This window comes from Callospermophilus lateralis, chromosome 12 (genome assembly GCF_048772815.1).
Source record: "Callospermophilus lateralis isolate mCalLat2 chromosome 12, mCalLat2.hap1, whole genome shotgun sequence".
In the NCBI taxonomy this organism is placed as follows: Eukaryota; Metazoa; Chordata; class Mammalia; order Rodentia; family Sciuridae; genus Callospermophilus; species Callospermophilus lateralis.
In genome coordinates this window covers 32,228,404-32,300,492 of record NC_135316.1, presented here as the reverse complement: position 1 = coordinate 32,300,492, position 72,089 = coordinate 32,228,404, and the positions used below count along the sequence as shown (strand labels likewise).

Below are 72,089 nucleotides of genomic sequence, written 5' to 3'. Positions count from 1 at the left end.
CCTTTTGCCAGAAGTTCCCCATGAAGTTTGCTGGGCTTAAAGGGTTTAACAAGGTTTTATTAGAGTTTTTCACAGACCCAAAACCAATAGGATGTTGACTGAGAAAGAAAAAGGAGAAAGAGATTTATTTTAAAGAATTGACTCACACAATATGGGGACAGCACATACAAAATCAGCAGAGCAGGCCAGAGTTAGCGATTCGGTGTAGAGTGGAGGCAGTCTGCAGCAAAGTTTCCTCTTCCTCAGAGGCCTTCATCATAACTCTTAACCCCCATTGTGGAGGTAGGGTCATTAATACTATCTTTTAAAAAATTATGATTTCACAGCAACATCCAGATGTGTTTGGCTCCAAACTGCATGCCAAAGGCTAGAATTTCATGAAGGCTAAAAGGTTACATCAAAGGTAAGGTGGAATGACTAAACGAAGACAAGCATTTTCATTTCCATATGGCATGCTGAGATACAGTGGATTGAGGTCCTGGCAAAAGACCTGTTTCCCAACCAATGCCAAGCCAAGCTTCTTGGGAAGTGGGTGGTTCCAGGGCATAGCCCCAAGTGTTCTCATTCAAATCTGGATCTGAATAAATATGCCTCTAAGTCACCACTATAGTGCTGAGAAGTTTTCACAGGCATTTCATGAGACCAGCTGTGTGGTATTGGAGCTCTAAGCCGTCTATGATGGTCTGGATTCTCAGGCTCCATAGTTTCTTCCTTCACTCACTGCAGGAACAATGCTGTGCCTCTGCAGCAGAGCCAGCTTGCCTACTCTGATGACAGCATCAAGTCAAATAACACACCACACAGGGGTAGATAACAATTCACAAAGCACAGGATTCACTGAACTAAACTGGAAAATCTAGAGACTATGGGTGTCTGGACTCAAGTCCGGGTCTCTGGAATTGGAAACTGACTATGTGGATGTAGGCTAGGTGCTTTTGGCTTCATTCCCTTCTGCTGATTCAGAACCCTGGTGCCTCAGGACCCCCAGTAGCTCCAAATATCAGAAATGGTCCAGTTTCTCTCCTTCCTCTTCTCTGCTACAGCCCTGGTCATACTCATTTCACATCCACCAGACATCAGGACTTGCCACCACTTCCTGCAAGATTCTGTTGAACCCCTTGGGCTTCTATCAGGCATTGTAACCACTGATGCTCAGAGACTGCAGGTACCAAAACCTCAGGGCCTTCAGAGCTCTTTTTGACATTTGACAGCTTTTACTATTAGTATCCTCCTGTGAGATGCACCCATGTGCTGGGCCATGAGACAAAGGCATGACCATACACTGCCTGTACTTCCAGCAACTATGGTTTTCTCCTGATCAACCCTGAAATATGTGGCACCTTCTATGCAAGCAGGTGCCTTCACTGACTGCCTTTCATATTGTCTGTCCCTCAGTTGACCAAAGATGCCCAGACAGCTCAGAATGCTTGTGCTGGAAATAATATAGGCTCCAACTGGAGGCTCTGCATGCTAGCAATATGTTCCCTCACTCTTTCATAAAACATATACTCACCAGTTAGATATAAAAACACACAAATAATCAGAACTATGATTAATTTGGTGGTCATTCCAAATCAACATATTGCTGTAGGATGAATCTACAACTGATTATGAAAATCTTTCTAAAAATATCAGTGACACCTATAAATAGAAACCAGATACCAGCACATAATGGAACATACTAATTCACCATCCATGAGATATGTACCCCACTCATGTGGTCTCTGGAAGTGGAATTAGCTGTACTACCTCATCTACATTCCCACAATCCCTTTTTTCTATGAACAAGAGAGGTCTTTTGTCAGGGGGCTACTATGAGACATTTGCCCCTTCGTCCACAAATATGAGCTACAAGAGCAGAGCACCCCATTTTAATTAAATGCAATAAAACTATCATGGGAAGTACTTAGAAAGGCAAAGTGAAGTGTAAAGCAAGAGTTCTCAGACCAACAAGAGTTAGAGCTACAAGGGTTTTTGTTGTTGTTGTTGTTGTTGTTGTTTGTGATGACGCTGGAAATAGAACCAGGACCTCACTATGCTAGGTATTATGCTATACCCTCCAGCCCCCGAAAGAATCTTAAAGAGCATCTAGTATCTCAACCTTAGAACAAACCCTGAGGGAACTATAAGGGAAAGGGTTAAACCTCAGCTCTAAACTGTACCAGCCCAGAGAGATGATCCAGGTATATCCACACAGGCAAGCTAGGTACCAGTGATATGGTCCATGATTCTCAAGCCCACTGTTTCATATGAATCACTTGAGGAGGTTTATAAAAACAAGCTTTCAGGACTTATCCCAGAATTATTTGGGTATAGGATTTATGAATCTGGGGTTTTAAAGCTTCCTTGGATAGTCTTCAAAGAGTAAATTTGGAAACCACTGATATACTCAATCCTAACATGTCTAAGGCCAAAGAAAAGCAAAATATCTTTCCCCAATAAATTGTAAGCAAACAGAAAAACAAGGACTTGAATTCAGGTCTACAGATTCCCAATTCAGCATGTTTCATAAAGAGAACATTAATCTCTCACCTAAGGTCTGGAGTTGTAGCTCAGTGGTAGAATGCCTGCCTAGCACTAGGATTTTTTTTAAAAAAAAATTAAAAATTTTTAAATTTTTTAAAAATTTATCCAAGAAGAATGAGATATAGAGGCACCTACTACATGTTCCATTATGTGCTAGTATCTGGTTTCTATTTATAGGTGTCACTGATATTTGTAGAAAGATTTACATAAACAGTTGTAGATTCATCCTACAGCAATATGTTGACTTGGAACAACATTTGGTAGATTTGGGCTCAATCCTCAGCACCACATAAAAATAAATAAAATAAAAATAATGTATCCAACTGCAACTAAAAATATATTTTTTAAAAATCTCTCACCTAAGCTGGTTAGATATGTCTTTTAAGCTTCACAAAGTTAAACTATAGTTTTTCTATTTCATCAGGAATCTCCACAACTAGACTAGTTTTCCAGCGGCAAAACAAGTGTTTTCAGTTGCTCATAAGGAAGTCTTTCCTAGTTACAAAAGTTAACTACTGCAATCAAAGGTTATATGGAGAATTATGGGCTTTATTTTTTTTTTCAATATATATTTTGATACAGAATTTTGCTATGTTGCCCAGGCTGGTCTGGGCTCAAATGGTTCTCCTGCCTCAGCCTCCCAAGTGCTACACCACTGTGCCCTGCTTGGACTCTCCTTTTAAATAATTGGTGTGGGTTTTGTTTATTTGTTTGTTTGTTTTTTAGGGTTAAGGATATATCTCAGTGGTAGAGCACTTGTTTACCATGTGCTAAGTCCTGAATTCAATCCCCAGCATCACAAAAAGAAAAAAAAAATTTAAATTTATCCAAGGAGAATGAGATGTAGAGGCACCTACAACATGTCAACTAATGTGGCTATGCATCTGAGGAACCTAAAAATGGTTTTAGAGGCTATGGAGTGTAGCTCAGTGATAAAGCAGTTGTCTAGTATGCATGAGGTCCTGGGTTCCATTCCTAGCACTGCAAAAAGAAAAGTAAATATCAGATGTGTTCTCAAAGGACACACATCCTGGGAGACAAATGAATGAAATGATGTGGGCAGAGAACCATAGAATCAAGATAGTGATGGCTTAGCTCTTAGGAGAAGGCAGATAGTAAGGCTGCTACTCAGAGAAGAAGCAAGTCTAGGGAGGTTAAACATATTTCCAACCCTAGGAGAAGGGAAACAATCACAATTTGTTTTTTCTTTTAGATCTTCTAATTTGTTGTTAATTTGTGCTAATTGTTGTTGGAGTATTTGGTTGTTCTCTTCTTAATATTTTTTCTTGTTGTCTTGTTTGCTTGTTTATTTGGGACATGTCTTTCACTTAAGTTGTTCTTTGCTCAGTCAGAAAGGAAATATTTGCCTCCTGGTTGTGAATCTGGGGGTGGTCCATAAATGCTTTGTGTCTGACTGATTCTAGGTGGCCTCACTGGGCCATGATCTCATCTGGTCACCTGAATCCAGAGTGTCATTGTAAAATGTGCGCCCTCTGCTGGTAACCTCTAAGAACTGGACACTAGCTTCAAGATGCCACTGAATTCCCATAACACAATTCCAAGATACAAGAATCTCTGAATCGGTGGTAAGAATTTTCTGTCGGGGCTGGGGATGTGGCTCAAGTGGTAGCGCGCTCACCTGGCATGCGTGCGGCCCGGGTTCGATCCTCAGCACCACATACCAACAAAGATGTTGTGTCCGCCGAGAACTAAAAAATAAATAATAAAATTCTCTCTCTCTCTCTCTCTCTCTCTCTCTCTCTCTCTCTCTCTCTCTTTAAAAAAAAAAAAAAAAGAATTTTCTGTCTAAAGTGATTATTGATTTAAAAAAAAAACAAACCTACTTCCACACTTATTAAAGTGATAGTCTTATGCTAAACTGGTTCAAGTGGCTCTTGAGAAGGAATGGCACAGTAAAAAAACAAATTTTGAAATGTGTCTTTTTTCTTAGTTGGCCTAACAATGAGCAGACTAATAGAGCTTAGGCAATGTCCCCAGATGTGCCAATGGATGGACAGGCAGTGAAGGACTCATGCCTAAAGCATCTAGAGGGAGGAGGGTGGCTGGAGTCAGCAAATAAAAATACCAGACACCCAGTTATCTATGCATTTCAGTTAAGCAATGTATAATTTTTTTAATAATCCACATAAGTGTGCCCCATGCAATATTTGAGACAGGCAAAAAAATCATTTGTTTATCTGAAATGCAACTCAAGCAGGGTACTTTGTGTTTTATCAATCACTCTAAAAGGAAGAAAAGAGAAATGAGATTAAGTAGAAAGGCCAGGGCAGAGGCTAAGAAAGCTCTTGGATAAATTATTGGTGCCTGGAAGCTGAGCCATTAGACCTGAGATGATAAACAGTCCCAATAAGACCCTGGAATGAGTCTTCCATGATGGGCACTATTGCAATTCAATCTATTCTCTACCATCTTTGCAGGGCTGATTTAAATCCACCTATCTTACCTTTTAATATAAATTTTTATCTACGAAAACACTGCAAAGAACCTTAGCAAAGTACTTTTCTTATCATCTTGGAAGCTTTCATGTTTAAATCTCACTTCTCCTCCTATACCTGCAGTTAGCACTACTCCATACAAATGCAGTTTGTCCTGCTTTTCTGACTCTCCCTGTTTCCTGAGCTGCTTGTTGATGAACACACATTGTGCTTCAGCTACATTTCCTAAGGGGACATTTTGACAGCCACAATAATGTCACCCATAAATGTACAAAATGTTTTCTCTTGCATGGATTCAGACAAGGTGTTCTGAGGTTTTAGCTGGGCCTTTCCCACTTCCGGCCTCCCCAGTTCCCAGATCCACATTGGAAGCAGGTCCAGCATACCCCACCTGTGTGAAGGGCCTCCTCCACCCACTACCTCTCAGGTAGATTTCCCAGTAGGATTTACAGCCAGGCAGCTGCTACTTCCCTCACAGCTGTCTCTTGACAACAGTGTTTCTCATTTCCTTGACTTGTTTTTCATTTCCACTTTGTACACAAAATTATTGAAGTCTTGAGACAATTTTTTAATTTTTCACCGTGTGAAGGTATGGTTCTCTCTCTGCACCCTTCGGAATCAGCAAAAACTAAGCCCTACCCTGAGTAAATAACACCAAAGATGTGGGATTTTTCTCTTTTTTTACTCCACTTGTTTGAAGAGTGAACTTTTTATATTTTCAATTACTAATTTCCAGATAGATATGTTCACAGAGTTAGACCAACATATTCCATGTTGACTTCAGATGTTGGATTATCACAGATGATGATTTAAAGTACATCAAAAAGATAGAGAGAGGTGGCCAAGACAATGAAGTAATCATCATCAATGCCTGGCTCTTACAGAATTCTGACCCTTTAAAAAGCTAAGGTCATTCTTCTAAGGTACCCTTGTGAGCCTGACATCTCACAAGGGACAGATCAGCCATGAACATTTGAGGGTACAGACACAGCTTAGCATCACTGCAAAAAGAGCTAAGAATTCAAATTCTACTTTTGTTAACTTAGATCATCACTTAAGAATGACAGTGACACATGGCACATGCCTGTAATCCCAGCCACTTGAAAGACTGAGGCAGAAGGATCACAAATTCAAGGCCAGCCTGGGTAACTTAGCAAAACCCTGCTTCAAAATAAATAAATAAATAATGCTGGGTATATAGCTCAGTGATAGAACACCCCTGGGTTCAATCCCCAGTAACTAACACACGCACATGAGCACACGCACACATACACGCACGTACACACACACACACACACAAATGACAGTCTTGCTTTGCTATTAGATTGAAGCTAATCCTTGTGGGTAAGGTAGGTCACATCTCTTCTGACATTCTTTCACTGCAAAAACTACCTGGTGTACCACATGGTTCTTAGAACAGCTCAGTTCATCCGAAAATCATCAAATAAATATACATTTATTGGAGGCATGGAAGAAAAAGTGCTATCTAAACTTAGATTGGTAACCATCATCTGCCCTTTCCCAGTTTCATCTCAAAGAGTCTTGATAGAGCAGATAAATTATATCTGAAATATTCTCAGAATAATTGGGGTATTAAAGTTCCTATGGCAGAGCAGTCATTCACATTCTGTACAGGAAGCAGCACACAGATGGAACAGTTTCAGGTCCAGCTATGTCAGGAGAGTCAGAAGAGCTCTTGTGTTTTACTATAAATGCTCTCACCATTCCCTCGCAAAAAAAAAAAAAAAAAAAAAATGCTGTTTCCATCATGCAACTATCATCATGCAACTATCATTCTCAAGAGCTCTCCAAGATAAAAGGATAAAGCTCAGTGACTGCATTCCCTGATGGAAGCTGTCTGATCAGCAACTTGTTCATTCCCACCCCCACTTTGGCTTCTTTGCAGGAACCAGTCCATTGCCACTCCACAGTTTATCCAGCCTTCAAAATCCACTTCTACTTGAGCACTTTGAGAAATATCAATTGTTATGCTGCTTGCAATTCATTTGTTCCTCAGCTCCTCTGATGCCTTCAGGTCTGATCCACCCCACCTAGCTGCCCAGTGCTGGACCATGGGCTGGTTTCAATGTGCCCTTTGTTAATATTCTAACTTAATAGGATGTGTCTTTTCTCTCCAGCTTTTAGAGGAAGAGTCTGGGATGATCCTACACATATATATCATAAGCTGCCAATCAATAGTCTAGGAATAAATAAATATTAGAGTATCTGCTTTTGGTTTTGTGACTCTAGAGACTATGTTAGCTTCACTTATGAAAAGAGAAAATCCCTGCCAAGTTAGGCAAGTGTGAATTATACATACAAACACATAATCTTACATATTTACCTTACACATAAATGTGTGTATATATTCATATGTATGTATATGTTTGCATATACATATTGTCCTATAGTTCCCCACATCCCTGCAAAGGGGGAGAGGTAAGAAAAAGGGTACAAAGTTCAAAACAGGTAGGATGAATGCTTTAGATATCTAAGTACAATATGTAACTATAGTTATAATATTATATACTGGAAATTTGCTTAGAGAATAAATTTTTGTCTAAAGGATAACTATTCAAGAAAGGGCTATATTAATCAACTTGAATATAGTAACTATTTCACTTTATATATCAAACATCATGATATACACCATATATATACACAGCATATATATATGCTATACACCATATATATGTGTGTGTATATATATATACATATATATATATATATAATTTTTTAAAAAAAATCTTACTATCCAATATAAGATACAGAAAATAAACACGGTGGTGACCTAAAGTACCCTGGCAGAAATACATTTGGAGGCAGCTATAATTACAGGAGAAGAAAAATGTGCCTTGTGGCAAACCTGACATCCCCACCCAAGCCCCTCACAGCCCCTCCCTGCTTCTGAAAATGTCACTGTGTGCTCTAGTCATACTCCTTAACAACCCCAGGCAAGATCATTATCATAGTTTTACAAGCCAATTTCTGAACAGCAGGTTTCTTTTCTGCAGGATGTTCCTGTGCCAATCACAGGATTTCCTATAATGAAGAAATGAGGAAACAGTGTAGAGGTGTGCTAGAGCTTTGTTTTGTTTTTGTTTTTTCATTCTGACTCCAATTACAGGAGGCTCTGGTCAGCAGAGAAACGCTGGCCTAGTCAGCCTGGCACACTGGACAGATGCAGGTGTGTGGGGAGGGTGCAGGGTGGAGACCATCCAGTGTGTAGGAGAGGAATCCAGGGAGAGGGAGAAGGTGGGTGGCCAGGAGAAGCACCCGCCAGTCCGGATGTGAAGCAGGAAGTGAAGCTTCCTTTTCTCATTGTCACCTGGACCTCTTCCCTGTACTTTTAGATTTTCACAGCCATACCTTGTAGCCAACTGGACATCCCTCCCTACAGTTTGAAGGAGCTTTCAGGACACCCAGAGGAGTCCTCAAACACAAGGTCCCAATTCAGCCATCCTTTCTCACTCTCTTCCCACCTTCCTAGGATGGTACAAAGGGATAGAAAAAAATCTGAGTAACTCTCTTAAGTAATAAAAATCATGTCATTTCTCTGACTTTCTCTGTTTTCTGTTACTATAACAGAATACTTGAGACTGGGTAGTTTATAAAGAACAAAGGCCTATTTAGGCTCATGGTCCTGGACTCCTAAAGTTAAGAAGCTGCATCTGGTGAGGGCCTTTTTGCTGGTGGGGACTCTTCAGAGTCCTGAATTGATGCAAGGACATCACATGGTAAGAGGAGTACACCACAGAGACAAAGTTAACCTGGCTTTTATTAGAGACCCACTCTCCAGATAACCCACTAATTCATTAATCATGAATGGATTAACCCATTCACAAGGGTACAATCCTTGTGACCTAATCACCTGTTAAAGGTTCCACCTAGTCCCACCTCTTAATAACTTAGAAGGGGATTAAATTTCAATGTCAGTTTTCACGGAGACATTCAAATCATAGCACTACCCTAAAGAAATCTTTTTCCTTTATATTCTTAATGCATTTTGAGTCTATACTATTTGGTCCCAAATGATTTTCTCTCTTGCATCATTTACCATTGTTTCCTTGCTGACTTTACCTCTTAAGCACAATTCCTAGAGGACAGAGAATGGCACAATTTCATACTATTTCTCCTCATCACCTACTGTATCCTAGTAGTTTCCAATACATTAATCAGCTTTCCATTTCTGTGGAAAAAATTCCTGAGACAATCAACTTAAAAGGAGGAAAGACTTATTTTGGCTCATGGTTTCAAAGTTTCAGTATATGATTGGCTGGTTCCATTGCTTTTAGGACTGTAGCAAAGCAGAACATCATCAGAGAGAGCACATAATGGAGCAAACAGCAGCCAGAAAGAAAAGAGAAAGGGGCCAAAGACAAAACATATCTACCAAGGGCACACTCCAACTCTTTCCTCCAACTAGACCCCACCTCCAAAAGTTTCTACTGCCTCTGAACACTGTTACATTGGGGATCAAGCCTTTGACACTTGAGCTTTGGGAAGAAATTTCAGATCCAAATCCTACCATTAGGTGAATGAACTGGTTAATATGAGCTAGGTATAGCAGCATATATCGTGGCAGGATGTTCAATATTTGTCAATAAGAACAGTCATGGGAGGGTTAGGTATGTAGCTCAATGACAGAGCACTTACCTAGCATGCATGAAGCCCTGGGTTCAGTTTCCAGCGATCCTCCTGAGACTCAGCCTTCCCGGTTGCTGGGTCTATACAGGCATGTGCCACCATGCCCTGCTCTCTTTCCTTTGAAGAGCATTTCACCCAGAAAAAAAGAGGATAAAACACAGAGCTCCCCAAAAGTCCACTATTGCTCAAGTCTGGATTAGAATGTAATGTCTCCTCCAATTCTAAAACCTCTCTGTGTATCCCTACCTGAGTCGTCTTAGCTCTTAAGATTTAATGACTCGATGGTGTCATCCCTGCTCCACAGTAGAAGGGCTTCAGACTTCAAAGGTCGGCAGGGACTAAGGAGCTGAGGACGAGCGCGCAGCACTGTGGAGAACTCGGAGATCTCCACAGAGGTGTACAGGAGGTGTCATCAGAGTTTCGACAATAGCATGAGCTCCATACCCTCCGAGCTTTTCTTCCCACTCTCAACTTCCAAATTTGTTTCAAAATTCCAAATTCTCTTCTGTATCCTGCAAAATAATTCAGTTACTCTTCAGTATTTCTCTCCGTTACTCCGAATTCGCTCAGAGACCCGCATTTGCTGATCTAAAATCCCCTCTGTTGGTAACCAATTGCGACACTTTCTTACCGCAGAGAATTGCAATTCTCCCCACTCCATTTGCAGATTTTTTATAAATTCCTTTATTGGTAAATAAATTACATTTTTAAAATAAAATTGGATATGGGTTTTCACCGAAGCTCGGACAGTGATTGTGGGCGCCCGGAGCTTGTCAGAGGCAATAGCGCTTGAAGGAGCACAGGCTCTCTCCAGGCACCCGGGCTACGCACTCCAGCTGCTCTAGCGGCTCCACCCGCAGAGCACCAAGGTCGCTGGACCCGTGCGGGGAGAGAGACCCTGTAACCCCCCAACCCGAGAATATGGGAGGACCACACCCCAGACCTTGAGGATCCCTCCTACTTCCCCCGGCTGCGCAGCCTCTGGTTTCCCGCCCTGGGAACGTCCCCCAGCCAGGTGAGTTGCGTTTCAGTTGGTACGTGGGCGGGGCGGACAGCCTTTAATAGGACGCTCACCCCGACAGCTGCGGGTGATTTGCGGGAGGGTGCGGGCGGGTTTTTCGCTGCCTGGGTTATCCGCACCACCAGCACAGCCACGGCCGTCACCGTTCCGGAACCCCGGCTTGTGCACCGCCACGCGGAGACTACCAACATTCCACCGCGGGATTGGCCCCCAGCCTCACCACCCGACCCTATCCCAGCCCAGGGGCTGGACCCGCTCTGGTGCACCTGCGCCCCACAGGCGGGGCCTGACTCCCAGCCTGCGCACCGCGGCGTTGAACACCGCTGCCTCAACGCCAGACCATCGGACACGGGCCCTACGAACCACTGAGCGGTGCAAGACCCATCACACTGACCGCCGCGACCCCTGCCCCGCTGCGGGTCCCTTCCCACCCCCCGGCTTTTGCACCATTGCCCCCCCACCAGACCCGACTCCCAGTCTCTGCCACCACCAGAGCCGTCTGACCCCAGATCTTGAGCACCCCTGCAACCACCGCAGCTTGCTGGCATCCAGCGCCCTCCCGTCCACTCTCCGGCACCACCGCCAGCCACAACATGCGCCAGGTGCGTCAAGGCTCAGCCCCTGGTGGGGATCAGATCCAACCTACAGGAAGAGCGCAAAGAGCAAGAAAAAGAAATGTCCTGTATGCAGATCTCTCTTCTAGCCACCAAGCCCCGTATGGCACTCCTAAACTGGTTGGGTAATGAAAAGAGTCCAGATGTGTAGGGAGGAGGTCTTAGGGGTCCTAGGCTAGCTCCACAGCACCTCTTCTAGGGTCTCTTATTCAAAGATTGTACTGGGCTAGGATTAGGTGGATGCTGGTGTGATGGTATGAAAAGACCGTCAATAAACCCATCCTGCTGGGGACTGAGGGTAGTAAGCTAAGTAGGCAGCTCCTCTCCAAGAAACAGGGGGCTGCGCAGGTATAACCTGTGAGAACAAGGTCCTAGGAAGCCCTGTGATTTACTTCCCGCCCCAGAGAAGGTTCCCTAGAGGAGATGCCGGCTGGTTTGTGCCAATCCAGCCTTGCCCAGAGAGGAAGGAGAGGCCTCTCGGGAGGTGGAGGAGGGCCACTCTCCACAGTCTTGTTCCTCTGTGTCCCCTCCAGGTGAGGATGAAGAGGCTGGTAGGTTTCTTACTCTATGCAGGTCCTGAGCCACAGGAAAGCAAACAGAACCTCTTCAGAAAACCCATTAGGGACCTATATTACACTTCTGCTTCTCTTTCAGAAAAAACTAGAAATCTACTCTGTGGAGCTCAATGGAACTAAAGACATTACACAGACTGACCAGGGGGATGACAAGGAGAAGTACAAAGGCCTGAAGAACGACCACTTGGAACTCAAAAAGAGTCATCAAAAAGAGGAGCTTAAAAAAGAACTTGATCTGGTCAGTAGCAGTAACCTTGAGGCAAAGAGGTCCTGCTGCCCCTCCTCCTGAGAGTTTTCTATAACCTTTCTCTTGAGAGAGAAAAATCTGTCTCAAGGATTTGGAAGACTTGTTATCTTGTTATCTTTTTTTTTTTTTTTTAATGGTATGATAATATCTGTCCTGGTCAGTCCCTCTGCAGGATTCCTGTGTTCTGGTTGGAGGCAGTCTCTGGTAAACAGCAGGGGGAAATTTTCAGATTCCAAGCCCCACAGGCATAGCCCAGACCTTTCTCCTTTTCAGTTGTTTTAATGAGATATAAATAGCCACTTATCAGTTTTCAGTTGATAAAGAAAACCATTTGAGTTGAAACCCCCAGGAGGAAAGCCAAAGCCACTGGGCCTTGCTAGGTTTGGGGTATGTGTGCCCATGAGAAAGAATAGTTCCAGTGGTAGGAATGTTGGACTTAGATTCCCTGAATCCAAGCTCAATCTAAGTCTCAATTCTCTACCACCTTAACTGTAACTGGAAGAAAAGAAGCTAGCTTTGCTGAAGTTTCATTTTCTTTACATAAAGGGGGAAACAGTTTGCAGAGTCTATACATGAGATATGAGAATTTTGTAATTAAAGTGCTTTATAGGAGTGTAATATTATTATAGAAGAACTTTGGAGTTATTGAAGCTGGCAGCTTTAATAAAGAGCTGCCTTGGAGCTTAAGTGTGACCAATTTTATCTCACAAATGCCAAAGGCAAAACTTCCACAGGGAGCTTGAGATTCTGTTAGATTGCTTGTACAGTCCATTGCAGACTTTAAAGCTCTATGATCTTTGAGCAGCTACTGGACTGATGCAGCTAGCTCATTCAAGGCTAGGAAGCTGGTTATTTAACATTCAGGAACTTGGCAGGTAACAAGTTGACTGAGGTCACAGTAGCAGCTTGAAATCTGGCTCTGAAGAGGAATCGGCCAATTCCACAAATCAGAGCTATTTGTTTATCTTTCCTGAAGAGCTTGTTAAGCATTTAGTATCACACTGCTAGACATTGGTTCATATATATTCTGACAGACATTTAAGAACACAGCCCTGAAGTTGAGTGTAGTGGCACATGTCTGTAATCCCAGATACTTGGGAGGCTGAAGCAGGAGGTTTACCAGTTAGGGCAACTTGACAAGACCCTGTCTCAAATAAATTTAAAAGGGCTAGAGATGTAGCTCAATCAAAGAGTGTTTGCCTAGCTCATATGCCCTGGGTTCAATCCCTAGTAGCACATGAAAAAGAAAGAAAAAGAAAATAAAGGAAGAAAAGCAAAAACAGCTCTGAGATTGGTCTGACCTGAATTCAATAAAATCCCAGTTTCCAAATTTTGCAAAGAAAGAATTAAAAGTGACTGGTGCCTACCTTTTAGAGATGTTCAGATGTTAAATGAGATAAAGCAAGAAAAAAATAACAATATCAAAGAATGGTAATTATTTCCTGTGTATCTCTAGCATTTTATATATATATATATATATATATATATATATATATATATATATATATATATATATATAAAATCTCCATTCTTTCTTAAAATTGCTACTTACATGAATGATGAAAATACATCCATTCTCTCCATATGCCTGTTGATTGTGATGTGACTCCTTTCTTTGAGCAATCTATGAAAATGGATAATACTGTATAGAAAAGTCATTTCCGGACTATTAGCCAGAGTGTTTCTTTGCTTTCCTACTGAAAAGCTGAAAAAGGAATATCTTGCTTTCTTCTTTTTTCTCAGGCTTCTCAAAAGACTTCTATAATTTATAACAGTATGCTTAAATGCTTTGACACCCCTGACCTGTATGCAAATTAGAGCCCTGATAACTAAATTTTCTCTGACCTCTGAATGAATAATCTGCCAGTACTAGCCAGAAGAGAGTGCACCAGACACCCACCACATCACCCCCAACCTTCCCCCATGCTCTCTTTCAGGCTGGAAGGAGAGTAAAGCTAATAGTACTCTGGTTTATAGAATGTCCCTTAAAGTCAGGCCCATTCATGCAAATGGTGGCTCTGATCTGCCTTAACTTAGCAGTACTTTACTATGCACAGAACTCTGCTTAACCCTCTGAAACCCCAGCAACAACCATTTGATTGATACTGGTAAGAATGGATAAATGAGCAAAACAGAATCTGACTGAGATGAAGGCTATAATAAGAAGTTATCTTTTACTGGAAGGCATAATTTCTTATTGCAACATGGAACTTTTTTGCATATTTAAGAAACCAGGTGCAATGGTTCATGCCTGTGGTTCATGACGATGGCTCATGCCTGTAATCCCAGCTACTCAGGACACTGAGGCAGGCAGGAGGATCACAAGTTCAAGACTGGCCTGGGAAACCTAGCAAGACCCAGTCTGAAAAATAAAAAGAGAGAGAGAAAGAAGTAAAAAGGGCTGTGGATGTAGTTCAATGATAGAGTACCTCTCTGGGTTCAATCCCCAATACCAAAGAAAAGAAAGGGAGGAAGGAAGGAAGGCAGGCAGGCGGGGACATGGTACCAGTCACAGGATAAATCTATTTCACTCAGGGCTTAAAGAATCCTGGGTGGCCAGGCGTGGAGGATCCTGTAATCCCAGTAACTCTGGCAGCTAAGGTAGAAAGATTGCAAGTTAGAAGCCAGCCTCAGTAATTTAGCAAGACCCTATCTCAAAATAAAAAATGAAAAGGCTAGAGATGTTGCCTCGTGGTAAAGCACCTCTGGGTTCAATTCCCAGTCCTAGGAGATGGGGGGAGTAGGGATTCCTGGGTGCTGAGCTTTCTAGGGGCATGAGGAAGAGTTACCTCTGGGTTTTCTGTTACAGAAAGACTTTTCTAGTCTCAGTGGTTCTCAAAGGGAGAGGAGGGAGGAGTCCCTCTGTCCCATTTGGGACACATTTAACAATGTCCTGGTATATCTTTAGTTATTACAACTCAGCAGGAGGGTGTTGGTGGGTGGAGGGTCCACAACAAAGAATTATTAGCCCAAAATTTCAGTAGTGCCAAAAATGAGAAATGATTCTATGGCAAAATTTGCAAGTGTGGGCCATACTGGCATTTGTTTACTGGTAGATTTTTAATTCATGGAGCTTCCAACCAGAGGACTCCTTGAAAAGTTTGCTTCTTTCTGACAAAGATCCCCAATGAGTAGGGAGGACCTGTCCAAACACAGGAAGTGTGTCGGCTTTGGGTGTGCTCAACACCCTCAGCCAGTCCCAGCATCCAGGTTTGAATGAATTATCTAGCTAGATATACTAACACATGCTAGAGACCAGAGTGAAGTGGTAGGCATTTCTTCCTTTATAAAAACTAAAAAATAACTTCTAGATGTCAATGGAAAGTGCAATCTGAACTCTCAAGAAGGCTGAGACTAAGAAGGACAAGATTCTCTGCAGCAGCAGCACTTTCCATTGCTGGATAGCCACTAGCACCAGGACCCTTTCTCCCTTTTTCCCCAAACTACATTTTTCTGGTCCACTTCCTCTCAGTTTTCAAGGTTGGGGGTTCATCTTTTGGAATGACCTAATTCACTCTATTTTCCTTCCTTTCATGAACTTCAGGATGACCACAAACTCAACGATAAAGAATTGGAACAGAAATATGGTACAAACATCAGCAGGGTAAGTCACCAGGAAAATGGTGGCGGGGGTGGGGGGGGTGTCAGAAAGAGAAAACTCCTGACCATATAAGGTGGTGTGCTCAAGGTACATGGAAAAGTGGAGGCACTTTTAGGATGGATGACCTACAGCCACACCTATGAGACTGCCCATCATTCACATGCCTGGACCCTGAGATTGGCATGGTTATCTTCTGGGAGCTGGTGTGCCTGACCAAGGTTCAGGCTGAGCTCCTTCACTGAGATGCCTGGGTATAGATAGTTCTTTTTGGTATCCCCAGAAGGGTGTACACATGCTTCCTCATGGTCATGGCCATAGATTGTTTTTAATCCATGCCTCCAGGAAGTATAATGGAGCATTAGGGTTCTTCTTATAAGAGACTAAGGAAGCTCGTGTCACAAAGTGAGAAACCAAATTAACCCTCTGAGAGCCCTATCTGCTTTCTCTGAGAAGGAACAAAGTCTCCAAGCACACTAACGTCTCATAAACTCCTTCAGCATCTATAAACTTCAGCATCTTATAAACTCCCCTACCACAAAAGGAATGTTTCCTTCTGTGAATTCAAATCCAAGTTCAATTTCAAAAGTCTAGGTGTTTTGTCAGGCATGGTGGTATACGCTCTTAAACCCAGCAACTCAGGAGGCTGAGGCAGGAGGCTCGCAAGTTCGTGGCCAACCTCAGCAAAGCAATTTAGCAAGGCCATAAGCAACTTAGCAAGATGCTGACTCAAAATAAAAAGGGCCAGGGATGTGACTCAGTGGTTGAGCATCCCTGGGTTTAATCTCCAGTACCAAAAAAACAAACAAAATGAAACAGAAGTTTGGGTGTCTCAATGTAAGAAAATACAGATAATGTCCATCTGGTATTTTTAACTCACAAAAATACTGTGTGGTTCACTCTGGGTTGTCAGCAGGCAGGACAAAGAAGGACAGGTCACCTCTCACCTTCAAGAGGCAGATGCATAGGTATATGTAATGTCCACTTTATGCCTCCTGGGTGTCACAAGAGAGGTTGAATCTATACATTAAGAGAAAGGATTCTGACCAGAGTTACCAGAGTAGTGTTTGAATTTGGACTAAGGAGTACAATTTAGATATACAGAGTACCCAGGAGCCGAAAAGGACATTGTGGGTTTGGAGAACAATCTGGGATTTCTGTGAGCTAGTATGTGTGGAAAGCCAGGAAGAGAGGTAGAGAAGAGGCTGGGGAATGTCATTTAGGTGAAACTGCCAAGCTCTTTCATATTAACTCATTAATTCTCAAGTGTTCAATTCTGCAATATTTCAAAGAAATTGATACAGGCGTATTAAAATAGGTTGTAAAACATAATCTAGAGTTTATTATATAATTTATTATCATTAATAATATTAGTGATAATCACTAATAATATTAATGTTTATCACTAATCTTTCACCTATTGTTTTCCTCAAACTATCACTCATAAATATTTATTTCAAAGTTTCTATAAGTAATATATTTGTGGCTCAGTTTTTTAGGTGTTCCTTAAATAGGACAATGGGACAAAATGGGGCAAACTGAGGAACAGGAGCTATATTGTATAAGTAAGTGGGCACAATTTCTAAATAGAAGAAATTTGATAAGATTGGTTTTCAAAAGGCAGTTCTGGTAGAAGACTTTTTTTTTTTAAGTGAGAGATGGAAAGGTCCAGAAAAAAAGGAATGGGAAGCCAGGATCAAGAAATAAGGATTTAAAAACTGGAAGCCCCAGGAAGATGGGAAGGAAAGAGACAAGGAAATTACCAGCAGCATTTGGTAGGAGGGAAGTTTGAATGAATCCCTAATCCCATTAGCCAAGTTAGAGAAGCAGAAGGAGAAGGGAACTTGATCAGGTGGTATGCTGTAGCAGGAGGATAAAGGTAAGCAAATACAGAGGTAATAGGAGATGATGATGAATTTTTATTTTGAATCAATTGCCCCTTGTTATCCAGAGGGGAATGGTTCCAGGATTCCCCAAGGAGTCCAGAAACCACATATGCTGAAGTTCTTCTATAAAATGATATAATATTTACATATATTTTTCAACACCCTCCCATATACTTTAAATCATCTCTAGATGACTACAATATCAGATACATTGTAAAAGCTAGGTAAATAGTTGTTGTGCTATAATGTTTAGAGAATAATTACAAGAAAAAAAAGTCTGTACATATTCAGCTTTAATGCAACCATCATAGACTTAACTACACTTTTTGTTTGTTCTGGTACTAGGGATTGCACCCAAAAAGGGATTTACCAGTGAGCTATATTCCCAATTCTTTTTTATTTTTAACTCTGTGGCAGGTTCTCACTAAATTGCTGAGGCTGACCTCAAAACTTGAGGTCCTCCTGCCTCAACCTCCTGAGTTATTAAAATTGTAATTACAGACATGTACCACCACACTTAGCCTTAACTACATTTTTGATATGCAGTTGGTGAAGTTTATGGATGCAAAGGCAAACTGTACTATCAGAAATGTCTCTGAAACATCCCTGTGGAAATGTTCAATTATTGAGAATGATGAAGATTCTGAGATTCTGAAAAAGGAATTACAAACAGAGGGTGATGGTATCAAGTTGGTGACTTGGAATTGAGTTATTCAAAAAATATTTGAGTTGCTAATACTGAAAAAGCATTAGACCCTAGAACACACTAAAAAAAAAAAGATTAAAGACCTTGCCTTTAATTAGTTCTCAACACAACTGTGGAGAAAAGATATATACTTCTTGGGGGAAAGGCTATGAAAGTGTAGGATTTCAGGGTAGTGTGCCTCTGCATACCCTTGTCACACTTACCAGGGAAGGAACTGCTCACATGGCCCTCAGAGTCAGGTAGTATTTATAACTATTATAATGAACCAGAACTTGCAACTTAAGAGTGATCATATACAAAAGTAGGAAAATAACAATCTAAGGATAAAAACCTAGCTTATGTGATATATGGAATGGATATTTTCTGGATGGTTATAGTGTTTGGGGGCTGTTTTTTGTTTTTGTTTGATACCAGGAATTGGACCCAGGGGCACTGAACCATATCTCCAGCTCTTTTTAATTTTTATTTTGAGACAGGTTCTCACTAAGTTGCTAAGGGCCTAACTAAATTGCTAAAGCTGGCCTCAAACTTGTGATCCTCCTGCCCCAGAGTGGCTTGGGATTACAGGCTTGTGCCAACATGCCCTAGTAACTAGCTTCTTTATTTCAAATTCTCCTCAGCCAAATTACTCCCATCTCTGGCTAAATCTTTCAGAAATGAAATTCCTAAGCATAGCTTCATGTAGCAGCTCTGGAGCCAGTGACCTAGCTGAATCCTGGTGTCACTGTTTATCGGTCAGGTGACCTTGGGAAGGTTACATATACTCTCTGTGCCTCAAATTCCATATCTGTGAATGAAGGTAATGATAGTACCTTCCTCAGAGGGTTATTCTAGAGAATAAATATATGGGGAGCACTGCTTGACTGATAATGATTATTAAATATTCTTTCAAAGAAGGCGGGTAGAGGAAATGGGGAGAGGTTACCCAAAGGGAACTAAGTTACAGTTAGATAGGAGTAAGGAGTTCTGGTGTACCATTGTATAGTGGGGTGACTATAGATAATGGTAATGTAATATATATTTCAAAAAGCCATGAGAGAAGATTTTGGAAGTTTTTACCATAAGAAAATGATAAATGAGATATATATGCTTAAACATTATATCATGTATATAGGTATCAAAATATCACATGGCACACCATTAGTAAAATAATAATAATTTTTTGGACAAGGTGGGGAGTTGAAAAGATGAGGCATCAGCTTCATCTGCTTTTCCCAACGCCTTCTTGGGCATGTTGACACCTAAACACAACCTGCAGATATAGAAAGCCCACCCTGTGAGGGAGGAGAAATGTCTAATTTCTGTGTTTTTGAATCTGTTTTTCTTGACTTTTTTAGGGTCTCTCCAGCATCAGAGCTGCTGAGCTTCTGGCTCGGGATGGACCCAATGTCCTCACCCCTCCCAAGCAGACTCCAGAGATTATCAAGTTTCTCAAGCAGATGGTGGGGGGCTTCTCCATCCTTCTGTGGATAGGAGCCATCCTGTGCTGGATTGCATATGGAATTCAGTATGCCAGTGATAATTCTGGATCCCTAGACAATGTAAGCCACCTTCCTGGTTTTGCTTAGCAACAGGGAGGAACATAGTCAGACCCATTAGGTACAAAGGGGACTAGAGGCAGGAATTCTCCCAGCTGTAAAACAATAGATATCTGAACTACTACTACTTCTTCTTTTCTTTCTTTCTTTCTTTTTTTTTTTTTTTTTGTGTGTGTGTGTGCATGCACACATGTGGTGCTAGGGATTGAACCCAAGGCTACATGCATGCTTGGCAAGTGCTGTACCACTTAGCTACCCATGTAAGCTATAACTATCCCTGGATACCTGAGTTTTTCATATCTCAGAGGCCGCATGAGCATGAGTTTTAAAAGAGACAGAACACCCGAGTTTCTAAAGGAAAAACAAATCTTTATACCTATGAAATATTTTGGAGCTCTCTTTCCTCAAAGCTAATTTTGCCCTTTACAATGGGGACAGTTATGCCTACTAAGAACTGAGTGCCATACCCTCAAAACTGAATCTTCTGATACCATGCTAAAGAAGAAAGCCAAACGTTGTATGAGGCCACTGATATGAAATGTCCAGATATGCATGTCCCTGGGGACGGGGCATGTCAGTTGCCAGAACTAGTGATGGGAACCAGGTGTGATTATTGAAGGGTATAATGGACTACAAGTGTTTCCAATTTCAAATTTTAGAGGATTTTGGAATATCTACATATACATAATGAGACGTCTTTGGGGTAGTGCCCAAGTGTAAACACAAAATTTGTTTCATGTTCATTTATATATATTTACTTGGCCTGAAGGTAATTTTTTGCAATGTTTTTAGTGTGCCTATGTTGTGACTATGACCCATCCCATGAGGTTGAGTATGGAATTTATCACTTTGGTGTCTTTGGTGCTCAAAACTTTTAGATTTTGGAGCATTCCAGATTTTGGATTTTCAGATTAGGAATGTTCACCTGGTACCTGTTTCTCTTGACTGCTGCCTCTTCTCATGCAGGTGTACTTGGGCTCTGTACTTGCACTAGTTGTTATTTTAACGGGGATCTTTGCTTATTACCAAGAGGCCAAAAGTACCAACATCATGGCCAGCTTCAGTAAGATGATTCCCCAGGTGAGTAGCAACTACCCTCCTCTTGTGATTTTCAGGTGAATAGGTAGGCAGCCTTGGTCCTATCCTGTTTTCTGGGGCTTCTTGGTTGGGCTACCTCTCTCTCTGAACCCCAGTTCCTCACAGGGTTTTGACACTGTCAAGTGAAGAGAGATCCAAGAAATTAGTTTAGTCAAGGGAAAAGCAGAACAGTCATTGCACAACATCCTCTACACCATTTAGAACGTTGTTCAGGGGGTTCCAGAATTTTCCTTCATTGGCAGCTAAGGAGATCCACCTGTGCATCTCTTGTGACTGCTTTCACTTTCAAAGCATGTTGCCCCAAAATGCTCTTATTCCTCCAGCAACCTATATTAGGTGTCCACAGCAGGGAAACCTGGCCTAGGCCCAGAGAATTGTCAAGTGAAGGAAAAAAATCCTGGAGAAAAAGATGTTCCTGCTGTGCTAAAAAAAAGCAGGATACCACCTCATTAAAGTCCTCCCCACTTCAGCAAGGTTATTAAACCTTTCAACTCAGTCTTCATCCTTGATGCCTTGCCAGGTGGCTCACCTTTGATCTACTTTCTTTCTGAGAGGCCCAGCTCCCACTTTGCCATGTCTGCCAAATAACTGCTTTTCCTGCTTTCAATAACAGAGCTCAATTTTAAAATAGTTTTTAGGATCTTCAGACCCTAGGTGACATAGTCTTCAGTTTCATCTGTGCATTCTGACGGTTAATGGATTCCATGCCCCTGTCCTGGGATTCAGTGAAATACAGAAAAAGGAGGAGGGCCAGCATCATCACAGGGTCTGAGATGTTTGTCGTGGTTTTCTTCTGCAGCAAGCTCTTGTTATCCGTGATTCAGAAAAAAAGATAATTCCTGCAGAGCAGCTGGTGGTGGGGGACATTGTGGAGATTAAAGGAGGAGACCAGATCCCTGCAGACATCAGGCTGCTGTCTTCTCAGGGGTGTAAGGTGAGCATCAGGGAACACCCACCTTGAAGCTCCTGCTCAGAGCTGACAGGTGTTCTGTTCTTTCCCAATCTTGGTAGAAGAGGCAGGAAACAAGGTGCCTAATTTTGAGTTCTTTTCAAAATTTCTTCTAGGTAGATAATTCGTCTCTCACCGGGGAATCTGAGCCCCAGTCTCGTTCAACTGAGTTTACCCATGAAAACCCCCTGGAAACAAAGAACATAGGCTTCTATTCTACAACCTGTTTGGAAGGTAAGACCAGTGGTCTGACCTGTACCACTTCTCCTTCTCAGGCCTGATGTTTTTGTCTCTCCTGTCCCTTGGTATAAATATTTACCCAGAGGAAACATGGAAGTGAAGGTTCCAGAGGACCAATGTTGGCCTTTATAATATCATGTGCTGATTGCATAAGCCACCAGAGAGGGCTGTCGGTAGGACTCCTGGAGTAAAATGTCTACTTCCCCTATAGGCACAGCAACCGGCATGGTCATCAACACAGGTGACCGCACCATCATTGGTCGAATAGCCTCCTTGGCTTCAGGTGTTGGAAATGAGAAGACGCCCATTGCCATTGAGATCGAGCACTTTGTTCACATTGTGGCAGGCGTGGCCATCTCCATTGGCATCATTTTCTTCATCATCGCGGTGTCCATGAAGTACCGTGTCCTGGACTCCATCATCTTCCTCATTGGCATCATTGTGGCCAATGTTCCTGAGGGCCTCCTGGCCACTGTCACTGTGAGTCCACACTGTTAGGCAGCCTATATTTCCATAGTGTTGGCACCTACCATTGCTGCTAGGGAGGCTCCTACCCACAAACTACAGCCCCCTTTCAACAACATATCCTCCCTACCAGGGACCACCATGGAACATTCTGAATAGACTGTTTCTTACAGGAACTGATTGAGACTACCACTTACAGGTTTTTCTAGACCCCTAAATGCCTTTCCCACATTTCTTTAAAACAACAACAACAAAAATCTTCCTTGGTAGTTTCCACAACCTAGGAATTGGACACATTCTCTCTTCCTTCTCTCAGGCAAAAAAAAAAAAAAAAAAAAAAAAAAATCCTCTATTTCTTTTCTGTAGAAGAATTCAGCCCTGTTCTTCTTGTCTCTCCCTGTGTTAAGGACCATCTCATTCAGTCCTCAGATAAAAGGCTTCTCCCAGTCTGTGTCTTGTAGGCCCACAGGGTCGGGGAGGAGGAATTCACACTCCCATTGTATAATTACAATGGCCTATGTTGCCCTGGCCAAACACAAGAGAAGATGTTTCAAGTCTCTTGTGACTCTAGGAGATAATAATTTGAAGAAAGTTAAAAAAAAAAAAAAAACAACTTTGAGATCTGGAGGTTTCAAAGGATCTTTAAAATAAGGAGCTTGTAAAATGTAACACTGGGGCTAGCACTGTAGTCAGTGGTACCAATACTTGCCTAGTACGTGTGAAACCCTGGGTTCAATTCCCCACTACCTTAAAGAAAAAAAAAAACACACAAATGTTTCTTAAGGTCCCAAAGCAACATGTGAGTCCTTGAGGACAACCTCTTTGGTCTATAATAGTCAAGGTCTCTCTTACCCATTCATGCTCATGAGTGACAGGGGCTAGGTGGCTAAAGTTTCCCCACCACCCCTCACTCCATCCCCCAGTGCTGGGGATCAAATCTAGGGCCTCTGCCTGTTAGGTAAGTGCTTTACCACTGAGCTATACCCCAGCCTTCCACATTCCACTTTGGAATTATACATGTTCCCAAACTGCAGCCATGCAGTCTGTCTGTTATCTGTGGGGCCCCAGAAGCATTTTCTTCAAGGAATGAAGGGACAAGAATACTATCCCATATTTAATTTAAGAAAAAATATTGTGGCTTATAAGGTTTTTGGTAGCTTTTAAGTCACTAGACAAACCTTGCTGCATTGCCAACTATATCTTTGGTCTAAAAATTTTCCAGCTCTCTCCTAAAATCCCAATTACACCTAACTTCTGTGATTGAACCTGAATTCAAAATGATTATTCCCAAAGCCTCCTTTGCTCTTTCCTTTCAGGTTACCCTGTCACTAACAGCAAAACGGATGGCCAAGAAGAACTGCCTGGTGAAGAACCTAGAGGCAGTAGAGACCCTCGGCTCTACCTCCATCATCTGCTCAGACAAGACCGGAACCCTGACCCAGAACAGGATGACTGTGGCCCATTTATGGTTCGACAACCAGATCTTCGTGGCTGACACAAGTGAAAACCAATCAAGTGAGTTTTCTAGGGGGTTTATTCAGACCCAAATTCAGAGACTCAAGCAGAGGGGCTGGCTGAGTATAGCAGCTAGTCTCAAACAGGTTGTGACTTGGGCATGACAGGCCCAGCATTCACAGTGACCACTGGTCTTTCTCTGTGTTCCAGACCAAGCCTTTGACCAAAGCTCTGGAACATGGGCCTCCTTATCCAAAATAATAACATTGTGTAATCGAGCTGAGTTCAAACCAGGACAAGAAAGTGTCCCCATCATGAAGGTAAAGCTGCTACAGCTCTTGGTCTAAGCCAGTGCAAGGTCACTTTTTCTGTTCTCTTGGGCACTTGATTTAATTTCTCTAGCTGTGTGAAGTTTGCACTAGTAAGAGCAGATCCCAACTCATAGACAGACATAAAGTTTTCTTCACTCTATCTAGTTATGAGAAATCACAGATGATCTCAGGATACTGGTTTAGGACCTTTTGAAAATTCTCTTATTCCAGAAAATGTATGTGTCTTGAAGTTGCTTTCCTAACTTTTTTACAAGCTAAGTGGAAATAAGCAAAGTTTTGTTTTGTTTTTATTATATAAATGCCATTCACTAAAGTTTAAAGTGTAATTGAATGGAAATAAAAGGATTGATCTTAATATATACTCCTCTTGACTAGAATGTGGTGGCAAATGGAGTGCCAAGAATATTGGAATATTGGAATATAAAATAAACTCTGGGCACCATGGCACATGCCTGTAATCCCAGCAACTCAGGAGACTAAAGCAGGAGGATCACAAGTTTGAGAACAGCCTTACAACTTAGTGAGACCCTATCTCAAAATTAAAAATGAAAGAGGCTGGGCATATAGCTCAGTGACAAAATGCCTCTAGATTCAATTCTCAATTCTGCAAATAAATAAAAAATAAAGTAAAATAAAACTCTTTTTTCCTCTTTCCCTTCTCCCCATCTTTCTCCCCCTCCTCATTCTCTTCTCCTTCTTCTCCTCCCTCTCCCTTTTCCTTCTCTCTCGCCTTCTTACTTCTTCCCTTCTTTATTTTCTCTTTTCCATCTCAGTGAGCCACTGAATCTGTTTTCCTGCCTTTTCCATTTGCCAACTTTTCTTCACTGATTATTCCACTTTCTTGTATTTTTGGTGTGTTTATCACAATACCTTGCATCTAAATAGCTGGACCAACCTCTTCATGGGCTTTGCTGATTCTAGTTAATTCCTTCCCATGTTGGTCATTTTCACATGCCTCTAATTTTCCTCAAATATTGAATGTATCATCACCTAACTTTGCTAAAAATCTTCCTGTGATTCCCTATTTTCTACTTCTTGAGTCTAGATTTCAGCTTGCCTTTCATGGACCTCCAAATCTTGCCACACCCTCTGTGACCAACCGTACCTCCAACACTCACAATGCAACCTTCACTGTCCACTGTGGTATAGCTCAAATCCTCCAGTCCTCATAGAGCTCCCACTTATTTGAAATTTTCTAGTACTGGTAGGTGACAGCACTGTTTTACACTCTTACCATGGTCCGGATTCAGTTATTGATGGTCACATGATAGGCTTGTCTCTTCAGCTAGATGGTAAGCTTAGTCAGGAGACATGTTAGTTCATGTGCTAAAGTCATGTAGGTTCATTAAACACAGTCACATAAGAACCAGAGTATTTGCTGTAAATATTTATTTCTTTTGGTTCCCAGAAAGTCGTGGTTGGAGATGCCTCGGAAACTGCTCTTTTGAAATTCTCAGAGGTCATTTTGGGTGATGTGATGGAAATTAGAAAAAGAAACCGCAAAGTAGCTGAAATCCCTTTTAACTCTACAAACAAATTTCAGGTGAGTTTTTCCTCACAACTGGCAATATTTGTTACCATTGCAACAACACTTCTACTTGCATGTATTCATTGGTTAACCCACAATTTGAATGATACCTGCTTTTAAAAATAGTCTTTGAGATTCAGGGTCAGAGCATCTGGTAAGCCCAAGTCAATGTTTCTTTGTTAGCCTCCTTATTTCCCTGAAATAGAGAAAAACAGAAAGGCAAAGACATGATCAGGGTCTGCTGCTTCTGTAAATGATCCATCTATATTACAAATTGTGTGTGTGTGTATGTGTGTGTGTGTGTTTCAAACACACACCATTACCATCTTTTGCACAAAGGATACACACAAAGGATCAATGAGAGATGGAAAAAGTGGGTAAAACTAACACTTATTGCTTAACTAGTACCCTTACTAGATCCTATGTATCCTAAAGTTTTATAACCATGGATTCAATGAACCATGGATCAAAAACAATTGGGAACAAAAAAATTACACAGTCTATTTCTTGCCATTATTCCCAAAACAATAGCATGTACCAGCTGTTTATTTAACATGTATATTGTGTTAGGTAGTATAAGTCACCTAGAGTGCAGAGAATGGGCAGATGTGCATAGGTTTTATGCAAATACTAGATCTTCTTTTTTGGAGGGTATTAGGGATTGAACTCAGTAGCACTCAACCAATGAGTCACATCCCCAGCCCTATTTTGTATTTTCTAATTTAGAGACAAGGTCTCACTGAGTTGCTTAACACCTTACTTTTTGCTGAGGCTAGACGATCCTCCTGTCTCAGCCTACCAAGCTGCTGGGATTACGGGCGTCGGCCACCATGCCTGGCAAGATCATTTTATATGAAAGACCTGAGCATTTGTAATTTTGGTATCCCAGGGAGTACTGAAATTAATCCCTTAAAGATAAGTCTGACTCCAAAATCCATGCATTTTCTACTACACACAGGCTTTGCCCTAAGGAAAATAAGACTCCTCAGATGACTAGTCACATTGTTTTCTGGTTCTAGCCCATGGGCCATTGGTAGGCATTTTTTTCCTAACCACTGCTCAGGAAAAACTTGGCCATCCTTGTTTAATTGTTCTACATTACTCCAGGGATGGACAATAATCAGCCATCTTCATCTTCCTGTTCAGACAAATGACTCTTTGTAGCCCAAGGTCCTGTTACACATGAGAGAATCCCAACCTAAGATGGATGGATCCATACTTGGGCTTTATGTATACAGTGAAGATTCATATGTTGCTTAATGATGGGGATACAATCTTCTAAGAAATGTGTTGTTAGATGATTTCATCATTGTGCAATCATCATAGAGTATACCTACACAAACCTACTACACACCTAAGTTATATGGTAGAGCCTATTGTTCCTAGGCTACAAACCTGTAAAGCATGTTACCATGCTGAATACTGTAGGCAATCCCAACACATGTAAGTACTTGTGTATTTAAACATATCTGAATGGTAAAAATATTAGGCAGTAAGAAATTTTAGCTCCATTATAATCTAAGGGACCATTATGATATATGTAGTCTCTCCCTGACTGAAACATCATTGTGTGGCATACTATGTATGAATAGGATAACCATATGTTTGTAGAAATTTCTGATGATTATCTATCCACCTTTGTTTGGATGAAATTTAGGCTTGATGAAGAACTATTTGTGTCACAAACATCTTCTTTGTCGCTAGTAGCTAGTCATGGTTAGCTAACTAGACAACTAACAAAAATGTATATGATATTAAAGCCAGAAAATTATCTCTTATTTGAAACTTAAGTGAAAATAGAAGGAGTAATGATCATAAGATAACAGCAGTACTAGTAGCTAGTTTGTGCTAATTTCTACATGTATTCAATCATTCATTTTCATAATGACTTTACAAGGTAAGTAGAGGATGAGGAAATTAAGGTATAAAGGATTGGAATACAGCTGGAGAGGGCCAGAGTCAAGATTTCAAGCGGGCTAGGTAGTCCATCCTGGAAAAGTCAAGGATAGATGATCTTTTAAGCAGAAATAAGATTCAGAATGTTCCTGAGGTGCCATCTGCCATGGCAAAGGCATTTTCTGCCATGAGAAATGAGAGTAGGTTCCATGAGGCCTCATGTATAATACATTGGAGTAGAAAGTGAAGCTGGGACCAGAAAGGGGTAAGAGGGCCTATGTGAGCTCCCACAGTAAAGGTCCGCCCAGGTCAATATTGGGGGCCATTAGTGCAACACTGTATACAGTGGCATTGTGGCATTGGAGTTCTATATGTATCATTCAATGGAAGCAAAGAAAGTGGAAAATCTGTATCTTATTGATCTTGGAATAGCCATACTCCAAACAGACTGTCTATGAGAATTTTTTTTTAAATCATCATCTCTTACTAAGTTGCTTAGGGCCTTACTAAGTTTCTTTGCTGAGGCTGGCCATGATCCTGTGACTCTCCTGCCTCAGCCTCCTAGGTTGCTGGGATTACACCACACCCTACTCCATGAGGATATTGTTTAGGGCACATTGAAAAATTAAGAAAATGCTTCATAGTTTTCTATAAAGATGAATGCATGTAATTGAAAAGATTACTCTTTACATCCTCCATGATTCAGGACAGGTACTCTAGAACCTGCTAGCTTGGGTTTAAATGCCAGCCCAGTACCTACTCATGTGTGAACTTGAGCATATCATTGAACCTTCTCTGAACCTCAGTTTCCACCTTCACACATGGTGATAAAAATAGTGCTCAGGGCCTTAGGGTTTTTTGTTAGTTTGCTTGCAGTGTTAAGGTTTGAACCTGGGGCTTCATGCATGCTAAGCAGATGCTCTGCCAGTGAACTATAACACCCGCCCTGCCATATCTTTTGGGAAATGACAGTAATAATAGTTGGGAATATTTTTTGGTTTGAGTTGGGTTGGGTTGGGTTTTGGTTGGTTGGTTGCTGTTGCTGCTGTTTTAATGTCTTTACTTGACCACAAGGAAAAATAATAATTTTTAAAAGCTGGCAACCTATTTGCCTTCTATCATTTCTTTTTCCAATTGAACTCATCTTTAATATCTCTGAGGCCAAGATCTACTGGTGTGGAATCAACTCTTAAACTCAAAATCGTAGCATTTTTCTTTGTATTTTCTACCAAAGACTGCAAATTTCAAAAGCTACCTGGGGCTTGGGGAGCAGAGTTTCCTGAGGCCAACTACAGTGGCACACACCTATAATTCCAGCAACTCAAGAGGATATGGCAGAAGGATCACAAGTTCCAGGCCAGCCTCAGCAATTTAGCAAGGCCTTAACCCTGTCTTAATATAAAACATAAAAAGAGATGGGGATGACCCCGGGGGTAATGACACACACCTGTAATCCCAGCAACTTGGAAGGCTAAGGTAGGAGGATCACAAGTTCAAGGCCAGCTTCAGCAATTTAGAGAAGTCCTAAGAAATTTAAGAGAAATCCTGTCTCAAAATACAAAATAAAAAGGGTTGGGGTTGTAGCTCAGTGGTAAAGTGCACCTGGGCTCAATCCCTGGTACCAAAAATAAAAAAGGGGCTGAGGATATATAGCTCAGTGGTAAAGTACCCCTGGGTTTAATCCCTGGTACCAAAAGTGGAGGTGCTAGGGATGAAGTTCAGTGATAAAGTACCTCTGGGTTCAATCCCCAGTACCAAAAAAAAAATCCTGCTGCTCTCAGAGCTCAGGTCTGAAAGATACTTACCTGCTCACCAGAGGCTGGGAAAGATGGTAAGACACAGAGACTCTGAACTTCAGACTCTCAAGAGCTCCCTGGGAGAGCTTGTTCCAGAAGGAGAGCTACATATGGCCTCCTTAATGCAGTCAGTGTCTGCCTGAAAGACAAGCTTCACTTAGTTTGGAATCCAACTCACTGTGCCCCTCTGAGCCAGGGTCAAGTCTAGGATTCTGCATATTAATTGAACACAAAAATAAAAAGGATAGGATATGCCTAGGGATGTCATTATTCCTCTCCCTCCTTTATACTTTAAAGACATATGGAAAGAAAGGAGTGTGTTTCCCCTTCTTGTCCTATTATTAGTTGGAAGAGCTATGGTAAAGATGCTTTATCTAACATGACCATGGTAAAGATGCTTTATCTATCAAAAATCAGAAGAGCCATGGTAAAGATGCTTTATCTATCAATTCATGACCTCCCAGCTCTCCATACATGAGACAGAGGACCCCAACGACAAGCGCTTCCTCATGGTGATGAAAGGGGCTCCCGAGAGGATCTTGGAGAAGTGCAGCACTATAATGATCAATGGTCAGGAGCAGCCACTGGACAAAAGCACCGCTGCGGAATTCCATACAGCCTACATGGAGCTGGGTGGGCTGGGCGAGCGTGTGTTGGGTGAGTACAGGCCACAGGACCCCTGTCCATCTCCCAGGAGGTATGGAATAGGCGGCCTCATGAGCTAACAGTAGTGTGGTATCACATGGGTCATATAGTCATATAAAGAAGGACACAAAAGGCTAGGGGTATACCTCAGTGGCAGAGCACATTTGTGAAACACTGTCTCTCATGTTTGATCTCCAGCACTGCAAAAAATATACACATATATGATAAACAGGATGTAACATATAAAAATGTGATGACACCAAGGAGAATGGAGTCACTTGTAGACAAGCAAAATCAAAGACTTTATGGAAAGAGTTCACATTCCAAAACTGAGCCTTGAATGGTGGTATTCAGAGAGGTGGGGTAGAGTATCCATGTAGAAGAAACAACAAAGGCCAAGCAGAGGTAGAAAGGGATAGGATTTATGCATGCAGGATGAAGCTACCCAGTTCCTACAGACCTGCAGGGTAAATGAGATGGCGCAGGTATGTGAAGAAGGGCTGGAAAATAGATTGGAGATCAGGTTATGGAGCCCTTGAATATGTTGCAAAGAATTGGGGTTTCATCCTGCAGTTAGTAAAGAACACCCTAGTCTTGAAGCAAGGGGGAGCTGGTTAGAGTTAACAGTACTTCTTAAGGATAATCTTTGGTGGTAGTAAGGAGACCTAAATCTCAGCAGGAGGTGATTGTATTCATTCAGGTAAAGGGGGTGGGAATTTGATGCAAGGCTGCAGGAATGCAAAGGAGAGGTCAGGTGCCAGAGCCTTCGTGGAGGCAGAGTGGTTAAGATTTAGTAACAGATTAGACAAGAATACTGACAAAAAATGATTTAGCCTTCCATTTCGCAAGTAGGAATAAAAGTAATGTCAGTAACTGAAATAGGGCATGTTAGTGGTGGAAGGAACCTTAAAAGTAGAGCCACTGTGGTAAATGAAGGGGTTTCATGGGAGACAATGTGGTTCATTGTCAGAATCATGGATTGACCAAATGGCACCTCCTGTTCAGAACCACATAATGATGAATTCAAGGAAACAGAAGCTCACAGTTGAAGGATAAAGCTCATTAATCACAGGAAAATGCTTACCAATAGATATGGAATCCATGGAATGTGTTTCTAAAAGGTATATGAGTTTGTAAAGCAGATAAAATCTACAAATGAGCTGTTAGTGATTTAAGTATGCCCTAAGTAACCCACAGCACCAAGTAATCTTTTCAACACAGGGTTAGTCCCTATCTGATAGAGTCATTCCGAGATCCTCATGTTTGACCACTCAAAGTCTGGTTTACTGAAGTGTGTAAAGCAGCGGGCCATGCTGAGAACTAATTTGGTGTAAAAGCCAAGGAGAGGGTCACCCAAACTGGGAGGTCCCACCAGATATAGGAATGCCTTTATACCCCAACCTGAGACAGGCTAATGCCTAGGAGACAAGGATGGGTCTACCCCATTCCTAATGGTTTTTCTCTTGTACTGTGTGTGTGTGTGTGTGTGTGTGTGTGTGTGTGTGCTGGTGGTGCTGAGATTGAACATGGGGCCTCACACATGCTAAGCAGGCACTCTGCCACTGAGCTGTACCCCAGCCCTCTTGTACTTATCTTAATGAAGGACTAGACTTCTTAACATTCTCCAGACACCCTGAGTTCTTTCCTCATTTTGTGCAGGAGCATGTGTTGGTTTCTCTATGGAAAATGGCCTTCCAACCCCTGGGAAACCTCTCCTGACTCTCTAGATATCTGAAGTGTTGCTCTACTCTGCAATCCATAGCATGTCTCTTGATGATTTGTCTCTTTAGTGCTCTGTTGGCCCACTAAATGGAGACGTCAGAATAAAATGCTATCCATTTTATTTGTCTTGGTCTTTATATCTCTAGAACATAGCATAGAACCAATTGAGCACACACTAAATTATTTTTGGATGAAATGTGTCTTTCCTAAAGAAAACATATATTATGGAATTGAAGGATTTAAACGATTCTGGTATATGACTACTTTATTGGTAAAGTAGTCAAGGATTGAGAATGTATCAACATGTTTGCCCTTTCCTTTTATTGTTTTTGTTTGTTTGTTTTTTTGGTGCTGAGAATTTAACCCACACACTCTACCACTGAGCTACACGCCCCCAGGCCTCCTTTCCTTTTGTCATTCCTTATCCAGTTTCATTGACTTCCAAATTCATGTCCATTCCAGGTTTCTGTCATCTCTACCTGCCAGCAGACAAGTTTCCAGAGACCTACTCATTTGATACAGACACCATTAACTTTCCTACCTCCAACCTCTGTTTTGTGGGGCTCTTGTCGATGATAGATCCCCCTCGGTCTACTGTGCCAGACGCAGTTACCAAATGCCGGAGTGCAGGGATCAAGGTGGGAGTTATTTTCCTGATTCAAGAAGCCCTCCATTTATGTTGCAACACTTTATCAGAATATTGTTGTAGGATATGGTCAGTATTTAGGTCTACTCAAGTAAATGTCATAATGCCCCCTTTTTGAGTCCCTATCTTCACTGTGTTCAGATTTCAGTAACTGTCTCATAAAAGCAAAATTATTGTATCTATGTGGAATGAACCACCACAGAAACTATGGCAAGAAGAATCTCCCAGTGCCATGAATTAGCCATGTCTTACCCTAGACCATGATAGATAATAAAAGATTTTACTAGTCTTGAGGTTTAGCCTCCATAATCCATTTATTGTCATGATATTTAAGCCAAAATATGAATTCTATTACCATATTACCATATTAGTATCAAGACTGCTGAAGCTGCTCAGGGTTGTCTCAAATAGACATCTATAGGCCTCCTCACAAATACAGTGACATGGAAGTAGAAGAGTGTCCTTCAATGTCAGAGGAAGAAATCTAAGAAGCCCAGGAGCAAAGGTAGACTCAATGGGATCAGTGTGTCCTTCATAGTACTTGTGTCTTAGATCAAAATTGTCCATAGGGAAAACAATAGCTATAGGGAAAACAATAGCTATTGCTAACAATATTCTACCTAGTCCTGGCAGAGATGGTATGGAATGGTATGGAACCATTGTCCCTACTTTGGCCAGCCAAATTCCTCATTATCCACAAGTCATTGTTATCTGTGTTCTAGGTTATTATGGTTACAGGTGATCATCCCATCACAGCCAAAGCTATTGCCAAGAGTGTAGGGATTATTTCAGCCAACAGTGAAACAGTGGAAGACATTGCAAAACGCCTCAACATTGCTGTGGAGCAAGTTGACAAACGGTAAGCACAGGACCAATATCACAAGTTCTTACCCATGGGGTCTTTTTTGATTCTGGAGCAGATCACCTTTTTGCCAAACACTATCTCAGGGTAATGCTGGGCTGATTTGATCTATAATTCACATATTCATTCATTCATTTCAATTTTTATTATGTATCTGTGCCAGGCACTCTATTGATACCATGAAAATGAACCTTTATGTATTCTTTGTCTGAAATTTCAAAATTCAGTGAAGTATAGCATGGGTAGCTTAACAACAGGAAAAAGTTCTAAGAAATGCAGTTTTATCATTGTATAAACCTCAGAGTATACTTGAGTTCAGGAGTTCAAGACTAGTCTGGGCAACATAGCAAGACCTCATCTCAAAAAATTAAAATTATAGGATTATACATTTTCATACAAATTGCCACACTGAACAGCATAATGAAGTGAATACTTTTGTGAATGTTTTATTTTATCCCCCTCTTTACCTCTGACTTTATGAAGATATAATAATATAGTCTGGCAGCTGTAAAAGGGCAAGAAAACATTCTTTCCTTTCCACTTTACCTTATTTTTTACAAGCAGTTATGTAGACTTGTGGTTTGAGTCAAGTGCTAAAATTGCAGTATTTAGCACCAAGAGGGGAAAAACAAAATTTGAAAAACTAAAATTTACATAAACTTAAAGAAAAAAGGCAGATTTGAGATTTGAAGGCTAAAATGTGGAGTTTTAGCCAAGGGAAACTGAGGTGAGAGATGCCTATTCCTACAAGGAAGATCTGTGCAGTCCTTGGGGCAGTGGAGGTATGGGGTCTCCATTTGGGAGGCTGAGGAGGAGAGCCAAGAGGAGGTAAAATTCAACCGCACAGGCCCACACACTGGCCTTCCTGACAATCCAATTTAAGAATTCTGGAGTCTGACAGGAGCATGGTAGAAAATTCATGAAGAGTTTAACTAAGGAATGGTTTTTAAAATCAAGTCAGATATTTAAAATCAAGAATCCCTAAAGTCAGATGCATAGGCACAGGCCTATAACCCCAGAGACTCAGGAGGCTGAGGCAAGAGAATCACAAGTTGGAGGCCAGCCTCAGCAACTTGGTAAGACTCAGTTTCAAAATAAAAAAATTTTAAATCCCTGTTATAATATCTAGTTGGGGTTACAGGCTTATGTCACCATGCCCTGCAGAACCTTATTTGTATAGTCAGCAGACAATAAATTTTGCTCAAAGAAGACTTCCTGGGGCTGGGAATGTGGCTCAACTGGTAGCGCACCCGCCTGGCATTCGCGAGGCACTGGGTTCAATCCTCAACACCACATAAAAATAAAAATAAAGACATTGTGTCCACCTAAAAATAAAAAATACTTCCTCCTACAGAGCACATTGCACACAGTAGCCTTCTATAAACCTGAAATAACAGCAAAGAATTATTACCTATGTGTATTGATACAAGAGAATTTCAGGACCCATTTTTTATTTTTATTTTATTAATTTATTTATTTATTGTGGAGTTAGGAACTAAACCCAGGGCCTCAATCAGTATAAGGAAGAACTCCACCACTGAGCTAAATACCCCGCCCTGAACAGGCAGATTTTTGACTTTCCTTTTCCTTGCCCCCCCACCCCATGAAGCATCACTTCCTATCCATTCCTGCAAAGAAAAGGCTACTTGGCATTTGATTCCTAGGATACCAGGAAATGGCCTTATTTTTTAGCCTCAGTTTACTATTTTGAAATGAAGACCAAAGTGTCCCTAGTACCTATCATCAGTAAGACCTCACTAGACATCAAGTGTCAAAGATGTTGTATTCTATGTGATGACATTAAAGAAGCTTACTGTTGCCCATAACAGTGTTTCAACCTAAGATCTGGCTTTGTGCCTCACTTACTTTCTTCTGGCCCTTGTAGGGATGCTAAAGCTGCTGTGGTGACTGGCATGGAGCTGAAAGATATGAGCCCAGAACAGCTGGATGAACTCTTAGCCAACTACCCAGAAATTGTCTTTGCCCGAACATCCCCTCAACAGAAGCTGATCATTGTGGAGGGTTGTCAGAGGCAGGTGGGTGGATGACTGATCAAACCCATCCTGTCCATGGGCAAATGCAGAGCAGAGATCAGGTGGTCTGATACCCTGTCCTCTTTTGAAACCCTGGCATGGCCACATATTCTCCGTCTCTCTGCATTTTATCATGAGTACCTGGGGTGTCTGACAGCCAGGCATTTGCACTGTTGGTAGGTGTGGATGTAGAAAATTTAGAAGTGTAAAAATATAACACAAAATATGTGAAGGCATAAGATATCCCTGGGGATTTTTGAGGACTTTTTTTCATTTGCACCTATATACTTCCCATATACTTTAAATCTTTAGATTTCTTCAAATACCTAAATACAATGTAAGTGCTATGAAAATAGTTTTATACCATATTGTTTAGGGAACCATGACAAGAAAAGATTCCATGCATGTTCTGTTTCCAATATTTTCTATTCTCAGTTGGTTGAATCTGCAGATATGGAACCCACCAGTATGGTGGGCCAACTATGCAAGACACCTCTGTTTACTTGTCACACTCATTGGTTTTGTTTGGTTTTGTTTTTTCATGTAAACACACCTTGTTTGGAGCTCCTTGATCTTGTTTCTGAGATTTCCCATCTTTATTTTTCTTCCCAATGGGCCCTTCATTTGAGCTCTAGTAGTCCTTACAACTCAAATTGAAAGGCAGGTCATGTTTTTCTTGTTCATCCTATGACCCTTAGACCTACTTTGTCTCATTTTTCCACTGGGTACCCATAGGATGCAGTTGTTGCTGTGACAGGAGATGGAGTAAATGATTCTCCAGCTCTAAAGAAAGCAGACATTGGGATTGCCATGGGGATAGCAGGTTCCGATGCTGCCAAAAATGCAGCCGACATGGTCTTGCTGGATGACAACTTTGCATCTATAGTCACAGGAGTGGAGGAAGGTGAGTGAGCGTCTCGGGGTGTCTTCCCAAGGACTGGAGTTGCCTGGGGGACTAGAAGCAAGTCCTATAATGAGACATCTTTGTCTAGGCCGCCTGATCTTTGACAACCTAAAGAAGACTATTGCATATACCCTGACCAAGAACATTGCTGAACTTTGCCCCTTTTTGATCTACATCATTGTTGGGCTCCCTCTTCCCATTGGCACCATCACCATCCTGTTCATTGACCTGGGCACAGACATTGTAAGTGGCGCTTAAAGGAATAGAGTCTGATAACCGCCCCAGGGGATATAAAGTTCAGGGTTGTTTCTTTCAAGGGCCATGAGATAGACAATAATAGTCAGTGCTCTTAAACTTCCCTGAAATGGGTTCTGAAGTTCTGCATTGCTAACAAGCTCTCAGGTGACATCAGTTCTGCTAGTCCACAGACCACACTCCAAAGCAAGAGACTTAGGACATTTGTCAAGTGTTTGGAAATTGAAACCACTTCACTCTGGGGATGTAACTTAGTGGTAGAGTGCTTGCCTAGCATGCACAAGGCTCTGTATTCAACCCCAGCCAAAATAAATAAATAAATACCACTTTACTCCATGTAGAACTTTTCAAGAAAAGAGTCTTGGGGTTAGGGATGTAGCTTAGTGGTAGAGCACCTCTCACCAAAAAAGACATGAGTCTTGACCCTCCAAAAAATTATGCCATTGATCAGATCCAGTCCATGACCCTCCTTATTTAGGCAAGGTAAAATAACCACCCAAGTAAATAGTTCCTGTCTTTGTTAGTTAAAGGGCTTCCATATCAGATTCTTTATCTATACACACAGTACAAAGGAACAATTATTAAGACTTATAAAGCTTTATCCAACAATACTGCCACCTAAATCTTCCCATCTTCCAGTATGTATCCATTTAAACAAAGCTTTGTGAAAGTCCCCTATGTGAGTCTGACTTACTCAGGACAAGAAGAAACAGCAACAGAGAAAAAGCTAGATGCACAACACAAAATAGGCCTGTAAATTGCCTCCTTCCCCATCTCATTCTATATAGTACTCAAGTATAATACCTGCATCTCAGAGAAACAAGAGATGTCTTTACCTTTGGGGGTAGTCAAGGTCCCCCCAATAGATAGATCATTTTCCAAGCCCTTTAAGTTTGCTCATTTTTCTCTACTGCAGTGGTTCTCCAAGTGTAATACTTGTTAGAAATGCAAATTCTCTGACCCAAGACTTGACTTCCTAAATCAAGAAGTCTAGAGATGGTGTCCAAGAATCTGTCTTTTAACTGGCCCACTGTGGTGGGACCTATGAGAGGACCAATATTCTAGCATATTGCTTTGGGATCTAGCTACACACCAAAGGGGGAAAGGTGGTACAGGAAATTGTCCCTGGAGAGGAAAAGTAGTTTATGATTTATAATAATCATTGTTTAGAACTAATTATAATATTTAACAATGATTATTATTTAGAATTATTATGTAGAACTACTTATAATATTAAACAATGATTATTTTTTATAATAATCATTGTTTAGAACACATTATGTAATGGTGAAAAATAGAATGATTTTTTAAAGCCAGCTCTTCTTAAAACCATACAGTCTGAATTCCAACTGTTGCCTCTATTGCCTGCACCCTGAATGGACTAGTTCCACATCCCACCACCACTATCTAGCAGACCCCTACCTTTGCTAGGCCATGGTTATTACCATCAGTTTATGGGTAGACAGAGCATTCATTCCAGTATTAAGTTTCCTGGGCCCTCTCCCCCTTTAGATCCCCTCCATTGCCTTGGCCTATGAGAAAGCTGAAAGTGACATTATGAACAGGAAGCCTCGCCACAAGAAGAAAGACAGATTGGTAAACGAGCAACTTGCCATCTACTCTTACCTGCACATTGGTATGATGAGGGAATTTCCTCCTTGTCACACAGGGCCCTCCCTAGAGAATTCATTTGAGTCCTAGGCACAGGCAGAATGTCTTTTTTTCCTTTGGGGTGGGGTTGGATGGCAAGAGAGGCTGAGAGGAGTCCCAGGACAAACAAGGTAATTCTCTGAGGTCATCATATGTCTGTATCTCTTACTCCTTCAGGTCTCATGCAAGCCCTGGGAGCTTTCCTTGTATATTTCACTGTCTATGCACAAGCAGGCTTTTGGCCCACCTCTCTCATTAACCTACGGGTAGAATGGGAAAAAGATGATATGAATGACTTAGAAGACAGCTATGGACAGGAATGGGTAAGTTGAGAGCTCTGTCATCAACACTTAGTTATTACCTCCTTCCATACCCTTCCTGAACCAAGATAGAACCTCTATTTTCCCAAACAGCCTTGAAACAAATTCTAGAAGCTGCTTAGTTAATAGTGTTGGTGGTTCCTCACTGACACTGGTTTAGCCATTGCTGAGACTTAGCCACATTTCTCGAACTAAACCAAAAGTTCACTTTTTTAGTTATCTTTGTCAATGGTGCACAAGCACAACCAGTCCAACAGTTGGGCCAAATAAGTTTCTATCTTTTTCTATTCACCTGATTCAAGGAAAAAGATATTTCTTTCCAAACACAAGGAGGTAGTTCACCCTCAATCTGGCTGAGTTTGGGGAAGGAGTCAAGCTTTATAGAAGGGCAGTGGAATCCCCCTGAAATTCCCCCTCAAGGTCTCACATCTCATCTTTCTCTGCCCATTGACAGACAAGGTACCAGAGGAAATACTTAGAGTGGACAGGCTACACAGCCTTCTTTGTTGGCATCATGATCCAGCAAATAGCAGATCTGATCATCAGGAAAACTCGGAGAAATTCTATCTTCCAACAGGGGCTCTTCAGGTACTTCCTATCCCTGACCTCATATATAACCCACCTATGGCCATACTGTAATGCACAGGTGCTGACTCCAGTGGCATGGTCTGCTGGTACATGATCATGGAGCCATTGGAATTCAGAATCCATTGCTTTTGTGTGTGTTGCAGAAATAAAGTCATCTGGGTGGGAATCGCCTCACAGATAATCATCGCACTGATCCTCTCCTATGGCCTTGGGAGCGTTACAGCCCTGAGTTTTACTATGCTTAGGTGAGTTTGGCTTTAACAGCATAGAGCAAAGAGCCAGTCCCTGTTCTAAGTTGTTCTAAACAAACACTAGGATTCTCACCAGCTCTTCCCAACAAAGTCTTTCCAAAGAAGTCAAACTGATTCCATGCTCTAAGAGCCCAGCCCTTGACCTACCTATTTTCCAAAAGAAGAAATGGGTTTTTCAGGCCTCACTAAGCCATCTCCACCCTCATCCAACAGATTGTGTCAAAGGCAGATGTTGCTTTTAGCAGTCATAGTGAAGGTTAAATAAGGAGTTTTCCAGGTCTATGCTGTATGATTCAATGGATTAGTAATTCTTTTTAGAAAGGTAAGGAAAATGAAGATGAAGCTGCCCTACTCATTGGCCAGGGACTAGACTATCCCTTTGAATAAACTAGGGCTCATCTTCCTCCTCTCTGTTTTCAGGCCTCAGTATTGGTTCGTGGCTATACCACATGCCATCTTGATTTGGGTGTATGATGAAGTGCGAAAACTCTTCATCAGGCTCTACCCTGGAAGTGAGTAATGATGTGGTTTTCTCTCTCTCTCTCTCTCTCTCTCTCTCTCTCTCTCTCTCTCTCTCTCTCTCTCGTGCTGGGGATTGAATCCAGGGCCTCATGCACGCTAGCAAGCTCCCTACCATTAAGCTATACCTCTGGCCCAGCAATATGATTTTTTAACCTCTGTACCTCTTTCCACAGGCTTTCCATTTATTTATTTATTTTTTCTACCTCTACAGGCTGGTGGGATAAGAACATGTACTATTAAGACCACATCACTCTCCAAGTTTCCCAGTAGCATATTGGGAATATTCTTCATCTTCTGGCTACTTACTGGGAGATCTCTTGCAGTACAGACATCATCAAATCTCAAGAGAGACTTTCATATAGAAAACTATATGAAACATACTCATGTTTTGTACTTTAAATCTGATTCAACTGTTTATATAGAATTTTCATCTCTATCTCAATCTCCTTAATTTAAAATATGTGAACTTTTAGGTAGTGGTATAAGGAAAAACATGTTTATATGTATATAAAGTTCACTTTGTTAAATAGTCTAGTGTAACCTGGTATCTGCTGGGGTCTGCCTTAAACCAGGATAGGATTATTCAAACCTCACTCACTCACCCTATAAAGGCACAATGACACCCCCCTCCCGAGATTTCTGTGAATCCTACCAAGAACATATGCTCACGGTCACCATGCTCACAAAAGGCTAACTTAGCTGAATGTTTGTGGGAGGTCAAAGTGGTAGCAGGCATACATCACAGCAGCACAGATGACCTCAGTTTTGACTCTGAGATCTCCTTCAGTTTGTGACAGTTTCCCTGGCCTTGTCACCCTATCCTGTCTCCTGTCACCTTCTCAGCCCTTTCATGTCCCACCCAGAACCCTCTCTATCATCTCCTCCAAACCAAAGCTCCAAGTCCATTTTGTATATCCTAACTCAGAATTCTCAACTCATCAAAGGGAACTTTATTTACCAGGATTAAACCTCAGCAGAGACCACTGTGGATTAAATAGTAATATTTATTTCTTAAAAAACAGCCTCCAGACTCTCTGGCAATGATTTTATGTCAGTCATGTTTTGGTTGTAATTTAGATATATTCATGTGTGACTCACATCATGTTAACAGGTCTGAAGAGGCCTGATTTTTTTTAGTAAAAAATGTTTTCTAAAACTAGATCTCATTGTGGTGTTCTAATTTAATTTGAGTTTTTCTAGGATGCAGAGCACAGTACACAAAAAAGATGCAATGTGATTTCCTTTTATTTATTTAGTTTTTCTCGCTCTTTCCAATCATTTTACTTATCCATGGAAGGTAAGATTTTCCTTCTGAACATTTTCTACATATACTTGCACTCTAGCCTGTGCTTCCATGCTGCCCACAACTCTTAGTCGAGACTCATTTCAGCAGTGGCACCCTAGGGAAAGTCATTTTCACAGCCTTTTCATCAATCACATACCCAGAACTAACTGATTTGATTGAACCTAAAAATTATATTTGGTTAAACTCTTTCCTAATGGTCTCTCCCCTAGTCTTTGACAGGAGGGCATCTGCTGCTGATGGCTCTAGGCTGATAGCTCTGGAACTGGGAAAGGGAAACTTAGAAACACATGTTCTCATGGTTCACTTTTAGAAACATGAAAGAAGTAAGGGAGCCATCATAATTTTATGTAAATAGATTATAATGTCCAATGTGTATTGTGTGTGTTAATGGTGACATTAAGCTAAAATAATGTCACCATTCTCATAGCTCTTAATCTCTAGGTTCAGATTAACCTCATGATAATCTCCCATTAGTAGTTCAGTGAGCTGGAAACCCTTTCCAGGGTAGTTGGGGCAGTGTAGGATTGCCTCATTCCAGTTCCAACAAGGCAGTTAAGGCTTTCCAGGCTTCAGCTATGAATAATTTGTCATTTCTTTTTCCTGCCAGGTTGCCTGTAACACTTGGCAGCTCTTTGTCCTGCCAGAGCCAGCAGGAGGTTATTAACATGGCACAAAACTATAAAACTTACTTTGGAGCCTGTGCAGTGGCGCATGCTTGTAATCCCAGCAAGTCAGGAAATGGCTGAGGCAGAAGGATTGCAAGTTTGAGGCCAAACTCAGCAATATAGTGAGACTCTGTCTCAAAGTAAAAAATAAAAAGAACTGGGGATGTAGGTCACTGTTAAAGTACTCCTAGTTTCAATCCCCAGTAGAAAAGAAAGAAGGAAGGAAGGAAGGAAGGAAGGAAAGAAGAAAGAAAACTTTATTTGGGATAGGAGTAAGCTTGAAAAGATTTAAATTTGAAGAAGTTTCTTAGCAGGAACTTTATCTAGAATTACTTTTATATGTTCAGTTACCTATTCTTGCAAAATATTTGTAAAATGAACAAATAACTAACTTAAGGAATCCCATAAATGAGATGCGTATAACAAGTAGCTTTATGAAGTTGCAGACTGAAAAAGGAGATAAAATCCCGTCTTAGGGTTCTGTTTTATTTTGTTTTCAGGGATAGTACTTAATTACCCCAGAAAGGACTAGCTTTTAGAAAAAATAATAATAAGCCAGATGTGGTAGCTCATGCCTGTAATCCCAGTGGGAAGCTGAAGCAGGATGATCACTAGTTCAAAGCCAGCCTCAGCAATTTAGCAAGGCACTAAGCAACTTAGCAAAACCCTGTCTCAAATAAAAAATTAAAAAAAAAAAAAAAGACTGGAGATGTGGCTCAATAGTTAAGCACCCCTGGGTAGGTTACTCTCCAGTACCAAGAAGAATAAAGTTAACTTAAACCTAGGTGTGGCAAAGTAACTCAAAGATATAAAGACTATGCTTAATTTATACACATGTACTTTTTCGTTGGTACTGAGGATTGACCAAGTCACTAGGATTACTGGCATGTATCACCATACCCAACCCACATTACTTTTTAAAACTTTTTGTTTATTCTGATTATAAAACTGTAGCTCACTTAAGAAAATTTGGAAGGGTGTGTGCCTATATTCCCAGGTACATTCAGAAGGCCAAGGCATGAGAATTGTTCCAGGAGTTCCCAGCCAGCCTGGGCAACAGAGATCCTTCCTTTAAAAAAAGAAGAAGAAAAAGAAGGAGAAGGAGAAGAGAAGAGAAAGAAAATATGGAATAAACAAGAGTAAAAAGAAAATTAAAATCATCATGAATTTCACTAGTTGTTACTATACATAAATGAAAGAATAGTTCTTTCTTTAGGTTTTTTTCCTAAGCATATGTTTAGGCAAAATTTAAATATACTCTTCTGCCTTTTTATTTAACATTGAAAATTATGTTAATGGGGCCAGGGCTGTAGTTCAGTGGTGAGACTTGCATAGTATGCATGAGGCCCTAGGTTCAATCCCCAGCAGCGAAGAAAAATTTAAAAAAGAAAGAATGCTAATGACTCTGTGGTATACTATATTGAGAGTGTTCTATATAAATGTATTTCTACTATTCATCTTTCTTTAAAAGGCTGCACCTTATCCTTAAATCTTTTACCACATCTCCAATTATTTTTTATAGATTTCTCAGAAATGGAATTAAAAACATTTTAAGGTTCTCATTGCACATTGCCAAATTTATCTTCAGATAAGCTATGCCAATTTACTTTCCCAACAGTAATAATAAAAAGAACATTTATCTTGTCTGACATTAGGATATGAAATATCTGTTAATTATAAGAGATTTTCATTCATTCAGCAAAGATGTAGGAAGTGCTCCTGTATAACCTTAGAACACAGCAAGGAGCAAGACAGAATGGGACTAGGGAGGTAGCTCAATGGTAGAATGATTATCTAGCATGTGCTGAGGCTCTGAGCTCAATCCCCAGCATCATCACCACCAAAAAAGAAAAACAGTATCATGAAGCTAGCGCTCCAGTAAAAGAACAGGAGAAAATATGATAAACTGTAATAAAGAATTTGGCAAAGACATAACAAGGCTCAGATAGTTATAGGATGGGTTGGAGGTGGGTAAGCCTGTTTAAAAAGGATGGTCAGGAAAGCCCTTATTCCAGAGGCAAATGAGAATGAATATAAATGGAAGAGGTTCCCAGAAAGGAAATCGAGACCTCAATTCAACCATAGAGGGTTATTAACTTACACCACAGAGAGGAATTTCAGGGTGCCTCAGAAGAGGAACAAGAAATTTTTGTTTTGCTTTGTTTTTTAGGAAAGGAAGGAAATTTATTTAGAAAAACAAACAAAAGCAGGATATATACTCAAAAGGAGAGGGAGTGCAGGCACTCCAGAGCTAGATCTGCTTCAACAGCCTCCAGCTTCTTTTAAAGGAAACAGGGACCAGGAAATTTATAAGGGATGGCGTCAGCCTAATGAACTGGATTCCTTTGATTGTGGTGCACAGAGTAGGCCTACTGGTCTTTCAAAATTTTTTCAAAATCTTCAGGTTAACATTATCTAGTTAATATATAACACTTGGACAATACCCATATCATGGGTTCTCTAGGCTTCTTTTAATCAGTCTAAAAATATATTCTGGCCAGGCTGTGGTGGCACACACCTGTAATCCTAGTGACTTGGGAGGCTGAGGCAGACAGATTTCAAGTTCAAGGCCAGTGTGGGCAACTTACTGAGACTCTGTCTCAAAATTAAAAGGGCTGGGGATGAAGCTCAAAGGCATAGCACCCTTGGGTTCCATCTCCATTACCTCAAAAAATAAAATAAATAAAAATACCTCCTGTAAACTAACAAAGTATACAGGCACTAATTAACTGTACTCTAATATTTACTAGACCTTTTAAGGATTCAGGCCTGGAGGAAAACAGGCCTGGGGATTGAAAGCAAAGGCATTCATAGAGTTTTTAGATTTAAAGCTATGGTCTGTCATTCCATTTCTGTCTCCTTTCTACCTATCCTTATTTTTTCTATCCAACCTCAGGAGCAGCCACTTCTAAGAGCAGAGAGAATTCTAGGACGAGGAGAGAGCATGCCCCAAAGCTCTGGGAGGAGAGAGTATGACCCAGCAGAAACAGGAACAGCAATGGGAAGCTGGAGAAAATAGGAGGCATTTTATAGGTCTCAAAGACCATGTGATTCAGTTGGATTTCATTAGAAATAAGCTATTGAAGATGATTCATAAAAGCAGGGTCCTGATCACAGTTGATTTGTTAAAATTAATTTGGTTTCTACATAGGATGGAGGAAGAATGGAGGCAAGGAGTGAGTACATCAGCCAGGATAACCATGATTTCACCTAGGTTGTGGTGAAGAATGTGGAACCACTAGGAGAGGCAGCTGGCTGTGTGAGCAAGTGTGTGTGTTTGTGTGTACCTTAAACTGGATAAACAGATTCCTATGGAGTAATTTTGTAAGGAAGATCACCTGTAGATGATTCCAGACATGCTCAATTCAGTTCTCCAAAAGGCTAGCACTACCCTGATTGACCACATCATGGGAGAAAGAAGACATTGAAGAAAATACAGAAATCCCCCTTATCTATGAGGGATGTGTTCCAGAATCTCCAGTGCATGCCTCCGATAAAAGAAAAATTCTGAAATGTCCTAAACTTAATTGCAAGGACCTGATAATGGAGGGGAGGAGAGTTGGAAGATGTTAACCAGTAACCAAGCTACAGACTAAGAACAAAAGACCATTTCACCTTCTTGAATGTATGTTAAACTCTTAATTCAAATCCCATCAACCCCTCATCTCATCCTGCTTACAACCCCAACCAATCCAGAAGCAACAATTACCTCTACTAATGGAAGGCTCTCCTCCTATCTCAAAGGTTTCCTTTCATATAACCAGGCCCCTCTTATATCAATGGAGGATCAATTTATGCCTTCCTTCCCCAAATTTTCATTATTTAAAAAAACGCTAACTTAAGTCTTTGTTGTTTAAAAGTGCACAACACATGGGGAAAATAGAGAGATAAAGCCCTTTAAGTATGTTTTGTTACTACATAGGAATGTTTGCTATTTAGGGGAATGGAATTGTTGAACTTGATGTCTTGGAGGGTAGGTTGAAGGTTCACTGGGTCTGGGGTGGGGGATGGAGAAAGTATGTATAGAGAAGCAATCGGTGCCCCTTATATTAGTTCAGATTGTCTAGCCATTGTTATGTGTGCATTTTAGTTAATCTTTCTGGGTATTAAAGGTTAAGTCCTAATGCCCAAAGTTTGTTAACAGTAGCAAAATAATCCCCATATAAATATCCTTTTGTTAGTTTTTAGGAAGAACTGTCTTCTGAGAATGACCCTTGTTAATCCACCTTTTGGAGCTAGGGGTAGTCCTGAATTTAGTCACTGGAATGGTGAAGAGGGAGAAGAGGAAGGGGGAGTTGAAGTGATCTTTGCTAGTATATCTATATTGGAAGACAAGTTTAGATTATAACCATATATCTATATGTGCATTTTTGGTAAATTGTGTTTTCGTGCACAAAGTTCATACTTCATTTCACAACATCTAAGTTTTCTAGATGCCTAAGGTGACAGTGAATCATAAAAAGTAGTGCTAGTGAATTAGCCAACTTGTAAATATCTTTTTGTTACAATTGATAGAAAAGATGCATCTTGGACATGGAATTGCTTTATCTCTGAGCATTGTGTATCAGGACTTGTTCATTAGGCTGGCAGCAGAGGGGCACAGGGAAAGATGGGAGCAAGTGCTCAAAGATTTACATTTTGATGTGAGTCACTGGTGTGTGTGCATCTTCTTCTGGCTGTACTATAAGAATATTTTAATTCACTGGGAACATGCATTCTTGCTAATATTTTAGTAGTAGAAATCTGGTAATGAAACAAGCTTGGTGAATTCAGTTGCTGTTTCATTTTAAACTGAGCATTAAGGGAATAAATTGTTTTAGTTGTAACTCTGCCAATATGTCTATCTAGGGGCCTGTTGCCATTTTTGTCTTCAGTAAAATTTTTGTCCCCAAGAAAGGATAACAGATTGAGTTGGTGTAGTATATTCTTGGTTATCAAAAAATATTCATGTAGCTTCAGGATTTTGAATTGGTTAATATTCATGATGTGTGGAAAAGCATGATATACACCACAATCTCAATCACACAAAATGGGATATTGTGTATATATGCACACAATCTAGAGGGACACTTCCAACTAAGCTTCTTGTGACTGGATGACTTTGTTCTTTGCTTGTGTTTTTATTTTTTCTGTAATATACAATATTTTTCCTGTAATATACAAAATAAAAATTATTTTTAAAACCTGAAAAAAAAATGCTCAAGGGTGTAGTTCAGTGGTGGATCCCTTGCCTGGCACCCATTAGGCCCTGGTTTCCATCCCCGGTACTGGAAGAAAATAAGGATGACAGTGACAGTAGCTGATAATCTATTAAATTCTTATAGGTGCTGGCCACTGTAGTAACTTAAAAGCAGGATCTCATTAATGCTCACAACCACCCTCTTGACTGGTCAGCTGGCAACATTGTCAGCTTTGCCCCCGGATAAGGAAAATGAGCCCTAGACGTCAGTGGGTTACCCAGTTTCAAAGAACGTCCCTACAACTCTACATTCTGTTTTATAGCAGGATATAAAGAACTGATAGAAATGCACATTTATTCTCTGTAGATATGAAAATGAATCCAGTTCCATGGAGGCCAATCATCTCTCCCCTGGAAAAGCCAGTTCTGCTCTCTTTGCACAATCACCCCACATTCCTTGATTGCAGATAAACATGTTGTTTCTTGGCTTCTTTGAACTGATCAGAACCACTACTTTAAATAACAAGCTTAAATAAGTCTAACACTTGTTCACTTTATATCTGTTTGAGAGTCATGATTTTACCTTTTCTTTTTTTTAAAAAAAAAGTATCCTTTCACAATGAAAACAGAAAGAAAGCCATCATTCTATCCTCACTTAGGGGCACTCTGAGTCTCTCCATAGAGCTGCTGCCTACTATGTTACTGGCAGCCTAGCCCAGCAACCCTGACTGGATTCTGGCTGGCTAAATTCAGCCACCAGCCTGCATAACAAATAGGCAAAAGATGGAAAAAGGAAAAATAAGTTTTATGCAATTCAAATAAACTGGGGAGAAGCTGCTTCTCTCCATGAGCCTTACAGAAGCAATTTCAACTTATAGAAACAAAAGCAGGTGATATACATACATAGATTTAGTTGGTCTGAAGAGGGGACAAAAGGCTACAAACACATATGCAGATTTAGTTAAGCAGTGCTAGATAGCCTGGGGCAGGGGGCAATCTCTACCTTCTTTTTTAAAAAATATTTCTTTAGTTGTAGATGGATACATTTTTATGTGGTGCTGAGGACAGAACCTAGTGCCTCCCATGTGTGAGGCAAGTGCTCTACCACTGAGCTACAACCCCAGCCCGATCCATCTTCTTTGATGCCCCTCAGGTTGGGGGGTTGCAGCCCTTCAGCTTCCATTCTCAGCATGGGGAAGTTATTCTTAATGAATTAAGAGAGCGTCCCCCAAATTTACTCTGCTTCAGCTGGACAAGGCCAAGGGTACCTAGCCAGAGCCCAATTCCTGAACTCACACCCTGCTCTACAGTTCATCTACTGTTTGGTACCTTTGCTTCATTATGCTGTTTTTTCCACATCAGACCCAGTTCTCAGCAGGCTCCTTTCTCCCCTGATCAATTATCTCTTCCTGACCCTCCCCTCTAATATAATGGAGCCAATCTAGAGGATTTTATTATTTTGATCCAGAGGTTCTAAAGTAAAAGTTTAATAGAAATTTAAGGCAAAAAAAAAAAAAAGACTGATTGTTTCAAAGGGATAAAAAGTCAGGCACAGTGGTACATGCCTGTAATCTTAGCAACTTGGGAGACTGAGACAGGAAGATTGCAAATTTGAGGCCAGCCCCAGCAATTTAGTGAGACCCTGTCTCAAAAAATAGAAAGGGAAACTGGATGCCCTTCAATAGATGAATGGATAAAGAAACTGTGGTAAGAAACACAATGGAATATTACTTAGCATTAAAAGAGAATAAAATTATGACATCTGCAGGTAAATGGATAGAGTTGGAGAATATCATGCTAAGTGAAGTAAGCCAATCCCAAAAAACCAAAGGCAGAATGTTCTCTCTGATAAGCGGATGCTGATCCATAATATGGGGTCAGGGGGAAGAATGGAGGAACTCTGATTGGAAAAGGGGGAAGAAGGAGATGGGGCATGGGGGCAGGAAAGATGTTGGAATGAGATGGACATCATTACCCTAGGTACATGTATGACTACAATATATGGTGGGACTCTTCATCATGTACAACTAGAGAAGTGAGAAGTTGTGCTCCATTTGTGTACAACGAATCAAAATGCATTCTGCTGTCATGTATAACTAATTAGAACAAATATAAATAAGTAAATAAATAAACAAAAAGGGCTGGAGATGTAGCTCAGTGGTAAAGTGTCCTGGGTTCAATCCCCAGTACAGAAAGAAAAAGAAGAAGAAGAAAAAAAGAGAATTATTTTGAAGATAAATTCATATGTTGTAGAGAAAAAGCATTTCAGTTCTAGAATTTACTTGGGATTTTTGTTGTGTGTTAGTAGTTGTTTACATTTTGTATTTTTTAAGTGGAATTTCTGCTGGGTGCAATGGCACACATCTGTAATCCCAGCAACTAGGAAGGTTGAGGAAGGATATAGTTCAATGGTAGAGCATTCCTGGGTTCAATCCTCAGTACCAAAACAATTAAAAATAAATTTTAATAATAAAATAAAAATGGGGTTTCTCCCTTCTATTTCATCCTTTTGACTAATTATATACCTGCTATGTATACAACACTGTGCTTACCAGTGCTGTGCCAGCCTCAAGAGAAAATAATGTAATGGGGAGAACAAGTTCATCAAGAAACTGTCAATCAAGAGCAGGATATAGTGGAGTCAGCAACAGGTACACACTGCTGTGGGTGTTCAGGGATACCTCGTCCACCAGATGACAGCAGAATACATGCCAGGGAGCCAGGCATGAGAAGGTGGAATTTCAACGGAAGGGATAAGGAAGAGGAAGGGAAGAAGGCAGGCAATCCTTGTAAGTCAACTCCCTCCAAGGCAAAGTCACAAGAGGGCAGAAAAACCCATGGCCTAGATCCAGCATGCCACCTTGGGGGCTGGAGGAAAGCTACAGTATTTGTTGACTAAACCCAATAGAGACAGAAATAAAATTGTCCACAGCAAAGATGTGCAGAAAGTCACCTCACATAAGGAGATGGTGATGCTCAAGAACGTGTCAGTTAGAAAGAGGCTGTCAGCAACAAAGAAAAGGAATAGACCCCTTTTCAGTGTGTATCCACATAAGCCCTGAGAAAGGGAGGGGCCTGGTCCCACTGAGTCATGAAAATGGCATCTCCAGAAGGCCTCATCTTCATTTGTGGACAGATATGTCAGGCCCACTACTGAGTCACTGAGTCACATAGACACATCTGCCTACTCTAATTCCATACACGATAGTCAACATTCTGATATGTTTTGCAACCAAGAGAAGAAGGCCTGGCAGGGAGATGTAAGGAACTTGTATGCTCTTGGCAATAACCTCATATTGTAAGTAATTAAGCTGGCCTCTGGTTTGTACACCTGAGCCTCCATGAGCCCAGTTGTGGTGGAATCAGCCTCTGTGAAACCATCAACTCCTCAGAGAACACTGCCCTAATAGGACCCTGCTCTTTCCCTCAAAGTTCAAGATTTGCAAACAAAGCTGGTTCAGGCTCCCCAGTGCCATTTGTGGGGGTATGTTGGAAGTATGTAAGGATGACATTCAGGAGGAAACAAAAGCAAGAAGTACCAAGCCCTTGGGACCCGTGATGATGAAGCTTGGATATACCAAGTGCCTGGAAGATTCCCAGGACCCTTCTGCAGCTCAGAAGGTGTTTTCTGGCATTGTGGGAACATCTTATGTCATCATATTTTCCCACAAAGGCCCTTCACCATGTAACCTAACCCATTGACTCAAGCCTGGAATCTGCTTCTCAGGAGGCTGAGCAGCCTCCAGCTGAGACCTTGGTGCTTACTGCTGGCTTGCTGGAAATGCTTCTCCCAAATGTCTCTGGGCTTCTTTCTCACTTGCTTTTCTCAGATCTGCGAACCACTACACACACCCAAATACCCTTCACCCCAATATTCCCTTCTCTCTTCCCTTTTGCCTTTCTCCACAGCAGTTCTCAGAATCTGACATGCTCCATGTTTTGTGTGATCTATCTGATTACCTAGTTCCCCATCAACAAACCCCGAATACAAACTTTAGCAGGAACTGGTCTCTGCTAAAGCTGCACAGTGAAGGAAGAACTAGAGAAAGTGGAACAGACAGCAATGAGAAGATGAGTCAAGAAAAAACTTAGAATGATGGAAAAACCTGTGTTCAGGAGATAGAAGGGAAGTCTGGAATCTGTGATAAAGCTACCCAGTGGAAAAGTATCCTGGGCTTTAGAGTCAGACAGAGCTAAGTTGATATATTTTCTGCTGTTTATTTCTCATGGTTTTCATTATGTTGTTCTTAAAATAGGGATGATACCTACTTCATGGACAGTTGAATCAGCTGTGAAGCATAATACTCCCAAAACCTTTCAGTTCCCACTCCTTTCTTTTTTTTCACTATAAATCAGCAAATGCAGATCTATTTTCCCCCTAATTTCTTTATTAACACTTGTAGACACATATAATAATTTTAATAAATGGGGTCATATTATACTATGTATTTTCACATGCAATCTTTTTTTTTTTTTTGTACCAGGGATTGAACCCAGGGCATTTAACAACTAAGCCCAGCTCTTTTTTATATTTTATTTATAGACAAGATCTTGCTGAGTTGCTTAGGGCCTCACAAAGTTGCCAAGGCTAGCCTTGAACTTGTGATCCTCCTGCCTCAGCCCCCCAGGCGTGAGCCACTGGGCCCAATTTCACATACAATCTTTTTTTTTCTTTCTCTCTTTCTACCCCACTTGCCCCCAGTACTGGGGATTGAACCTGGGAGTGCTTTACCAATGAGCTGCATACTCATCCCTTTTTTCTTTTTCTTTGTATTTTTTTTCCAATTTTTGATACAGGGACTCATTAAGTTGCCCAGGCTGGCCTCAAACTTGTGAACCTCCTGCCTCAGCCTCCTGAGTTGAGGTTATATGAATGTGTAACAGGCCCCAGTTTATTTTTCTTTTTGGATTGCTTCTTCCTACCTCTCCTCCAGCCTGCATCACCCCCACTGTGTGTAACCTATATTAGCAAATTAGCATGTAATCTTCCTCCTTTTTCCCCATGTTCCAATAATCACAAAGAAATAAAAATCCCCAGGGCAATAATAATGCAGTATAATCCAAAAGCACTGAGAATAAAGCAAATGTTACTCATGCAAATATGTAGAAAGTAGTTTGACAAATACATGTGATGCCCTAATGTCTGCATTCACCAGAGTCATTTCAGAAAATCCTACTGTTGATTATTACAGAGGTAGCAGCCTCTACACACTTTTCCTCAAGAGGAGATGGAACACATTTAGTCAATGACCAGACTAAGAGGAATAGTACCCTCTGGTTCTTGTATATTCCTCACAGAGACTAGTATAGTTTTAGGCAAATAATGGATTCTCAATTCAGATGTTCCTGGACTTAAAATAGGAACCCCTGCCAATAAACCCATGGTAAATTGAAAATATTGTAAGTTTAAAATGCATTTAAAGGGTCTGGGATGTGGCTCAGTGTTAGAGTGCTTGCCTAACATGTGTGAGGCATTGGGTTCGATTCTCAGCACTACATAAAAAAATATATTGTGTCCACCTATAGCTAAAAATATATTTTAAAATGCAATCAAAATCCCAATGATTCAGGAGGTTGAGGCAGAAGCCCACCTGGGTAACTTAGTGAGACCCTGTCTCAACATGAACAAAATAGAAAAGGCTGAGGTTATAGCTCAGTATAGCATAGTACCCCTGAGTTCAATCCCTAGTAACACCCTCTGCCAAAAAAAAAAAAAACTGCATTTAATATACCTAATCAATAGAACATTATGGCTTAGGCTAACCTACCTTAAATGTGCTCAATGCATTCCTATTAGCCTGCACGTGGGCAAAATCATGTAACACAAAGTCTATTTTATACCACAGTGTTGAATAGCTCATATAATTTATTGAATACTGTACTGAAAATGAAAAATAGAATGTTTTATGGGTACTTACCATTAGCATACAAAGCAGGAGACACACATGGGTATTTCATAGACATTATGGGATGCAAAAACAAAAAACAGAACGTCCAAAAAATTCTGTCAATACTGCCACTGTCCAGCATCATGAGACAGATAGGACCATGTACATATCACTAGCTGGTGAAATATCAAAATTCAAAATATAATGTATGGTTTCTACTGAATGTGTATTGCTTTTGTGTCATTATAAAGTCAAAAAAATAAGTTGAACCCCTGCAAATTGATTTCATATTCATCAAAGGAGTAAACAAATAAGAAAGTAAGCTGAGCCAACTTGGGCCCTATTAATGACCAAAGATACATTAATAAGCAGTCACAATGAAAATTATAGTTTGTAGTTTGAGCACACAGAGAAATTATCTCTGTCCTTTGCATTTTCCGACTTCATTTGCAAAGAAGGGCCTCCTTTCCTTCCCCTACTGCCCTGTCCTTCAGATTGACTCAATTTCCCACACACACACACTATATCTCCTTTCACCAGTCTGGCCGCCCCTCCTCGTCTTTGTCATACTTGGTCTCTCAGCAGCCTTTTATATCATATTCTAGAAATGTCTTTCACCTTGTCTTTCATCTCGAGTTCAAAGCCAGCCTCAGCAAAAGCCAGGTGCTAAGCAACTCAGTGAGACCCTGTCTCTAAATAAATACAGACTAGGGCTGGGAATGTGGCTCAGTGGTCGAGTGCCCCTTCATTCAATCCCCAATACCCACTCCCTGCAAAAGAGAGTCTTTAATCATACTTGGCAAGAAAGTTGCATTACAGATAAAGTGCAAAACCTGAAGAGAAAGAATGCCAAGTGCCGGGTTTCTGTTCTCACGACTAAAAGGCTCAGGGCTCACTCCAGTTAAACTGGGCTAACTGGGCTACACGAAATAACCACACAAGAGACACAAATACCTTTTTCTTTGGGGTCGCTGTGACGGCTCCTCTGACCTTAAGGGTCCACAGAAAGAGAGAGAGAGAGCACATGCTGACCCCTTTTATTAAGGGAAGCTATTCAAATGAGGCAAGGGGTCAGGTTTCAGGGGGCTGAGTATCTTCATGAAGTCCACTGTCAGCAGGTTGACTGACCCTGAGTAGGCCACAACCAAGGACATAGTAAGAGAAGGGGACACACACAAGGTACTTCCATGGAAGATTCTATCCTAAACAGGGCAAGGGGTTATATTACAAAGGAACAGGTGAGCATAGCTTCACCCATGGGGCTGTAGCAAGACACCCATGCAGGAGACACTGATCCTAGAACCCAAGAAGGGTGGGGAAAGCTCTACCACATTTCTGTGACTGAGTGCCTCAGCACTCAGCTGGGGAGTGTGACGCAGTCATGTGCAAGGTTGGACTCCCACAGCCAAGGAGGTCTTTCTAACTCTTGAAATCCCCCAAGGATCTTTCCAAGTGCCTGTTTTCCCAACCTAAATATCATTAGTCTAATAAGAAAATTAAGCACTAATGAAAATCATGACAGACCATTAGTTAACCAAAAATATTCTAGAATCTTCTGTATTAGAAGATGTCTATACTATATGAAAGTTAAAAAAAAAAAAGATGCTATTAGTAATTATGCCCAGAGAAGAAACATAAACCAGTGTGTTCTGGGCCAATTAGTATGCAGACCATCCTTTGTATTAGGAAGCATGACCTGGCAGGAAAATCTCAGTCCTGCAGGCAGAACTTCCTGTTTAAACTTATTTATGGATAAGTCATTGAATCATTCTGTGCCTCAGTTTCCTCACATGTAAGATAGAGCAGACACAAAACAAAGGAAACAAGGCTACTTTCAAATTTATTACTGTTTGATGTTTACCAGGAGATCTGGTTCCACCTCCTGCAGTCTTTACCAATCAGATGTTTAATGCCTCCTTCATGTTAGTAAGGGAGTTTTTGACCCTAGTTTAATCCTCTCAGGAACTATCATGGCAATCATCCTGTTCAGGGTAGCTTCATCTTCAAGTAAATTTATGTTAATGCAAGTTCTGAGGTCAGTCACCAGGCAGACTTCATCTTAGTGCACACGCACTATCAATGAAATTTTCATTATGAAATACATTAAGAAACCTATGGCCATAAATCCTAACTGTACAATGATCCCAGTTAACCCTGTCAGGAGTTAGCACCACTGGTCTTTCCTTCTTGACATATCTCTTAATCTTCTCCCTTTGTTTCTCCCTGTTTATTTCACAGTTAGTACACCTGATATTTTTCTATAAGTTACTTGATTATTCATTAGCCTTAAAAGTAATTTAAAGAAAACCTGTTATCCGGCCATGTTATTGGTTTGTATTTCACTACTCATTACTGACTATAACCTAACACCAACTACTTGAGAGGCTGGGCAATGTAGCAAGATATTATCTCAAAATCAAATTTAAAAATGGGCTAGGGATGTATGCCCAAGGCTCTGGGTTCTAAGCCCAGTATGAGAAGAAAGAAGGAAGGAAGGAAGGAAGAAAGAGAAGGAGGGAAGGAGGAAGAAAGAAAGAAAGAGGAAAGGAAATAAACAATGGTACATCATCAACACAGGTACAGAGCCCTACCATATGCTAAGAACTGTGCTAGGCACTCACAGTATGGTTTCATTTGGTGTTTATTATAAACCCATTGCACATAAAAGACATAGGTGGGAGACGGAAGCAAACCTCAGATCATAAGATTTCCTTTATTCTGCAGCAAAGTCAATCTATCAGGCATGGGAGGGCTTCATTTTCTGGATATGGAAATGGCCCCAGGGTTACATAAGGAGTCTGAGTTTCATAGTTTACAATGAGTGTGAATTAATCATTGGAGACTGTAGACATGCTGTTCAGACAATCAGGGACCTAGCTGTCCAGGTTAAAATTTTAACTCAGGAAGGCAGTTGTAAAATGTTTGATATTCATTGTCACTGGGAAAAACTCACAACCCAGTGTTCACTGCTTATCTTCCTTCCTCTGGTACTCATTTTTACCTAGAGCTTCACTATTTGCTTTTCTCCTTTCAGGACACATTTATAATACTAAAGGGTAGGTAGAAGTCCAGGGCCCAACATTTCAGTATTCACCTCCTTCTTTCAGGACCCATTGTGGTTGGTTTGCTTTTGGTGGAGATGCTGGGTGTGAACCAGGGAAGTGTTGAAAGTTTGTTTTTTCCCTCGGTGCCCACTGTGACTGGGAAAAGGAGGTACTGGGAGAGGTTTAACGTTTGGCTAATTTCCCTCCCTCCTCTTGAGCCACACCGTCACTCCATATTTCTTGGGGAATTGCCTTATAGGAATATTATTTTCCATAGCCTTTCACTTATTATTTGCCAGGCACAGTTCTAAGTACTCATATATGTTAATTCATTAATCTTTGCAACAATCTCAAGAAATATTATTGTTATTGTTATTGTTATTATTATTATCCATTTAAAAAAATTTTTTTGCAGTACTAGATGAACCCAGGATTGCTATACTACTGTGATACATATCCAGCCCCCATCTTTTTTGAGATAGGGTCTCACTAAATTCAAATGAATGGTTTTATACAGTTGTGTTTTTTTCCCCCTTGGGGGAAGGGCTCCTAGAGGTTAAATCCAAGGAGTCATGTAGGCTATGGCATGTATACTACCAGTGAGGTACAGCCCCAGCAGGTCTTTTTTTTAATATTTTTATTTCTTTTTTAGTTGTAGTTGGACACAATACCTTAATTTTATTTACTTATTTTTTATGTGTGCTGAAGATTGAACCCAGGGCCTCACACATGCTAGGCAAGTGCTCTTCCAGCCCCTCCCCCAGGAGGTCTTATACAAGATTTTAAATCTCATTTAGTTTTACAAGAATTAAAGAAAAATGGAGATTAAAAGAAAAGGCAGGCTTACCTTCTATTTTGTAGGAAGGAAAGCCAAGACCCTGAGAAATTAGCTCTGGTTTCCAAAGTTCTACACCCAGACCTCTCTGAGACCCCTCATGTTTCACACTGAGCAACTCCTGTAAGGTAATTCTATGTTCCACCAAAAAGCAGAGTTGGAGACACTACGGCTTGACGGGGAGCTTCATTTCCATGACTCACCTATGTAATATGAGTGCTGATGCAGTCTGCGAGCAGGCCTAGGAAACAAAGTCAAGGGAGTAGCTGCCTCAGTTGCCATGGCCCTTTTCATCCTGTTCATCTTTGCAAGTGAATGCTGCCCCTGGCTATAGCCCTGAATTCTTTCCACTCATTAACATTTTTGGAAACATGGAAGGTCAAAGGTCAGTTGAGAACAACTCTAAAATTTTATGTTTGTTAACAATGGATGTTCACAAAGCCCTTTCACATTTCAGCTTCATAATAAGATCATGCCCTGAGATACGGTCAGGGCAGTTCACGGATCAAAATGAATCCTGCAAAGATTGATTTGCCTAATGTCACACAGATAATCAGTGATAGAATTATGTTTATCTGCCTATTAAAACAGTCTTTCTTTTGTATGACCCCAGTGAATACCTCCTTCAAAATTCTTTAAAGATGGGGTGACTAGGGCTAGGAATGTAGCTCAGTGGTAAAGTGACCACCATGTACAAAGCCCTGAGTTCAATTCTAAGAGGAAGAAAGGGAAACAAAAGAAGACAGGGAAACTAAACCAGAAACTGAGTAGGTTGGGAAGTCAGTGAGCCCTCATCTTTGTTCACATGTCCACTGGATCCTCCACTATTTGCTATAGTCTGAGCAGTGGTTCAAGGTAGGACCCCATTTTGCAGATGAGGAAACAAAGGCTCAGAGAAGTGTTTCTAACTTGCTCCAAGGTCACATTTGTCAAACCCTAAGGCTTCCTATTATACTGCCCTGCCCCTGTGGCCCTGTATTTCCTTTCTCAATAAGCAATATTCCTGGGAAAGTGAGTCCCCAGGCTATGAGGATAATATCACCTTATCCTGGAGCTAAACAACCCAAAACTGAAGCTCTTCTACTCATTGCTACTATCTGCTTTTTACAGCATAGACTAAAATTAGATTATGCAGTTTTCCATTTGACAAAATCCAGAATTTTAGCATATCTACAACACACAGATGTGCCTTTGACCACATCTCCAGCTTTATGGTTCCTGTAAAGCTTTTTCTTACCTACCTGCTTCCACATCTAACCTCCTGAGGGAAGAAGGTCAGTATGATGTTGTAAGGGGAGCAATAGGTTGGTATTATTACTGGCAGCCTAACCCAGCTACCCTGGCTGTATCCAGCTGGCTGAATTTGGCAACCAGCCTACATAAGAAATATGCAAAAGATGGAAAAAGGAAAATGAACTTTATAAAAACTGTGAAGAAGCATTCATTTTTTATTTTTCCATCTTTTGCCTACTTATACAGGGAAGCAGAAATCCAGACATCTGGGATCTAGCCAAGGTCCCTAGGCTAGGTGGCAGGTAACAGAATGGAGACCATGTACTGAGACTAAAATGCCAATCCTGTAAAATGGAACTTTTAAAACAATAAGCTTATTCTACGTTCCTTCAAAGCTGACTTTGAATAAGACCTATTTTCTACCTATGTGACTTTGAATATTTCTGGAGCACCAAGCCAAGCCTAGACTCTTCCCCATCCCTACCTCCACCTTGGGCAGTACTGGTACTGTCCAGTAACAGTATAATATGATGGTTATCTTTGGGAACATGCAGTCTCAAAAGATACAACTAACCCACGAGAAACAAGGATCAATAAAAGAGAGTTTCACTAAGTGCTGAAAAGAACTTGCAGATAAGGATAGAGATGGCTGTTGGGGACTTGAGGGCATCTGTAGTTACTGAGTACAGTGGTGAAAGTACATGTAAGACACTACTTTCACTAAAACGAGGCTAGTAAATGCAGGAAAGTTAGGTAAGATGTTGTGGAAGTCAGAAAACACAGGACTCTAACTTGGCCTCAAGAAAATCAGAGTGGTAGGGATGGAGGTATAGCTCAGTGGCAGAGTGCTTGACCAGCATGTTAGGCCCCAGGAAGACTTAAGAACTTCTAAGAAGAAAAAGAAGTCTAAGAATCCCATTTCCCCAGCTGAAGATATAGCTCAGTGGTAGAAAATGTGCCTAGCATGTGTGAGGCCTGAGGTTTCATCCCCAGCACCAGAAAAAAAAAAAAAAAATCCCATTTTCCTCAAGGGCAGGGTAGTGAGTCTGAACATATTGCCCATTAGGCCATCCCACCCGACCTTGTTTCCATAATTCTCAAACCTCTCTTCACCCTAACAGGTTTAAACATTCCTTCTTTCATTTCTTCATGAAGTCATCATCAAAGCTGATGTTATCTCTATCAGAATCATAACCCAGGCTGGTGAACCATGTGTAATGGCATATCTGACTACATTCAGAGCAAAAAATGATCACCACAAAATACCTCAAAGAGAGGTTAGGAAAGCAGAGGAGAGACTTTCTGGAACAGTTCAGTGACATGTTTTCATTCTTTTATGACACTGCAGAGGAGGATGGACACTCTTTCCACCACAGAGGAGGGTATGTCAGTATTGGGCAAGGAGAGATGATCAGTACCATGTGTACATCTCCCCACCAGGTGCAAGTATGCAGCTCCAGCGACACCTGTGGGCAGGAATTCCTGGCATCCAAGGATTGAGCCATCAGGGACAGTATGGAAGAATTCTGGGTCTGTCTGAAACAAGAGACTGTATTTTTCTATTAAAAGTCTACCTCATAGCAAAGCAGGCAGAGGCTGCGCTTGGACTGACCCTGCCCCTCTGAGATTTCATAAGGGTATTAACTTGCCTCACTGCAACAATCTCTGGAAACCTGTTTAGGCAGAGTGAATGAAAACCTTGGAATAGAAAGGACTAGAAAAATGGATGTGGGTCACAGAAGAATGAGATGACAAAATTATAAGGCAAGTACAGTACAAAGACCAGTGACATTCAGTAGCAGGACAGCTGTTCCTTGGGATTCTCTCAAAGAACAAATAATGGAAAAGTCAATGAGGACTGGAGCATTGGAGTCCAGAGGGAACATGAATGAGACCATGCATGGATGTCAACACCCTGTTGCCCTCTAGGGAGACTCACATGCATCATGTCCTCGGTCCCTGCAGGTCACTTCTTCAACTATTAGTTAGAACTTGGAAGAGCTCAAAGTGGGTCTGTTTATCAAGAAAGGACACTGCAGGCTCATTCAGTCCCCTAACTCCTTATAGCAGCAACGGTAAAGTGGTTATTATTACTACAAAAAGCCCCTAAATATCTCTTGAAGCAGCAATGTTATTTCTTTTCTTAGAAATTTCATGTTGATACAGTCCATTTCTATTGTAATTCCAAAAGTACAGTATTCTACATGTAATCATACAAATTGGTGTGGTAAATTGTCTGTATATGTTGTGGAAGTCAGAATACACAGGACTCTAACTTGGCCTCAAGAAAATCATAGTGGTAGGCTGGAGGTATAGCTCAGTGGCAGACTGTTTGACCAGCATGTTAGGCTCCAGGTTAAATCCCTAACACTAAAATTCTTTTGATTTTAGAGGAGGGCGGGGGTGGGAGGCGGGTAGGGAGAGGAAGGAAGGAAGAAAGGGAGGGAGGAGCTATATCCTAAACAAGGAGGACAAACACAGGATAAGGAGTAAGAATGCAGGATATTCCACTGTCCTTTGGATTCTAAGAGGGAAGAAAAACCAGTCAGCTCTTTAAATAGTTGGGAATCAGGCCTCCTTTGGGATATATACGGAAAACAGCAACTAATAAAGAAACCCAGCTCCAAATGTCATATGGGTCTGGTGCCATCTGGTGAATTCTGAGAGGATGGCATGCTGTCTGGTGCTGTCCGTGCATTCTCCTTACTGCCAAGACATGGCATGTAGTGAGACAACATGTGAGCATTACTTTAGCACTACATGCTACTGGAAACATGCTGTGTATGCTGAAAATGTTAGATAATAAAATATTTTAATTACAACCAGATACTTTTGAAACACTGAATCTTCCCACTTCCAATATTTTAGGAAGATATAAATGCTGGCTCCAGGAGGTCCTGGCTCCTTTCATAGTGTTAAAAAGTTCTAGGAACACAAGAGGAAGAAAAATTTGAAATTCCTTTTGGTCATAAAGACTCTGAAATTACTGACTTTTATTCTAATGTTAGGTAGGAGATACTTTATGGAGAAAGGATAGATAGAAAAGGAATAAGAGGTTAATGCCCCTAGGCTTCAGTTCACTTAAGATTCTGCCTGATGCCCCTTCTTGTGAGAGGAATCTGGGCTAGATTGGCCAAAAGGGAAATTCAAGATCAGGGAAAATCCCTCATCTTGGACATGTGCATAGCCCAAGAGACTGACCTAAAGTTAAGTTGTTGGTAGTTAACATATTATTACCAATGTGGTTTGCTCTCCCTCTGTGCATTTTCATGGAGGTGGGGAAGAAACTTATATATGGACAGTAGAGAAGAAACTATGGTGAATCAAGCTGTCAGTCAAGGAGCCATTCAATCCATATCCACCCAGAGAACGGGAGGACTAGTATAGCCCAATAAAAGTGAGTTCCACTGTGTGTGTTACCAAAAGCTCATCCTTGTCCCTGATACCAATCCAAAAATGGTGACATGGTTTTCAGGAAAAGGAAAAACTATTGCTTTGCTAGCAAAGGAGAAACACTCCTGTCCCAGAGGCTGCATATCATCTTGGACAAAACATTACACGAAGAGGAAATGAAAAACAACAATGAAAATCAACAGTGGGAAATAGTACAGTAAGGAGAAAAACTAATCAAAGAGGAAGAACAAATCAAGTTAAATAACAAAAACAAATAAACATGGGTGGAAGTACAAACCATATCTCAATAGTAACCCTAAATGTTAATGACTTAAACTCACCGATCAAAAGTCATAGGCTAGTAGACTAGATTAAGAAAAAAAGATTCAACAATATGCTGCCTACAGGAGACTCATCTGATAGGAAAAGACATACACAGACTGAAGGTGAAAGGTTGGGAAAAATCATACCACACACATGGACCTCGGAAGCAAGCAGGGGTGTCCATACTCATATCAAATAAAATAGACTTCAAGCCAAAATTAATCAAAAGGGATAAAGAAGAACACTACATACTGCTAAAGGGAACCATTCACCAAAAAGACATAACAATTATTAATATATATGCCCCAAACAATGGTGCAGCTATGTTCAATAAACAAACTCTTCTCAAGTTCAAGAAACAAACAGACCACAACACAATAATCATGGTGACTTTAACACACCACTCTCACCACTGGACAGATCTTCCAAACAAAAGTTGAATAAAGAAACTATAGATCTCAATAACACAATTAATAAGTTAAACTTAATTGACATATGTAGAATATATCAGCCAAAATCAAGTGGAAACACTTTTTTCTCAGCAGCACATGGATCCTTCTCAAAAATAGACCATATATTATGCCATAGGGCAACTCTTAGCAAATATAAAGGAGTAGAGATATTAAATACATTTTATTCGATCATAATGGAATGAAATTGGAAATCAACGATAAAATAAGGAAGAAAAATTCCTACATCACTTGGAGAATGAACAATATGCTACTGAATAAACAATGGGTTACAGAAGACATCAAGGAGGAAATTTAAAAAATCTTAGAGATAAATGAAAACACAGACACAACATATTGAAATCTAAGGGACACTATGAAAGCAGTACTAAGAGGAAAATTCATTGCATGGAGTTCATTCCTCAAAAAAAGAAAAAGCCAACAAATAAATTATCTCAAACTACATCTCAAAGCCCTAGAAAAAGAAGAACAAATCAGCAGCAAATGCAGTAGAAGGCAAGAAATAACCATAATCAGAAGTGAAATCAATGGAATTGAAATAAAAGAAACAATTGAAAAATTGACAAAACTAAAAGTTGGTTCTTTGAAAAAAAATTTTCAAATAAATAAGATTGACAGACCCTTAGCCATGCTAAAAATGAAGAGAAGAAGAGAGAGAACCCAAATTACTAGCATACTGGATGAAAAAGGCAATATTACAACAGACTCTACAGAAATACAGAAGATAATTTGAAATTATTTTGAAACCTTATACTCCAATAAAATAGAAGACATTGATAAATTCCTTAAGTCATATGATCTGACCAGATTGAGTCAGGAAAATATACACAACTTAAACAGACCAATATCATGTGAGGAAATAGAAGAAGCAATCAAAAGATTACCAACCAAGAAAAGCCCAAGACTGGGTGGATATACAGCAGAGTTTCACAAGACCTTTAAAGAAGAACTAATACCAATACTCTTCAATCTATTTCAGGAAATAGAAAAAGAGGGAGTACTTCCAAATTCATTCTAAGAGGTCAATATCACCCTGATTCCAAAACCAGACAAAGACACTTCAAAGAAAGAAAATTTCAGACCAATATCTCTAATGAATATAGATGCAAAAATCCTTAATAAAATTCTGGCAAACTGGATACAAAAACATATCAAAAAGATCATGCACCATGATCAAATGGGTTTCATCCCCGGGATGCAAGGCTGATTCAACATATGGAAATCAATAAATGTACAGACTTAAAGATAAGAACCATATGATCATCTCGATAGATGCAGAAAAAGCATTTGACAAAATACAGCATCCCTTTATGTTTAAAACACTAGAAAAACTAGGGATAACAGGAACTTATCTCAACATTGTAAAAGCTATCTATGCTAAGCCTCAGGCCAGCATCATTCTAAACAGAGAAAAATTGAAGGCATTCCCTCTAAAATCTGGAACAAAACAGGGATGCCCTCTCTCACCACTTCTATTCAACATAGTTCTTGAAACAATAGCCAGAGCAATTAGATGAAAGAAATTAAAGGCATAAATGTACAAAAAGAAGAACTTAAACTAGCACTATTTGCTGATGATATGATTCTATACCTAGCAGACCCAAAAAGTTCTACCAAGAAACTTCTAGAACTAGTAAATGAAATCAACAAAGTGGCAGGATATAAAATAAAAACCCATAAATCGAAGGCATTCCTGTATATCAGTGACAAATCCTCTGAAATGGAAATGAGAAAAACTACCCCATTCACAATATCCTCAAAAATAAAATAAAATAAAATACTTGGGAATCAACTTAACAAAAGAGGTGAAAGATCTATACAATGAAAACTATAGAACCCTAAAGAGATAAATAGGAGACCTTAGAAGATGGAAAGATATACCTTGCTCATTGATAGGCAGAATTAATATTATCAAAGAGGCTGTATTACCAAAAGCACTTTCCAGATTCAATGCAATTCCGATCAAACTCCCAATGGCATTCCTCCCAGAAATAGAAAAAGCAATCATGAAATTCATCTGGAAAAATAAGATACCCAGAATAGCTAAAGCAATTCTAAGTAGGAAGAGTGAAACAGGTGGTATCGATATACCGGATCTTTTTTTTTTTTTTTTTTTTAAAGAGAGAGTGGAGAGAGAGAGTGAGAGGGAATTTTTTAATATTTATTTTTTTAGTTTTTCGGCAGGCACAACATCTTTGTTTGTATGTGGTGCTGAGGATCGAACCTGGACCGCACGCATGCCAGGCGAGCGCGCTACTGCTTGAGCTACATCCCCAGCCCCTATACCAGATCTTAAACTGAGCAATAGTAACAAAAGCAGCATGGTACTGGCACCAAAACAGGCTGGTAGACCAATGGTGCAGAATAGAGGACACAGAGACCAACCCACAAAATTATAACTACCTTATATTAGACAAAGTTGTTAAAAGCATGCAAGGGAGAAAGGATAGCATCTTCAACAAATGGTGCTGGGAAAACTGGAAATCCATATGCAACAAAATGAAATTGAATCCCTACCTCTCACCATACACAAAAGTTAACTCAAAATGGATCAAAGATTTAGGAATCAAACCAGAGACTCTGCATCTAATAGAAGAAAGAGTTGGCCCTAATTTCCATCATATGGGGTTAGGCCCCAAGTTCCTTAATAAGACACCTATAGCACAAGAATTAAAACCAAGAATCAACAAACGGGACAAATTCAAACTAAAAAGTTTTTTCTCAGCAAGAGAAAATGTGAGGTGAATAGGGAGTCTACATCCTGGGAACAAATTTTTATCCCTCACACATCAGATAGAGCTCTAATCTCTAGGGTATAAAAAAACTCAAAAAGTTAAACAACAACAAAAAAAATAACCCAATCAACAAATGGACCAAGGACCTGAACAGACACTTCTCAGAAGAAGATATACAATCAATCAACAAATACACGAAAAAATGCTCACTATCACTAGCAATCAGAGAAATGCAAATTAAAACTACTCTAAGAGACCACCTCACTCCAGTAATGGCAGCCATTATGACATCAAACAACAACAAGAGCTGGTGAGGATGCGGGGAAAAAGGTACACTCATACATTGCTGGTGGGACTGCAAATTGGTGCAGCAGGCAATTTGGAAAGCAGTATGGAGATTCCTTGGGAAGCTGGGAATGGAACCACCATTTGACCCAGATATTCCTCTTCTCAGTCTATACTCAAAGGACTTAAAAACACCATACTACAGGGACAGAGCCACATCAATGTTTAGAGCAGCACAATTCACAATAGCTAGACTGTTGAGCCAACCTAGATGCCCTTCAATGGATGAATGGATAAAAAAAATGTGGCATTTATACACAATGGAATATTACTCAGCACTAAAATATAACAAGATTATGGCATTTGCAAGGAAATGGATGGCATTAGAGCAGATTATGCTAAGTGAAGTTAGCCAATGCCAAAAAAACAAATGCCAAATGTCTTCTCTGATATAAGGGAGGTGACTCAAAATGGGGTAGGGAGGAAGAGCATGAGAAGAAAATTACCTCTAGATAGGGAAGAGAGGTGGGAGGGGAAAAGGAGGGAGAAGGGGAATTGCATGGATGAGGGAAGGAGACCCCCTTTGTTATACAGAATACAGGTATGACGATGTGAGGGAAAAGAAAAAAAGAAGTGGGTCACTTTAGATTGGGTAGAGAGAAGTGATGGGAGGGGAAGGGAAGGGGGTAATGAAAGGATAGCAGAATAAAATAGACATTATTATTGCTGTGGGAATATACGTGTCTGTATGACCAATGTGATTCTGCAACCTGTACACTCAGAAAAATGAGAAATTATATCCCATCTGATTAAAATATATGATATGTCAAGATCATTGTACTGTCATATGTAACTACTTAAAATAAATTTTTAAAATGGAAAAAAAAAGAACCTAAAGAGTGAAATTACATTGAGTGAGTTGGGTGAATAAAGCATTAAAAAGGGCAGAAGGACATGGACATTCTTTATTTCTCCCCCTTGACTTCTCCCCCTCACCTTTGCCCATCACAACAAAACTTCACCCCCTGAATAAGATAGGATTGTTAATAACTAAGCAATCAGGGTAATGGACCCCAGAGAAGTTTTTTTTTTTCCTAGATGTAACGATTACCCCATAAGGTTAACCTGTAGAAACATTCTAAACATTCCAGACAACTCCTTTGTCTAGGAGCAGTGGTAAAATGAAAGTGGGAGTGGACCCAAATGGAGGCTACAGAAAAGTTCAGACTCAAGGACTAAAAGGGCACAGCCAATTAGAAGGTCATGGGCCAAACCTTATTACAGTGATACATGCATACCCATGTTTATAGCAGCACAATTCACAATAGCCAATTTATGGAACCAGCCTAGGTATTCATTGATGGATGAATGGCTAAAGAAAATGCTATATATATACACACACAATAGAGTTTTACTCAATCATAAGGAAAAACGAAATTATGTCATTTGCAGAAAAATCAATGGAACTAGAGATCATAATGTTAAGTGAAATAAGTCAAACTCATAAGGTTAAGGGTCATATGTTTTATATGCAGAAGCTAGAGAGGAAAAAGGAAAACAAAGGTAGAAGTGGATATCTCCTAAAAATCAAAGGGAGAACAGTAGAGGAAAGGGACCAAAGATGGGAAGGAGTGGGGAATGCTGGGGAATAATAGTGACCAAATTATACTGTGTGCATGTACAAATATGTAACAACAAATCCCATCAATATGTTCAACTATAATACACGAAAAAAAAGGAAAGGAAAAAAAGTCATGGACCAAGCCAAGAGCCCCAATATCCTCACAATACCTGTACAACATAGATCCCAAACAGTAACCCAAACACTTTTTCCATACCTGCTCAACATGGATTCTGATTGATGCTTTAACCCAAAAGTCATTTAGTCCCCAGACTAGTACACCCATGTGGAAAAATTCTCTGCCAGGTTTCCCCTCACATCATGGGCGCTGCATCTTTTCTACTCTTATTCATACAAATCATATTCCTTTCAATTTCAAGCCTCTGCTACCATCTGTGGATTTCATTACTTGATTGAGCCCATGAGCCAAGAACCCAGAAAGAAATCAGGGAGGCCTGCAGCCCACAAAGATCCCATCAGCCAGCAGAAGTGCAAAGAGAGCACCATTTTCAATCCCATGGGCAAAAAGAGGCTGGAATACAGGGCAGAAACCAGGTTCTCTTTGCCCACTATTTTTTTTTTTTTTTTTTTTTTAAATATTCCAAGTAGTGGTTTCCTGGGACTTTTTCCTCTAGTGCAGGGCTGATGTCCATGACCCACAGTGGGATAATCTGCAACTGCTTGGGGCCGGGTTAAGAAGTAGTGCCTTTTTGTACCATTGACTTAGTTTTTAGCTCTTTGGACTCCTTATCATGTAACTGCCTAAACACCTGCATATACATAATGTCTTCCAACTAAGTTCAACTGCAAGATTGTACAATAATTCAGAAAACCATTCCAAGGGTAGATTGTTACAGTAAAACATAATATTTTTCTTAGGCTTATAGGAATAAGGTGGCCCTTTCAGGCAAGATCTTTCCCAAGATGTTACTGGTAGGATCAACATAGTACTGCCATTGTTATGGGGAGCCTCCTCAGAAAACACTCTAAGACCTAATTCAAACAAAAGAGAGCTTTATTTACCTGGACAGGGACTGTCTCCCACCTGTAGAGACTTTGTGGGAGAATGGCAATTTCCTGGCCTGTGTCTTGGGAATTTAAGGATGAAAAACAACCACATAGTGCCTTCTGTAACAACCTCAGCAGTCATTAGTAATGATAATCACTCCTTAGTTTGAAACTATTAATTCAATCTCCCTCAACAATAGCTACTGGTTTCTCCACTATAGCTAATATTAGCCAAGCCCTGGACATGGCTAGTACACAAGTTCAGGACTTCTGGCCTTGACACAGAGTAAAGAAGGCAGATCATTTCCGTACAAAGCATTGTTTGCTACTTGTGAAGTCACTCATACTGTAAGTTATAATATGCAGAATTTGAACTTGAGTTGATTAAGCAAGTAAAGTAGTGATGCTTTGGGTAAAGACTTAAAAAGTAAGCAGTCCTTCCCCACCCCGGGCCCTTTCCAGAACACAGGTGCTCCCGCTAAAACTGAAAACAGCTCAGCCCCACAAAGGCCACACCCACTCAGGCGCAACCTCAGGGGCGTGCTCTGATCTCCTGGCCCACTGATTGGCTATCTGGGGCTGTGGGCCTCCGGTGATTGGTCATTGCCACTAGAGCCTACGGAACCTGCACGCTGCGCAAGTCCTCACCTCAAAACGAGGCAGAGATGGCGGCAGAAGCCTCGAGGACACGATTTGCTTTGTCTTCCTACCGGCAGGTGGGGAGTAAGAGTCAGACCTGGGGCGCCACCGATTTCCAGTGCATTCGGTGTGAAAGAAGAGTGTCTAGAGCTTCTGGTGAGGAATTGTCCTGTGTCCAGGCTGTGGGCAGGCAGCATCTGAAGCGTGGGAGTTAGATGGAGGAGTAAGGACCGTTGGCGGGGCTGGGGGCCTACTGAATCCCCGCTCGCAGGGCCTTGGTCAGCAGTATCTAGGTGTCAGAGAAAACCAAACCAGAGAACTAGGGGACACAACAATGCCCAGGGTCAGGTTGGGGTGGTGTCCCACCTTTCCATGACTTTCTCCCCTTCCCGCACCTGTCTGCACCTACCTTCTACCCAGAGGGCTGGAGGCCGAGATGGCTTTAATCTACCCTTTATAGGGCACTGCGAAGACTTCCCCTCCCCCCAGGGCTGGAGATCAAATCTAGGGCTTCCTGCGTGCTAGGCAAACACTTTAGCGCCGAGCTGTATCCCTAGCCAACTGCGAAGTCTCCTTGGCCCCAGTTTCTCAAACTTCCCCAAGTTGGCCGTTGATGAAAGAGTAGATATAAGAACGTTTCAGATCCTGTTTAGCTGTTTGAAATGTACAAGGGGTATAGTCACTCTGCTGTTAGGTAGAACACCAGAACTTATCTTTATTTCTGTCAATCAAAAATAAAAATCAAACAGTAGAAATTTAGCATTGTCTTGTGTTCAGGAATAAATGAAACTTGATTTTCTTGGATTGTGTTTTGTTGTAGGAGTAACTAGAAGACCATTGTGAAAAATTTTGTATTGAAAACACCCTAAAACACAAAAACAGCCCTCCATCCCTGTTTGGTTTAAAGTACTGGGGGCGGGGGGGCGGATAAAAAATAGCTCTTTTGTTGTTTGGTATTTTTGTGTAGTTGGGGATCAAACCCAGGGCTTGCTGCACATGCTAGGCAACCTTTCTTTCCTCTGAACTTCTGTCAACCGGCCTTGGTTTTATGCTTGTTTTTATTTTATACATTGAGTGGAAATTATATGGCACTCCTGTTGATGTGCTAAATTTACGGTTTAATTGAGTGAACACATACGTATTTTAATGTAGCCTAAAATACATGAGTGCTGTGTCGGACAGGAATGATTTGTTCAATCTAAACTGGAGGTACTGAAAATTCTTATACTTGACAGTAACTGTTTAATGTTTATACCTTCAAAGTGAAGGTCATTACAACTGTTTTGTCAGTTCTTTCAAGATGAACGTCATTTGGGGCATAATAAGCCTTTGTAGGGAGTTTGTTGCATTTTCAGTGGAGAGCCAAGTTTCTCCTTTTTGGAATTTTGATCACTGCCGCTGTTGTATAGAAAATGTCCAGTTTTAAAATGAAATAATCATTAAGGAATAAAGTTCTTAAAATTAACATTTTAAAACCAGTTGGTTTTTTTTTTCATATACTTGTATTACAGTACTTAAAAACTATCATTTGGAAAAGTTTAAATGACTTGAAAATTGGAAAGTTCTTTGTAAGCTGTGGTGTAACACCAGTTTTGTTTTTTCTTTTTTTAACTTGTATACTATCAGAAATTTTATCAAAACAGTTAAGAATTTTGATTTCTTTGTTAATATCTCTCAAGTTTAAGTAGGGCTTTATAGCATGATTGTAAGCAAGTTTCACATATTTCAGTGGGCTGAAAAAGTTGTAAAACTTAAAAAATAAAATTAAAAGAATTTTTTTTGCTAGTAAAAAATGACTGATATTTATCTAGTTTTATTTTCCCTTTTTGTTTTCTTACCAAAATGTCTTTAAGTGCAGTTTTTTGAAGTTAAACTAAAATATATTGTTTATGACAAACTTCAAATTCTACTTAGTGCATTTAAATCTTGATACTGGGTTTTTAGCCAAGGTTATGGTATTTCCTTTCATAAATGCTGGGTTAGTGAACATGGTCTTTAGATGGGAAATATATGTGACGATTCGATTTCTGTCATGTTTTAACATCTTAAATTACTATAAGAGAGCAGCCTTGCCAATGTCTCATTTCAGCCATCCTTGACCCTTTCACAGGATGCTAATTATAAACTAGTCAAGGGTGGTATAATTGAATAGGAAGAACTTTGAACTTAAGAGTTGGGCATGGTCACACACACCTGTAATCCCAGTGATGCAGGAAGCTGGGGCAATGGGATTGCAAGTTCCAGGCCAGCCTCAGCAATTTTATCGAGTTCTTATCTCAAAATTGAAAAATAGAAAGCTCTGGAGAGGTAGTTCACAATCCCCATATGGCAAAAATAAATAAAATTAGAACATTGGACTTGGAAACAGAAGATTGGAGTCTGGATTGTAGCATTTATTTGTCTGGTTTATTCCTGATTTATCCAAATCACCAATGTGCGTTTTCATTTCTATGTTGGATATAGTATTTTCATCTTACTTAAAGCCATCATACTCATAGAGATCAAATGAAATTTCTTACAGCTCTTTGTGTGATTAAAATATATGGCAAATTTGTTGGGCTAGGTTGTGTCTCAGAGCACTTGCCTAGCATGCATGAGGTCCTGAGTTCAATCCTCAGCACCACATAAAAATAAAGATATTATGTCCACCTGTAACTAAAAAATAAGTATAATTTTTTAAATATATGGCAAATTTGTAAAGTTAGAGGTATAAAATAACTATTTGAATTAATGCAGACATTACTATATGGCTCTGCCTGATTTTGCTTTTTGATTTTTCTCCCTCCTTCTGACCTGGCTTAGTTTCTCCTAAATTTTGTTGCATAGGTCACTCATTTCTCAGTAAACTTGGTATCTTCCCTGTACAATAGAATCATTTTTAAATTTAACATCATATTACTATTGTCCATTCAACATTAAAAAACTACAAAGATTAGTTAATGATAGAATTTTATCAATAGGTCACCACCGTGAACTTCAATGTGGACATGCATTTTGTGAATTGTGCTTGTCAGTAACTGGAGAACACAACATAATTATATGCCCTGATTGTGAGGTAAGTTTTATGATTTTTTCATATACATTAAAGTCTAATGTTAAAGGTAAAAATGTCAGTTGGGAACAATGTGTATGCCTATAATCCCAGCAATTTGGGAGGCGGAGGCTGCAGAATCACAAGTTTGAGGCCAGTGTGGGTAATGTAGTGAGACCCTGTCTTTCAAAATAAAAAAATTGAAAGGGCTGGGGATGTAGCTTAGTGACAGAGCACCCATGAGTTCAGTCCCCAGTACTGCCCTCCCACCCCCCAAAATGTCAGACAAGCTCTAGCTATAAACTAAAGTCTTTGTAAGCAAGAAGGCCTAACAAAAGAAAATTTTTCCCATCCATTTTATTAATTGTTCAAGCTATAGAGAAAAATAAAAAAGTGAAAGTCATTGCCTACATGTTTTGACTCTTTGGAGACCTCTGGGAAATTATCTCTATTTATTTTTCA

General features: G+C 40.5%; 2 protein-coding genes across 3 annotated transcripts in view; both read left to right on the top strand.

The window, feature by feature from the left end:
- Positions 1-19,700: 19,700 nt before the first annotated feature.
- On the top strand, positions 19,701-40,211 carry Atp12a (ATPase H+/K+ transporting non-gastric alpha2 subunit). Its single transcript, XM_076872071.2, has 20 exons — positions 19,701-19,817; positions 20,781-20,894; positions 21,712-21,846; positions 21,978-22,095; positions 22,313-22,581; positions 23,883-24,081; positions 24,232-24,341; positions 25,762-25,896; positions 30,038-30,230; positions 32,403-32,578; positions 33,309-33,445; positions 35,334-35,484; positions 36,217-36,385; positions 36,474-36,628; positions 38,153-38,276; positions 38,468-38,613; positions 39,065-39,198; positions 39,342-39,443; positions 39,870-39,961; positions 40,183-40,211. The coding sequence occupies exons 1-20, from the start codon at positions 19,716-19,718 to the stop codon at positions 40,209-40,211; spliced, it is 2,790 nt and encodes a 929-aa protein (XP_076728186.2). The 5' UTR covers positions 19,701-19,715.
- A 28,411-nt stretch (positions 40,212-68,622) lies between these two features.
- Rnf17 (ring finger protein 17) overlaps positions 68,623-72,089 on the top strand; it is a 108,373-nt gene continuing 104,906 nt past the window's right edge. For both annotated transcript variants that reach the window (XM_076872418.2, XM_076872417.2), the window contains exons 1-2: positions 68,623-68,752; positions 71,557-71,651. In XM_076872418.2, the coding sequence (XP_076728533.1) occupies positions 68,623-68,752; positions 71,557-71,651 (225 nt within the window). The remainder of the gene's footprint in view (positions 68,753-71,556; positions 71,652-72,089) is intronic.

Bases quoted from the DNA above. Each gene is read 5' to 3' on its own strand.
- Atp12a (XM_076872071.2), top strand. From the start codon at position 19,716: ATGGTGGGGGGCTTCTCCATCCTTCTGTGGATAGGAGCCATCCTGTGC. The intron at 25,897-30,037 runs GTGAGTTTTTCC...ATGACCTCCCAG, and splicing joins ACTCTACAAACAAATTTCAG to CTCTCCATACATGAGACAGA. The intron at 39,962-40,182 runs GTGAGTAATGAT...CTACCTCTACAG, and splicing joins CATCAGGCTCTACCCTGGAA to GCTGGTGGGATAAGAACATG.